Source organism: Carassius gibelio, chromosome A18 (assembly GCF_023724105.1).
Source record: "Carassius gibelio isolate Cgi1373 ecotype wild population from Czech Republic chromosome A18, carGib1.2-hapl.c, whole genome shotgun sequence".
In the NCBI taxonomy this organism is placed as follows: domain Eukaryota; kingdom Metazoa; phylum Chordata; class Actinopteri; order Cypriniformes; family Cyprinidae; genus Carassius; species Carassius gibelio.
This window is the reverse complement of record NC_068388.1, coordinates 9,913,896-9,974,843: the sequence shown is the minus strand read 5'-3', so window position 1 is coordinate 9,974,843 and position 60,948 is coordinate 9,913,896. Positions and strand designations below refer to the sequence as shown.

The following is a 60,948-nucleotide window of genomic DNA, read 5'->3' as shown; positions in this document are numbered from 1 at the left end:
TCTGAGCTACATGTATGCTTTGATAGAACTATTTACAGGTGTTGACACCCTAAATAAATTATCAATTAAAAAAGAAATACAAATATGGAGCATGATTCAAAGGGACTCAAAAAAGGTTTACGGTTCTCACATACATACCAGCTCCTGCTTGTTAAGCAAAATCCAATATTTATAAATATATAACACCCTTTGCATTAAACCTTGCATTCCTTTTACCCATATGTACATATATTTGACTAGGTGCATTTTTCCTTGAATGTGTGTTGTGTGTCTGGATGGTTCTTTGACAATAACTATCTTAGGGAAGTCAAATTGTGTCGTTCTGCCACTGTATATTTGCATAACTCATAATTCATACACAATAATCAAATCTGACCAGAACTTCTCATGTAACAATGCTCAGATGCATAGGGAAGTTACCATTTACCCGTTACAGAACATTTGCCTGCATATAAAAAAAAATGAACACAGAATGGTGGCCAAAATTTGCCTCTCAAATCTAAGTGGTTTTGGGACTGCCATCCTGGTCTTTAAAAGTTCATGTCAACAACAATGTCACCTGATGTTAAACCAAAAAAGAATGTAAAATTGTTTATAAATAGTCTATAATTATTTGAAATGAACCAGTGTGCTGCTTGGATTGACCTCTCTTAGAATCTTACTAGAGATAATTATGACCTGAACTGAACACATTCTGTTCCCCTAAGTGTTTCCATATTGCTGGTAGTTCAGAGTCCATGAACTTTGTGCTAAAAATGGAATGAGCCTAAATAAACAATCTGGAATCTGCTTTACAATTCAAAAGCATTCTAATGTTTGAACTATTTATAGTTGCTAGCAATGCCATTTTAGAATATCTGACAATTTACTACCAAAAAAAAAATAATTCACAAATCGAATCAGTCTGCATGTAAACCAGGAAACTAGGATTTAAAAAATAAAAACAGAGCATTTGTTTCATGAAATAGTCTGTTCCTCGCTTCAATAACCTTGTTCTTTTTTTAACCCCCAGCTGGGCCTAAAACCTCAACATTTGTGTGAGAATTTAATTACCGTGTAGGCTTAATATGCACCATAAAAGCACCCTTGTGCGTGTCTTAATCTTGACATCAAAGTGAGTGAGTGCTGGTACCTTCTCACAGCAAACGTATCACACAAATCTCATTACAGGCAACATCTAATTACTGCCTGGAATTCAATGCTTACTTGGAAGGAATACAAAGCCAGAGTCTGACAGCCCCCCTCAAAATACCTCATCTTTTACAGCCACACTGTGTGACTCTAATCAAGGCATATTAGACCCTGTCAAGAGGACGGAAAGGACCATCATATGACTACAATCACAGGGCAGCAGTGAAAGAGATAAACGTTCAGGAATGCAGGCTATTTACAAGAACATCAAGGTGTCCGCGGAATGCCGCTTTTCTAGACCACACGATCCAAGAAAAGGAACGAGGAAAAGTCGTCTGATAACTTCACCGCAGATTCTTGACTATGACATTTAGCTCATCTTTCCAGCCTTCTAAAAAAATGGAAGGAACAGCACCGTGCTTTTAGACATCAACATTCTCAACACAGGAGGAATAATCCAATTGAATCCACACTAATCCAAATGAACACTGCGTGCGGAGATGTGGTTATCCTGGGCAGGGAGAAAGGGGAAGGGAGATGCCTGCACCGCAGCTTATCAACTGTCAGTGGTTTGCTGCTGTAACAGGCAGTGTTATCAGGGTCAGACCTGCTCGGGGATTGGAGGGCCCTACTGTGTCGAGTAAACACAGAAACCTGTCCTCATGCTTATCTGTCTCGGGAGAGAGAGAGAGAGAGAGAGAGAGAGAGAGAGAGAGAGGAGAGGGATGGAAAGTGGGGAAAGAGTGAGGAGGTGGCAGAGGGGAGAGAAAAGGAGGAGGAAGGGAGACTGAAAAGCAGAGAAAAGGGATCTGTCTCCATGGCAACCAGTCATCACCCCCCCCCCCCATTTTCCCACTCCTCTGCAGAGAACTCTGGTGGTCTTTGTGTAACATGATTCCACTAGAATGCACTGTGTGGATTAGTGCAGAGCAGTGCCCGCAGGGCTCAGACAGGGCCACAGTAAAGACATTATAACCCAGATCAAACACCGTAATCACACAGCACAGAGGGGGCTTTCGCATCCACGCCAGATAAGGCCAAAGCCTGGCAATGCTCAGGTCTTTCAGCCCTGTGCCAGAACATTGCCAGTCAAAACACTGTCAATCTCCACCGGTTACAAGGGAAGGTAGCACACATCTGAAGCACATTCACCATGATCCATATCCGTAAAAGCTGAAACTGTAAGCTCAGAAACATGGTATGAGGAGCAAAGGCTTCAAACAAACAACATTGACAAGAAAAATTGAGTTTGGCATTGGCAAACATCTTACAAGTGAGGCTAGAAAAAAAAATTTGCCTGCTTCATTGCATGATCAAGATGGGATTAGTTCTAGAATACGACGTTTGTCAATTAGAAAGCAAAGCTCTGTACCAAATCCCAGTGAAGTGCCTTGCCTTGGTGGAATCCAAAGTGACTGATTTGGAACACTCTACCATTTGGGGTCAGGAAGATTTGTTATTTTTTTGTAAGATGTAAATACTTTTAAATGGCATAATACACATTTATTTTTTAACTTGATGTTTCTTTACTTTCATCAAAAAATGTGTTATTATTTTAAGATATAACTATTTAATTGATTGAAGAACAGAAGTATTGAAAACCAATGTTCTCTCTCAGGCACCAATCAGATGAAAGCCGCTCATACAAAGATCAAGCCTCTATGGAAACCAAGAACACAATTCTCTAAAACCTTACCTGATTTCATTCTCAATAAGAAATAAAAGATGTAAATGAAAAGCCGGCTCCTTCTCCAGCAGATCTGTTGAAAACATGAAAAGGGACAGAGATGACTGACAGCACATCCACTCGTCCAATGTCAGGCACTCAGAGGGAGCAAAAGCTTTCATTCCTGTACGGCCCTCAACCTCTCGATTGAGAGGAAGCAAGTTCCAGAAGAGCACGGGGGTTGATATAGATGCACTCAGGAAATGCACACTTGTGCCTATGTGGGGGGGCATTATAGAGAAGGAACAGACCAGAGAGAGAGCGTTTCAGAGTCAAAACCTTCAGTCTCTGCTTTTATAGTCTTACAAAAACATCACTACAGAGGCGAAGGGATGGAGTTCTCAAAGAGAGGAACGGACAGAAAATAAGAGCTGGAGAGGGCATTCATCTCAGCTGACCGCCTAATAAGTGTACTCCTCTAGCAACAGAACATTCAGAGAGAGACCGAAGAGCAGGGCTTGTGTCATGCTTCAGCTCTCCATTGATGCACCAATACAATACCCACTGAACAGGCCAATGTGAGAGACTAGTTCACAACACCGACACTTTCTTAAAGATTTCTTGTCTTTCTTTCTTTTTACAAAAACAGTTTATTGAATTATCAACAACTGTACATATCTTCAGTGACAACACAGTTTGCTACATACTTTGGTGTGTGTTTTGAAACGTGTCCATTTCTTGCAGCTCTTTTCTCTTTTTATTTTTGGGAAGGGAAATACTAACAGTGTGACGCTATAAACAAGCTGGACCGTAAGTAAATGCCTGTGCATTAGGCTTGAATGTTACAGTCCATTTGGTTTATCAGCAGACATTGACTCTGTGCTTCCTCTATATGGACAACTATGCACACAAAACACAGTGTATATCGCTTGGGACTCAGTAAGGGGAGGGGGATAACCAATTGACCCAAATTCCAAATTGTCCACTTCAAGACAAGATGTCATGTCCTGGTCATACAACAGCACAATGAAATCACAGATTTGAGAGTAGTTCTCTACTAATCGGTAAATATCAAAATCCAGGTCCGTGTGCCCCAATGAGGTATCTGTTCTTGCAAGAAGGCAGAGCAGTCATTCAGCAAATTTGCTAGGGAACTGATCTGACCCTCCCCGCGAAGCTTTGACTGCAGTCTCATGTGCCTTACCCATGTTTAAGCCACTCAAAATAAATCCACAAGACATTTTACAAAAACGCCTTTGTAATGCGATTTAGCTCAAAATTGTTTTTCAGGAGGGAGGGGAAAAAAAGTAAATTAGATTTCCATAAAAGGTCAGCTTGGAAAATGAACTTCTCTAAGGGGGTGGGGGAAGAAATAGAATATCCTCACAGAAAAAAAACTCCTTAATCTAATTTCCAAACCTCGAAGGGGAAACGAAGCATCAAGGAGAGAATGAGAGCAAGAGAGAGAAAGAGAATCAACACAAGTGTAACAGGACACCAAAATATAAATCTATAAAAGGCATTTTAATACTCCATTATGTACACTTTTCACATACCCTCCACACAGATGAAGTTTCAGAACGAAGCGCTGCTTCACGATGCATTATGGAACATTCTCACTGTTATAGTGAGGGAAAAAAATAGACCCAAAATCCAACAAAGAAAGATTTTAAGCAAAAAAAAACAACAACAACAAAAACAGCAAGGAAGGAAACATTGAGTGTTCTCTAGTGCCATATGAACTGAGCAGAGTGTATGGGGTCTGTAGGGCTACACATTCGTGTCCTAGTCCATATCACCCCAGCATCCACTCGTCCACGTCTGTGGTCAGTCAGTTAAAAGTCAGTGAGCATGAGACAGACAGTCAGACAGACAAGGGCTGTTCCTGTCTGTTTGACTAGGAGAGTCACTGGAGTGAGAAGTTGTGTGTCCCTCCTTCCTCCTCCAGAGGCCTGAGCTGCTCCAGTCTGTTTCCTCTCAGTCTAGTAGATCACTTCATACACCGTGGCCTTCTTGTCTCCAGAGCCTGTAACAATGTACTTGTCATCGGCTGATATGTCACAGCTCAGGACTGAGGATGATTCCTTTGACTGCAAGAGAAAGAAAAAAAACAATCAATCAATCTGGCGAAATAAAAAGATTTGAATTTTAACTTCAAATGTGCCACAAAGGACCTGCATAAAACTCTTCAGACATCCTCTGTTACTCAAAGAAAATGCTGACAGTTGTATACATAAGCACTTCTTTCCCCCCACCAAATAATGCATTAGCATCCATGCTGAGCCCTTTCAGTAATAAACACTTGAAGGGTTATCATTATTTACTGTTAAACCAGTAGATGCGAGCTACACGTGCAGACCCACATCCGCACTAAGTGGTCAGGACCAAGCATTAATGACATACTCCAGCCTATTTCCGCTGAACGAGGCCCGGCCTGTCAGCCAGCGGTCACTGTGCCCTTTCTACTGACTCAGGCAACCCACACATTTCCTGCAGACAGTCTGTATTGATCTCTGTACCTGGAATATGCTGGCGCCGTAGGGAGTCCTCCATGCATTCAACAGATTGTCCTTCCCAGTGCTCACGAACCATTTACCTTGTCAAGGAAAAATCACACATAATTAAAGCTCTGTTCAGAGTACAGGCAAAACAGAAATATGCAAAGAAAGCCAAATAAAAAGACAGCCTAACAGAAAGGTAGTCAAGGTTCTGTCGGATGTTGTGCTGTATAAAAGCTCCAGTGTAGAACTTCAAGACAGTGCAAAAGCAGTAGTGGAGATATGTAAAGAGTGCCTGCATTCAATGCATGAAGCTTGAATTAGTCACTTACCACAGTATGCAAACTTGAGAGAGAGAACACAGCTCTCGTGAAGGTGCAGCTGGTACTTGTCAGGTTTGGTGTGGTGGAGCACCTCCACGTTGCTGCTTTCCATGCCGACAGCCAGCCACTCACCCGTAGGACAGTAGCCCAGGGAGAAGATCTGCATTTGGGGGAACAGACACAAGTTGAGCACCATTGCTTTGCACTCAAGTCAGCATGCAACAAAAAAAAAAAAACTCCATTTATTTTCTGAATGCATTTTATATATTTTATTGTGAATGAATAATTCATGTACGCTTCATAAAAATAAAAAAAACGCCATTATTTTGAATCAAAACTTCATAACAGGATCATTCTATGAAAATGACAAACTTTATTCCGGTGATGTATGCAAGATTTCTTAGAACATTATGTCTGATTAAACCCCGCCCCTCAGGTTCATCTGCCTGCATTTTTTAATGCAATGCCCAAATCTTAAAATCCAATCAACAACTGATGCATCTAACGAAATACCTAAATTTTTTGTCAAAAACCTGATAACTGATATGTAGGCCACAATACAGAAGAAGAGATCTGTCGCTACTTGCATTTCCTTAAACTCCATGATGAGAAATTGATAGTGCTGTGGCCTAACCTGAGATGTGAAATCGTGCTGCTGGAGTTGCCGTCCCTCTCTCAGGTCCCAGGAGCGGACGGTGTTGTCAAGGCCACCCGTCCAGAGCTTGGTACCATCATGAGAGATGTCAATGCAGCTGGCACCATCTGTGTGGCCTTGGAATTGCCTGCAAATCAAAAAAATAAAGGGTTTAGAGAACGGCCTTGTTTTAAATCTTAAAGCTATACAAGAAAATCCAGTTCATGAGAGAAAATCCTGAAAAAGGCCCACCTGACGAGGGTCTGGTTGTGGAGGTCCCAAACGGCAATGTTTCCATCGCTGCAGCAGGAGAAGCACACCTTGGCGTCGGGGCTGATGGCCAATGCGTAGCAAGCCGGTGCGGAGGAGGTCAGCTCGGCTTTGATGCGGGGTGTCTGGGAGGCAAGATCCCAAATGGTCAGTGTGCTGGCCTCCCCTCCGACGATAAGAGTGCGGCCATCAGGCAATAGCTTACAGGACCGAATATAGTTGTCCCGGTTCTGTAGATGGAGGAAAAATACACATCAAAACAAAAAAAAATCAATATAAGAAATGATTCCCACATTATACTTTCAAATTGTTACTTTTTAGAAGTAACTAAAAAGGTACTAGTAGTATGTACAGCATTATTACTATAATAAAAAAACAATATAGTAAGTGTAATTTTGGCCCTTACCAGGCAGTCTAGTTGAGACACAGGACTCTTGCTTCCAGGCTGACTGATGTCCCAGATTTTAACACAGCCCTTGCCACCAGTGTATACGTGTCGAGTGGGATTGCTTATGGTCACAGCACACACCACCTCTCCATGACTGAGTGTGTTGATCTGACGGGCGTGACGTGGGATCCCTGGACCAATGAGAGCATCTGGAGGGAAGGGCACAGGCTGCATCTGTCCGTCAGCGCTGACGTGAAAAGAATAGGCTCTGAGAAAGACAGACAGAGAGAGAGAGACCTCTTTAGTAATCTAGTAGTCAACAGTGCACTGATTGAAGTAGGTTAATTAAATCAATTACAGCAATACGAGTAAGTAGTCTGAAATGAGGTATTAAGAGGTGGAAAAGGTTGTGCTCTTAAGTACTCTCACAGAACCGTTACATAAATAGTGTGGAGAAAGAGAAAAGTCTTGTGCGGCTACTAGTTGGTCACAATCATTTAGTCTTTGTTGGACACTTACGGTTTTCCTCCAGAGATTGAGGTGAGACTGGTAGGGAGGCCGGGAGCTCTCATATGAGGATGCTCAAAACCTGCCTACAGAAACAAAAAAAAACAAAAAAAACCATAACATGTTGCATTAGAGCAGTGATCTGCATTAAAACACACATTACAAACACCACAAGCATAAATTACACATTATAACCTGTGCAAAATGTTATGGAATTGTGTGTAATTCTGTATATTGCATTCAGATTTGGTATATCTTGGTGTTCTTTTTTTGCTTTGTTGTTTGTTCTAAGTAATAAAGTATATGTGCCATATGTTAGCTATACAATAGCTGGGTGTAGAAAAATCTATTAATTAAAACATTTTTACAATGAATAATTTTGATGAACCATTTGATTAAGCTCACAGAGGCAGTGTGTATGATACACTTTTTAATCTAGTTCAAAGCATTACACACACATATATACATAAATACCTACAGGTGCTGGTCATATAATTATAATATCATCAAAAAGTTTATTTCACTAATTCCATTCAAAAAGTGAAACTTGCATATTATATTCATTCCTTACACACAGACTGACATATTTCAAATGTTTATTTATTTTAATTTTGATGATTGTAAGTGACAACTAAGGTAAATCCCAAATTCAGTTATCTCAGAAAATTAGAATATTGTGAAAAGATTCAATATTGAAGACACCTGGTGCCACACTCTAATCAGCTTATTAACTCAAAACACCTGCAAAGGCCTTTAAATGGTCTCTCAGTCTAGTTCTGTAGGCTACACAGTCAGGAGGGCAAGACACAAAAGGTCATTTCAAAAAATGCTGGCTGTACTGTGAGCTCTGTGTCCAAGCGCCGCGACCAACGAGAGTGATGCAAATGATGTCTATTTAGATTTTTGTGGTGTAAACTATTCCTTTAACTTGACTAGATCAATGTATACTGCAAAAACGAACATGCAACCACAGAAGAATGATTTGTGCCCTGCTCCTTCATTTAACCGAAAGGATGAAGCAATCAGATGGCGGGCAGTCAGGTAGCCTGAGAGCCCAGTCAATGTAACACTCATTTCACACCCAGTCACACACACTACATCACCTCTCGCTTTCCCTCCACTCTGAGGTTGGGGGCTTTGTGTGAGAGAGAGAGAGACTCAAATCAAGCACGAAAGTAAAAAGAAATGATAGGAAAAAATTGGGAGAGGAAGGTAAGGTGGGGCCTACTTTTGAGTAGAGGTTAGGAATCTTTAAGCACCTCAGTATTTGATTCAATTTTGGTTTAGGGAGTCACAATCTGATTCCCCAAAAATTCCCAATACATCTAAATTTTTCAGCTGTAGTATAGTGGCACAAATCTTTGGGGAGATAAGCTGGTACATTGCCAAATATCATGTAGAAAACATATGCCTAAAAATCTGACCCACCAATCAAGCAGAATAAGCAGATACATATAACAAGTTCAGCCTTCGTTTTGTTTAGTAATTCCACATTAAAGTAACCATAAATGTTGTTTTTTAAGGGCACAATGATTATTAATTAAAATGTGTTTCCAGAAAGGAACAGTATCATGATGTATCCGTAAATGTTTTTTTTTCTCCTGTACCTCTAGTTTGCAGGTACTTATTCACACTCATACACGCAATTACTCACCATGGGCGAGCGTCCGTAGGCAGCGGCAGCAGCAGCGGCCGCACTCATCTGAGGAGAGATGTGAAGACCGGCATAGACACCAGGGCTGGTCAGAGAACCATTCATCTCATGGTGGCTCATCATGGCAAAGGGAGATGGGTAAGAGAGGGGGGTGCGCAGAGCAGGGGCGGCTGCAAACACATAGACACACAGCCAATCATAAATCAGCATCAGTCAACCACGGGAAAGGAGCAGAACTTGGGAGCAGGGAGATAAATCTCAGTCAAAGACCTGCCTAAACTGAGCTGCTTCAAAGGTGAATTTTATGAAAGCTGCTTTAAGATCTGTAAAAAAAAAAAAAAACAAGCCTAAATATTTGCTGAAGCTAAGGATGATTTCCATATGCGAAGAGCTCCCTTTTGGTTACAATATTGGCTGTGCGTTGTGCTGTAAGCTTGCAGGAGGTTACGTATAGAGGGAAATGACACCTCTGTGGACTCTGATTATGAACTCACCAAGAGCTTCCATTGGAGGCTTGCCTAGGATGGGCCGCAGTCCAGGGGTGGTGCTGGTACCCGGGGTGGGGGCATCGTTACGGGGCGTGGGGGTGTTGGACTTCAGACCAGGCGTGGAGGATTTGTCATTCTGTAGATGGGAGAGAAGTGAGGGAAGAGAAGAGAGAGAAAAAGAGAAAACGAAGTTAAAATCCCTCCAAATGAGGCAGCATCCAGGCAGAAGATTTAAGTGCCGACAGAACCTAATCCAATCCAATTCTGACAAACTCACTACTCCTACGAAACTATAAACCCTGCTATTTATCCCCAAACCCATTACTGCTACAATGGAGATGAGGCTCGTTTTATCCTTCCCTCGCTTCTCCCTCTAATCTTTTTTTTTTTGATGCAGAGGCCCAGAATGGTTGAACGCATTGAGTTATTAGCAGGGAAGACACGACTGATCCAGCTATAGGAATGCATTATCCCTGACATTTACAAATGTATTTAAAGCTGAAGCTGGGAAACAGACATTCACTCCCAAGCCATTAAAGAGAGTGGAATATCACAGGGCATTCAAGCTTCCCTAGCTGCCCCCTACCTTCAAACCCTTTCCCTCAAACATATCCTATAATTCTGCTTCAGTGGCACAGACCCAGATTCTTTCAAATCTTATATGCAGCGCCGCCAGTTATTACAGTAGCAAAATCCGGATAAATAGAGCTGATACACATAAATGCAGCATTCGGTATTAAGTGTAGCCTGTGTGTATGTGTGAGTGAGAGAGAGAGATCCATACATGGCCGTGCTCCTTGTTTTTAGAGGACGGGGTGCTGCCAGAGGAGGCCACAGAGGCAGGGCTGTTGGGCGTATCCTTCTTTGCTGGGCGGGGCTTATCTATGCCATTCTCAGGAGGGGAGTGGACAGGGCTGCCTCTGGGTGTGGCAGGGTCCTAGAGCACAAAATATAACAGGAAAATAAAATATGTTAAGTATGACATTTCAGTTGAATTAATAAAAGCACAAGAAATTTTATGTTTAACATTTTAAGAATTTAGTTGCAACATAAAATGAGTTTCTCACCTCGTTGGAAACATCAACCACCAGGTCATCACTTTTGTCTCCATCACTGTCCTGAAAACAAAACAAGCCATCAAGTTAGCATCCCTTTTTGGGATTTTGTTACAGAAGAATCTTATATTACCAGTCCATGTCACATTACTCACATATCGGCTCACGCTGTCTTTGTCTTCCACTTTGCGTTTCTTGGAGTCCAAGCTATAATCAGAGGAGGTGCGGTGTTTCTCGCTGGTGGTGCGCAGGCTGTCTGATGGAGAAATCGAGTTGTTCTGAGAAGGAGAAAGAGAGGAAGTATTCAAATGTGCCATCAGACCACAGACTTTAGCCCAACTCATTCAATTGTACAAGTAGATCTATGGGTAGGATTTTAACTGTTTTGTTCAAGACCTCAAAATTGCTATCCTGTAGGCTGAATCAAGGACAGAGCAGCTCTTATCACTCCAAAACCGCACACTTAAAAGAGCCAAAAGCAATTTATCCATTCCAGCTATCTGACTCAAAAACCCAAAACAGGTCTAACATAATACAGTGAGACTCGAAAATCTGTATCTAGCAACCCACAGTAGACTAAACACAGAAAAATGTACTGGCTGCACTACAGAGTAGACACTGTTAAACAGACACAAGAGGGGCTTGTTTTCACTGCCCCACCACTCTCCATTCCTTACTCCACCTTACTCCCTCCATCTTATAAAAGAGACAACAAAAAAGCTTCAGGGAGACATGAGCAGCACGTTAGTGTCAAACAACAGCCCCTTATCTGTGAGAAGTCTGACTCGGGCTGTGAGTGTGGGAGTATGTAATAGTCACTGATTCCTTTAGCATGTTTGGACATCTCTCCGTACATTGTGGGTCTGCGCTCCTGTTAGGAAATGACTTTAGGGTGGGCGAATGGAAAAAGGGACTTCTATGCCACAGGAAATGGTGGGCAACTATGTCACTGTTCATACAACAATAAGTTGCAAGAATATTTCATGAATTCCTAGGTATTTAGCAAGCATGCTCCATATTCAAAAGGATTTTGAGTGCTCTCTGGGCACTTTCTCAAAACAATCCTGCTCCTAGAGCTTTACTCATACCGTCCCAAGAGCTTTTGCTCAGTGTGAGACAACAAGATTAACAGAAGGAAAATATGGCCAGATCACTGGAAGTATAAAAGGAAACTAAACTGAGAAGATGAAATAGCAGACTGGGCCGAACACCCAATAGTCTCGGTCTCTCTCACTCTCTTTGCATGATGTCTGACCTTCCAAATAAATGCTTAGTGTGATTCATTAAGGAGAGTCACCAGTGTGCTATCAGATGACCTTAGACAACGACAGCAGCATATACACAACAGCGCTTGGACTGCTAACCGCCAGAGGAGCTCCCCTTCCTTCAGACATGACTGCACCCATTCAGACCTCGCCGGGCCAGCAGAAACCCAATCTCACGGCCACAATCAGCCATCAGAGAGATTTAAGCCCCGTCGAATAAATGGCTTTTACAAGGGCATGGAGATGAGAGGGAGGAAAACAATTCCTGCGCCTCTGCTCATACATATTTATCCCGCTAGCAAAAGAAAGCGGCGAGGGGCGGTAAACAAGTGGAGGGAGAGGGATAAAATAAATCCCACAAAGGAGGGAGGAAGTCAACGTCGTCTTTAATTGTGATGAAATTATAGAGCTACGCTAATCTGTGTGCTGTAATACGAGTCATTTCCCATCTGTGGAGAGATGTGAGTGCTTATTTCATAAAAAGCTTGTTTCTCTATTAGTCATTTTAATGAACGGAGATTAACATTTCGTGCACGAGTTGCGTGTGCTTCAGGATGAAGAATCTTACTTGACATTTACATTAATGGAAATTTTCTTAGGCATGAAATAGGCCAAGAGGTGCTTTTCACCCAGTAAAAAAAAAGACATATTTGCTCGGTTTCAAAACCTAGTGAGCCGCGTACAGAGGCAACATTAAGGCATCATTTAAGGTGTGCCCTTTACACGAAGGCTGTTCAGAACGCTATGCAACTTAATTATGCTGCTTCCTAGGACAGTTTAATTTTAAGTCAAACACTAAGCACTAAGTAAAACCAAAATTGTGGACCAAGTGAAAAAAAAACAAATGTATAAAATGTACAGTAATATCTCATTCAATCATGCTATCTCCAAACTACTTCAAACAACTAAATCAAAACTCCCATGCAGAGTTGCCGATTATGTAGGCAGCTAACTAGGTTTTGGAACACAACTATAAAGAGGAAGAGAACAACTGAGACAGCAGGAAACCTGATACTCACTGTGCTCTCTGTAGTCAGTAGACCCCGGTTGGTGTTGAAAGACAGGCAGAATAGCAAGACAAAACAGAGATAAACAAAAGTCAGTTACCCTGACCAACTGACAATCAGCGTTACCAGTAGATTTCATCAGCAGGTAGAATATGTCTGTAACGTATACAATACGGCTAGCGAACCATTAGCATATGTCTTTCATTAACCTTGTCGATTTATTCAAGCCACAGAAAGTATCATGTGTATGCTCGATCGCTTGATACACTCAGTTCTTCTATAAAATTAGCTACATCCTTAAATGGCAAGCCATGAGAGTAAATAGCCTTATAAAGCAAACCAAAGATGGTCGTTAATGACACCGTGTAATAACAATGAATAAGGTGGGGGGTGGGTCTTATGAACAAGCGTTTGACTCACACAAGATGTCTATATGGCTGAGCGACTAATGTTCCACTCTTTTGGCTTTAAATGGGAGCAATGTGTGTGTCTGCTCCTTACCTCGATGCTCTAGGTCATGGTGGTTTTTTTCATCCTTCACCGGCAAGTGTGGTTGACTTCCCAGTGCTCCTAGAGCCAGCAGGCCTGAGCCAGAGCCGGTGACTGTTGGAATTCCTGGTGGCTGAAGGCTCGAAGGGTGGGGAGGTAAAGCCACGGGGCCGTGGGCAGCGTGTGAGAGGTGCTGGGCCTGGAGCTGCTGCTGCTGTGGAGAGACATACAACGAGTGGGCCAGAGGGAAAAGAGTAGAGAAATCCATGCCACAAACTAAACGCACGGCGTCTGGGCAGCCAATTCAGAAGCACAGGTGGGGGTAAACGGATATTTATGACACGCATACATTCAAGTCATATCTGAGGAACCTGCAAACAAAGCCGCCTTTCTACTGCTTGGATCTTATCCTGAAAATATGAAATTTGTTTTGTGGATCTAGTCAGTTTACATTTCAGATTCCTGCTCAACAGTAACAAACTTGGTGGAATATCATACAAAGAAAACCATGTAAATTCACTCATTAAATAATAAAACTCTCACACTCAAACACTCTCCTAAAGGGAGTCGTCAAGTCCTATTTAAGCTACAGTTTAAAGACAGCAGATGTTGGAATGCTGTCAGCTCATTGGCTTAAAACCACCTGCTCCTTAGCCCCATCGAAACACTGGACGGTTATATTTACTCCCCTCACATTTGGATCTGGTTATTACACAAAGTATGAGTCACTCGAGAAAACCAAATTTTAAACACCACTCCAACAGCAGCTGGGCTCAGCTTTGCGTGTGTGCGAGCATGGCGGCCAAGATCGAGGGGTCCTGTTCTGGCATGTTTTCAAGCCTCCAATACCTCCATCAATATTTGAAAAGCTTGGAGGAAACTGATGAGAGTTAAAAACCACTCACCATGAGAAGGGAGCAGCTTAAAGCAACATTAAATAATACTTAGCAGAGCCACCACTAAAGAAAAAAACCCCAACAAAACAAATCTCAGACAATTTATTAGCATCCACAGGAATAATGAATTATTTAAAGTGCTGTGAGAGCACATACTGCCCAACTTTTCACAGACCTCACCAGTCAATCAGTGACCATTTACGGTCATTCTTCCAGAATACAGACATGTTTTTTTCCCACTTGACGTGGAAAGGTTAGATGTTATTGGCTATGCATGGCGATCACGGTGGTACAACCTTTCAGAATTATCAGCAGGTCATTAATGCCATGCCATAAGTAAATATCAATACTAAAGGCTTATTTGTGATTCTGGAATGCTCCAAAAGCTTGTCCTTTCCAGTGGTTAAATCATTATTAAGATGTCCATCACAGGTCCTTATTCGGGGTGAGCATAATTGCTAACAGCTTTGCGGATTATTTGCACAGTTGGCTGTATATTGAGACTCGGGGCCTTTGAGATTGGCAGGAGAGCGAATGGTATATAGAAGAGCTACGCTTGGGATTTAAACCTGCAACCTTACCCTCCCCAACACAACGGAGCTGCCAAGCCAATTATGAGCTGTGCCTCAGCGTGTGGATCTGTGAGGAGATGTGATAAAGGAGTGTGTGTGTGTACTGAGGCACTGAGCGTGGGTGGTGGGCGCATGTTCTTGATGAGAGAGTGAAAGGGCAAGAGAAAAGGAGAGAGACAGTGAGACAAGAGTGGAAGTGAGTGATTGTAAGACAGAAACCGTGTTGGTGCTATGTTGTTCATGTGAATTTGTCAGGAAGTGAAATGAACTGTTAGAAGAAAAAAAAGAGGTGGTTAGTGTGTGAGGCTTCAGAGATGACGAATGACCACATGGGAAATTAAAGAAGCAGTTGATTCACGGGGGAGAACCTTCCCTGCTCATTCCAGCTAATGAGCCACTGATGTGTAATATGCATGGACAATAAGAGAACCCTCATTAGAGACCCAGCCATGAAGGCAAGAATATAAAGAAATAAATGTCTCCAGTAATTTAATATTCCTGCATAAAGACCATCTCAACTAGTGCTAATCTCTCCCTCTCACAGCAAAACAATGAATGCAGGCCCAGTGTGAACAATTAGTAAAGAACTTATAAAAAAGATAAGTGGCTAAATCAGACAAGTGCCCACTTCTATTCTCAGGTGTATGTGTTAAACACCCCAATCCTGAGTTTAGTGCAGTTACCATGCAGCATGCAGACCTGAGGGAATTCAAAAATATAAAGCCCCATGATTTGCCCTCTTTGAAACAAACACACTTAATTGGGCCCACAGCACAAGAGGGGACAGTCTTAATAAAGACCCATCCATACAGCCACAGCAGATGACTTATGGTAAAACTGGCTGCCCACTGCACTAGGTAGGGCAATATAGCTAAAATAATTCTATCTTGATAAATTTTTTTGTTTAGTTTTTTGCCTTCTGGCAAAATGTAATACATATAACATAGATTTAGTTGTTCTAAAATGGCCGAATTGTCTTTTAATTTGTAGAATGTAATTTGTTCCTGTAGCTCAACTGGTAGAGCACTGCGCTAGCAAGCAAGCAAGCGCAAGGTTGGGGGTTCGATTCCCTGGGAACACATGATATGTAAAAATTGATAATCTGAATACAATGTAAGTCGCTTTGGATAAAAGCGTTTGCTAAATGCATAAATTTAAATTTAATTTAATTTTTAATTTAGAATCAACATTTCAATCAAACAGCTAATTAAACTGGCTCCAAACGTATAAGTAAAACCGTAATTATCCAGTAAAAATATTTCCATTGATTTTCAACCAAATAAACAGAAGGAAAATAATTTTTGATATATGCAACAATACAACGGTACACTGTAGGAAAAACAACTTTTTTTATTTTTTACTAAAACATTTTGAATCAAACTTACCAACTCTAATGTCATATATATTAAAGAGTCATTCAAAGACCCTATAAAAAGTCATAAGACAAGGAGGGATCACAAACTAGTCTAATGACACGCTCTATTAGGAATCTTAATGAAGAAATAAAAAGCGGATTATAATCAACAAGATATACACTGAGGTTTAGTTTTATACAGCCAGCAAATAAATATTCAATACCACTAAAAGCTTCAAACTCAACCTCAGCCTATAAACTTGTGATAACCAGAACAGGCAAAACAGAACAGTGAGGAAGTATGTGCAGAAAGAACTGAAGATAAAATGTGGGTAGAAATGCTTATGCTCTTCTAAAATAAATAAGGCTAGAGAAGATAAACACACAAACTGTTGGTAAGGGGAGAAATGCTGAGCTGCCAGAGGAGGCCATCTTAAGACCTCGGATCAAAGTCATAGCAAAGCAGAAAAAAAGCCGCTGCCCTAGATGCATCCTATTACTGGCCTTGAGGTTCATCAATAAGAGATGCTGGTGGTTTCTGCTCTGAGAGTGATTGTGTGTGCGTGCGTGTGTGTGTGTGTGTGTCTCACACCTCACCTCTTCCTTATACTATTTATGAGGACTCTGGCACCTGCGTTAGTGCACACATGGCCTACTGTATGAATTACAAATGTCCTAATAAAAGAAAAAAAAAATCTCACACAAGTACCTTTTCTGAACTTTTTTTTTTTTTGAAATTTTAAATGGCTCCTAAAAGAAGTTGGTCTGCTGTATTCAAAGCTATCAGACGGTAATCCTTCCTGAAGATAACGTGACATTTAAGAGCGACCACATGACTGCCCCGTTCAGACCTGATCCAAGAATTAACTCTGTGTGAGTGTCAATGCTCAGGATCTAATTGAATTCCAATATCTGACAACACAAACCCACCCTCAAACCTTCACCTCCCCATTATCAGATTCTTCAGCTGTGGAGCAATTCTTAATTAAGCAGATCGGAGCTACCCTTACTGCTGGATGTACAGAGGTCAGATTTCTTTTTCCCTACATATTGATAAGGATCCAGGTCACTTGCCCCTGATCAATAAGTGACTATTTGAAGGCAGATGTGGGCATTTCTCAGAAAGGAATAGTTGTAGTAGCTCAGGGATATGTGTGCAAGATCCTATTTGTCTTTAATTCCCAGCACAATCCAGGTCAGCAAAGAGGAATGAGACTCCCCTGTAAAACCTGATCTAATTAAAGGTATCCAGGTTCTAAAGAGAGCACTGAACAACTTCTAGATGCAGACTCAGGGGACTGAGGATGCTAAGCACACTCATGCCACATATAGTGGAGACTAAATAAAGCTTGGTCAACAGTGTCCGGCTGCACATTAGATAAACAATGTGGCTATGGGCCAAGAAAACGAAAGCAAGGAAAAACAACTGAGACCTCATCAGAGATTGCTGCAAATTATCCATCACCTTAATGGACTGGGTTGTTAACTTGCCATAATTCTCTTTTTGAATAGTATTGTAAATTTAAACGCCACCTCTGACCCTAAAATGCCTAAAAATATATACACTTCCTCACTTAAGCAACAAATACATTTAATCAGCACACAATGCATGCATACAGATTTAAAACATTAAAAAGCAATTCACTGTAAGGGCAAACCTGCACATGATTGAAATAAGCTACTAATTTAAAAATGAATAATTAAATCAGTTAATAGGGTTATTTTGCATCTACAACAATGCAGGTTTGCCCCATTCTTAGGGTCAAATAAAGTAATTAAAGGGGTATACACACGGTGAGAGGCAGATTGGGAAGTCCACGTACCCCGATGATAGCATTCAGTTCAGTCATTGTCACTTGCTTTGCACGTTCAACAGCTTGTGCTACTTGCTGTTGGTGCTGCAACAGAGAGAGAAAATGTGGTTAAATGTGGAATTATCATCATAAATGATAATAATAAATAGTACAGTTTAGGACCAACAATACGCTTTAAGTGTCCTATGAAACTTGAAATACTGCATCTAAAACTCTTAAAAATAAAAGAAAAAGGCACTTTAGAAGCTCACCTCTTGTGACAGAAAAGGCATAATCTGGGCTAGAATCGCATTGAGCCTTTTGGCAATCTCGGTCTGGAAGAGGAAAGGAAAGAGGGAAAGTTAAAAAAGGGTTAATTTACTTCTGTTAAAGTGCACCATTAAGCCTTTTTTTGAGTTTCCCAACGATTAGGCCAATTACCACAGCAATCAGAACCGCTTGACTCGGCACACTCCAAACTGCGTGATATTGACATGTGAAATATTTAAAACATTATGAGAGCCCAGGGGAGAGAGAGAGAGCACAGCTGCGATGAGTGTATACTCCAAACCACACGAAGAACGAGCCAGATAGACTGGAGCTGTGTTCAGAGCAGCATTGCACTTCATCTGCCATCAGCCTGCAGGTACAGTCCACTAGTACACAAGACTTTCTTTTGCCCTCTTAGCTTCACATTTAAACATTAACCATAATCACCACTAGGGCTGGGGATTTATTCTTTTTAAGCGATATAGTATGAGAAATATACAATACATCATGGAAGTATTTCCATTTTGCTTTTAGGAGTGCATGAGCCTTTCTGCATGCAATTCTCTGCTAAACTTCACAGATTTCAGTGAATGAGTGCCTGATCAAAATATAATGCTTTTTTTAATTTTTTTTTTTTTTTTTTACTTAGTAAATATATCTTCTCCTTTAAAAAGCATTATTTTTGTTTTTAGATTGTAATGTTAAAAATGTATGTGATTTTAGTGCCTTTTTTGCACATAGCCCATAGCCTAAATGGTTATTTTTTACAATATTTTTTTTTTCATGGCCTTTAATATAAATTCTTTTTCATTGGACAACATTGTGTACGATGTAAATAAATAAAATAAAAAATATAATTTTTTATCCAAATAGAAAAATGTAAAAAAAAAAACATAATAATAAATACAGATATATACTGTATATTGCAATTCAGCAAAAAAAAAAATACAGAGATATTTTTTTTATGCCATATAGCCCAGCCCTAATTACCACTGACATGTAATTGCCCTAAAAAAAGAAAAACCTTCAGAACCTTCAGCCAACTTCTGTTGTTTAGCAGATGTTAAATAATGCATGTCCCTGAGGACACGTTGGAAGCAGACGAATGTGATAAAAGACTTTAAGGATGACCACAAAAAAAGCTGTTTTATAATTCCCAAATTTATGAATTTCCACCATACAAAAATTGTACACACATGGTCTTAATTGCAGTCAGACTCAAAAGATTTGCAGGATCTTTGAGCTTCTGTGCTTTTATAATAATAATAAATAAAAATTATACAACAAAGTACAAGGGAAAAAACATTCCTTATTTAAAAAATGGGCCAAATGCCTGAAGGAACACTGACACCTTAACATTTTGTGTTCCGATGAGCCTTTACAACAGAACAGAAAATGTTCACATCACAATAATGTGTCACTTCTGACTAATGAACAAAGGTGGATTACGTCCAGACCTGTCAGGAGCCGAGGCCTATTTTGCCTTCTCCAGACCCCACCTTTTTCAATTTCTCAGCAACCCACCCCCCAAATCCCCCCTTCATCAAGCCCACCGCAGGGACCCGACCTTCATTCTCTCTCCACCCGCCTGACCGTTGCCATGGCAACTGTAGCCGAGCAGGCCCAATCTCCTATCTCGCGCCGATCATTATGCAAATGGTACCTCAGCTTGACCGTAACAGCCTGTAAAATCATATTACGTGCACACAGGCAGGTCATTAAATTGAATTTTCGGCTTGTCGATTGGATGAGTACCGCACACGAATGGTGGATAAAAAGACGAGCAATAAAAAAGGATGATGTGGAGTCGTTGTGAGAACACACGACAGTAAAAGCAAGGGTGGGGGGCAAAGTCAGGGCTCTCCACCCAAAGACTACATGCAGCTACAGTAGGATGTACTCCATCCCTCTCCCTTTCCATCATCAGACGCCAGCAGGAACACAGCATGTCGGACATCACAGCCTCTTCCAGTGATGAAAGGGGCTCACATCACAGGTCTGGCACTGGCTTTGCCTGAGACCAAAGGAGAGGGGGAGGAAAGCCTCTGAAAAATAACTCCGCTACAGATACATCATCTATAGAATTTATGAGGCTCAGTTCAACCCAGGGCCGGAGCACAAACATATCACAGGGATTTCGGCTCTATTTTTCATTTCAATGGCAAACACGAAGCGCTGCGCCAACCAGGAAATTATTTATAACATATTGCCGAAAATGCCAAGCAGTTGCAGGAGCCAGACACAATTGTTTTTTTACAAGATACTCTGTAACACCGAGAAAGTTTTGCTCGTTCCCATCAAAGGAATACAGATGTGTGACGGGTCAAGCTATAGGCAAAATATGGTTAAGTAAACCCTGGCAGACCATTAAAAATGCTATAGCAGACCAAATAACAAGGACATGTGGAGCATAATCTAAGTTTATAGATATTAGCCCATATCAAAAACATGATGTTACATCAATATGGAAAAAATCCATGTCATTTATGAAGGCACAATGTATCTTTGACCATGATGTTAGTTAAAAGTTCAAAGTACTTCTTTGTGTAAGTGCTTAAGACACTTGCAGACTATAAAATTGCAAATTGGATTTTCTTAGAACAAAAATGAATAATGAACACCAGTCACTGTAATCTAAAATCAATCTATACTGTTGCATTCCAAATCAGCTTTATACATTCTCAAAAGCTATAGTGTGACTAGGTGTGACAAGATTGGGTGTTGCATTTCACCAAAGCAACTGGATCACAGCAGGGTACAAGTTTAGCTTTCAGACACCCAACTACACTCTGGAAAAAACTACTTGAAGAATGCATCAACAAAAAATGCTGGTTGAAAAGCCAGCTCAGTGTATAATCCTTATTTGCCGAGATAAACCACATCAATAGCAGCCTAACATTTGACAGGATTTGCTGAGAGGCCTGGAGAGCATCGAACACATTCCTTAAGGTCTTAACGCGACGTTGACAGCTGGCCGAGTGAGGTTAAGGGTTGCCTTATCTGACACTCACTCTAAAGCTTCATGCTTTATCTTGCAAAAACAATCCCACTGTCGGGGGAAAACATGGCAGATGGCAGTGACGTACACAAAAAGCCGGCATACGCTGCACATAATGTATGAATATGTGATGAAAGCCATGCTGAGCATTGAACTGGACAAGCAGAGCTTTTAGCTACAACTGTGGATAAAAATAGGATGTCACTTTAAGCAGATGAAAGCCTGCCTCTTAAGTGGCGAGCTTCACGCTCTGGTACACAATTACAGGTACTCGGACCTGTCTAGCACCATTTCAAGAGCACTCCAGGGCCAGGCTGTCAATGGCATGCTGAAAGCTATTTGTCTGTTGCCATCAGTGCCAGCGGAATGGAGTGAGACACTGATGAGCATTGAATATAGAGGAAAACAACTGGCCCTTCCAGGCATGTGTCTCCATCACAAACAATACTTGACCTAGCTGGGTTGATGGGCCCCTGTATTCTGCCAGGGTGAGAGGGTGGTAATGCTCTCTGACAGCCTCATTCTCTGTAGTAAAGGTATTACATGTCATAACAGGTCTATATATGTGTGTGTCGGAGATGAGGGCACGAGCTTAACAGGATTGTTAACTTGCATCGCTGTTCATAACTGGCATTAGAATTTACCTGAATTGATTGGCGTTAGTAGAGCTGCATGGCTGTCCCACTAATATTAAGCCTTTTCAAATAGCCCTGTTACCACAGCCCTGCTCTTTTATGCATATGTTTGGAGTGTCATTGTACAGGTTCACCTGGTTTCATGACCTAACCACCATAAACTGTGACGGAGCGGGTCGGTTTCCAACCCCACTTCCTCTTTAACAGAGGCTTTGTGTACTCACCTCACTGAGCCAGTCAGTTTGCTTTGGCTCACATAGAGGAGGACAATCCAGCAGTTAGCAAACACTTCCTAGGGCACCCCTTATAAATCATTTATCAGCATCCCTGTATCAAGCCGGGCTTGACTGGCTAAATCTGGGTCTGACAGCGAGGAGATCCCCTCTGATTCTCACAACAGGTGAGAAAAAAAACTCACAAAATAAGCCTCACTGTGAGGACACCTCAGTCATCACAGCAACTCATTGACGTGGAGCAGCAGCATTACCTCCCTCACTATGGCTGTCTGCAGGTATCACACAAAAGGCACATCCTGAAATCTGCATTATGCCACGACTGTTTAAAATACGAAGCACCCAGAGACAAATTAATAGAAGAGGAAACGGATTGCCTGATGGTCGGAATTAAATCCTCAGTGCTGAGAATAATGGGGTGTGGATCTGGCAATCTTCACTAACTCGGTTGGTTAACCACTCCCCGCCTGCCATCCGCTCCTGGGTTCAGTTTAACCTGGAGCAATAGACCTGTATAAAAGGGTTGGACCTGCGAGTTTGCTTACGAACACCATTAGCTCCCTAGTAGCTCTTTAGTAAGTTAAAGGCAACGTCAGATGAATTATTCAATAGTGCAACCATGGGCTCTGTGGTGGTTCCTGATAAAAGTCAAGGTGCTAAAATGGATCAGTCGATTAACCTATTTACACAAGGCCAGCCCTCCCACCCTCTAACTATGTTTTTTCTCACTCCTCTGTCCCTCAGCTGCCAGTTGGGAGATAAGTGGCAAGGTGTCTGACAGACAGAGAAGAGCAGAGACTGTGGACACTGATGGATCGCCATCCACCAGCTCCTCCCTGATGCCATTAACCTTCATAAGGTGAAGAACGGGAGCAGGCTGAGAAAGCTGGGTTGTCTCTGAGGTGGCCTAACTACATCTGATGCACAGTACAATCTCATTATTATCTAGGGGACAGGAAACGTGCGATGCGTCACAATACTGTCAGGATATATCAGATTAGGCTTTATAAATATGGTGGAAGAGAATCCCAAATTTGAAAGAAATTTACAATATTAGAATGAATCAATAAATTAATCAAAATCAATGTAGCTGCCCCACATAAAAAAAAGGCTTATTTGCAAAATATTATTTGCCTAATATTACCTAAAACTACAAAAAATAAATAAATAAATACCTAAAGCAGTCAAATAACAAAGTATTCAAAATGTATCATATAACTTATGATCTGCAAAGGTGAGAAAAATATGTTGAAATACTCTAGTGTCAAAGATGTCATGTTACATAAACATACGTTTATAAATAAATAATTGGTAAAATATGTAATTTTTGAATGTAGTAATACTTCCACAGATGTAGTAGAAAGGATCAGTGTCATGTTTGCATTTTCTTCTGTCACTGGCCATATTTCTAACCTTGGAATCAAGATTAGACATAAATTATGTCTTCAGAGTCTCACGTGTAAAAATTTCGCTGAGAATTAAACAAATAGTTATATCCCGGCTCAGAGGAAGATAGGAATCATATCTTTGTGGAAGTTTTTCTGTGCTTAAGGGATTATAAAAGACTTCTTCACCTTACAATAGTTGTCGAAAGCAAAAATTCTGAAATGCACATAATATTTTGTGAGAGCGTGATGTGCTAAAGCAAAATAAAGCAGAACTGTTTTGTAATCAGCACCCCAAAATGAGTAAAAAACATTCAGCAAACATTATGCAGAGCGTATAAGTTGCTAATAATATGAACATAGTTGATTAGTCAATGATATGCATTGATAATGGATGTCACTTTGAAGCAGTAAAAAAAAAAAAAAAATATATATATATATATATATATATATATATATATATATATATATTTATTTATTTATTTATTTCTGGGGCAAAAACAGAAAAAATGGTAACAGTTTGTGGTAACACAACAGTTTCCTCAGCACTTCAAAGAGGGTCATAATAGGTCATAGTTTCATGTGGAAGGACCCATCTCAATTCGAGCAGCTTTTGCCACTTTAAAAAAAGGTCTATTTTGTCAGCACCTAACCAATTAATACTAGCACTAATTTAAAATAAAAAAACACTTTGTGTACTGTGCTAGACTAACTGAGCTGGCTTTAGGCACTTATTGGAAAAGACATGGAATATCCAATTAAATCTAAGAGATAAAATGACCAATTAATCAATAATCAAAAATAGATGTTAATTGCCGCCCTAGAGAAAACGTAGGGTAAAAATTGATTGGAGGGGATGAATTTATGGTGGTCGATTTTTCCCTTAGCGTAAATTTATAATGGTTGTCTTAAATGTGCTGACATAATAGGGACTCCTCAGACTCTGCTCCCTTTAGTCATTAAATCACACAGCCCTCCTGCCAAAGTCCTGGCTTTAATCTTATCAAAGCTGTCTGACCACACTCTACTCAGCACAAACAGGAAAAGAGACTTGACTCTGTGTGTGTGTGCTTGTAATGTCTTGACTTCTAGCCTGATTCTAACAGCTCCTCAAAAGAACACAGTCCACATTCTCTCTCATCATCTCTACGGAGTGCACTTCACTTGTCTCCTAACACACCAGTGTGACTGCATTGACTGACATCTACGCACACAGCGCACAGATCCTAGATTGTGTGAACAGGGATCAAAAGACTACATACCTGTTTGTGCATTTCAATGTTCAGCCCATAGGACATCTCATAGTACTGAAAGAAAGAAAAATTAAAAATACTCAGTTTTTTTATTCAATCTGAGCCACATCAAACAATTTCACCTCACATCACAGATTAGGGAAACGAAAGTCAAATTCTAGTGAAAATCTGAGGGGAAAAAGAGGAGAACAGGCTTTTGATGCATACTTCAAAATCATATCCCATAACAGTATCTCATATCTGCACAGCTTCTCCTTCTTTGTATAATACTGATGAAAGTACACAATGGAAATTCCACTTGGATTTTAGGTCAGAGATCCCACATTTTGACCAATAAAGTTCTATATATTACACATAATTTTTAGCCATTTAAAATAATAATTATGATGATTACTCACAAAGAGCTATTTCTGGCCAAAAAAAAAAAAAAGTTGCATCTAGAAAAAAGAAATGACAATTATGACATTATGTTCTAATAAAACCTAATAAGTTTTAATTAAAAAAATTAATAAAAATATGAAGAAGATCAAACACACCCTGATCTCAGTGCAATCCTGCAAGTCTAGATTCTGACACTATCAACTCAAACAGTCAGTGTGGGGATTCTACATGGTGTTTACCTAACCTCTCCTCCTCCTTTCTGACTGACATGCTTTTTCCTGTGAATGGAATGTTTAACTAGCGTCCCTGGGTATTGGTTAAAGTCATCGCTCACATGTTTACACAAGATAAGAGAATACACTTCCACAGTTAAACCTTGTTTAGTTACACCACGAAAAGCTTTGTTTTTCCTTTCCCTATCACAAATCCTAACATGAGGCCGTTTTGATCTCTTGAACATCTACGATTGAATTCAGAGCTTTGGTGTTGTGTAAATGATTAAGTCTGTGATTAAGATTAACACTGAAATTATGTAGCTGTTTGTTTGTGGTTAAAGTCTGGTTATCAAAGACAGAGCGCTGGAGAGACCTTGGATTTCTGCTACGATTGAGTATTTTCCCACAGACGCCTCTGGCACTCCTCCATCACCCCTCACCCAATTTACGGCCATGCATTTGTCTGAGAGCAACGTCTCCTTGGAGAATAATCAGATCCACACACAGAGGGAGGTAGAGAGAAGGGGGAGAACAGAGGGAGAGAGAGAAGAGGGGACAATGCTGTGGTCATTGACCCCTACAGCTAAGGGTTGGTGTATGAAAGGGCCCGAGGCTAAGAGCAGTCAGTCAGGGCCCTTTAATAAAGCAGGAGGCTGAACTAAAAGCACCAGAGGGGGTTTCACAAACACATTCTAAAACACACACATACAGAGAGACACGCAAACAAGGCATCTAGCTTTACCCCAGCTACTAGCTAATGGCATCTCACATATTGGCTAATCTTACCATTACATAATGGCGCTGCATCTCTGTCTTCTCATTGGCCAGTTTGTCGTACTCCACTTTAAGACTAAGAGGAAAACAAAACACATCAGTTACTGAACAGACTTGTGTTTTCACAGCTTACACACACAAAATAATCCACATGGCAAACATGAAGCTAAACAAATAAGTACACATTTTACAGGGGTTCATTTAATTAGAAATAAAGTTTAACACTTTAAATTAAGAATCTCCTAATATTAATATTCTGGAAGAAAAAAAATATTATTTTCATTTTATCAAATACATTTATTATTATATATTTGGGCCAAAACGTAAATTTTAATATGATGGACGATATCAAACATGTGACTGTTTGTTAAAACAATAATCATAACACAAAATATGAATTTATATCCATCTAATAACTAATTAATTTCAAATCTTTCCAATTTTGTAAGGCTAAAGTGTATTTAGGCATACAATTTACTAAAGAAAAAAATACCTCAATAAAATAAAAACTTTATTTTAAGTCCTTGTTGTAACAAGAAAATACCCTTTTTTCTTGTAGTTTTAAAGGGTAAAGCTTCACTGTAATCACGCACCATCACTTTAAAATTAACATTATAATGGTGACTAAAATAATCTAAAAACAGGCAGAAAAAAACATGTACATTTAATTACCCATGATTACCGATATGGTGCCGATACATTATGCACCTCTACCTCATATGATCAAAAATAAATTCATTTTCACCACACATTTTTAAAACATGAATTAGACTTAGCGTTCCTCCCTTCTGCCCATGAAACACAATTAGGTGAAGTGGTAATAGTACAAGCTATTTTACAGGCATATAACTAAATTATTACCTGTGATACTGGGCTTGCAGGAACTGAAATTCGTCTTTGATCCTGTCACAGGACTCTGCCACTGTGAATTTGAAGCCTGGCTGACCAGGCTGGTGGGGCGCCTGAAAGACAGCCATCACATCAATCAAACTCAATTACATCCTCAGAGAACCAAATTTGTTTTCCACCGACTGCAGAGCGAAGCTCTAATGCATTCTGGGCCCTGGGTGAGCAGCTCTAATATTTCAGCCTGAATAAGGGCTGGGGTGACATCCACGCTACAGTGACATCTGGGAGATAGCTGAAGCACCAGTAGCATTCTGACAAAGGCGGGGGGAATCTTTACAGATCTGGGTCTGCCATTTTAGTGCCTTACATAAACACCGGTGGGAGAAATGGGGTCGCCTCGCTTGGATGGGTCCAAGCGTGCCAAACTGCGCCTGTAAAAATGTTGTTGTTTTCACCCTTGTTCTCTCTAAACCAGGTGCTCATGAAAACATACTAGAGAACAAAGACGATTTCTTAACCATTCAACTTCAACTACTTTGTTGACACTAGGCGTTAGGGGTTTTTACCCCACTTGACTGTGCTTCCAACCGCCCTGTTCTTTCACTTCAAAGCATTATCACAGGCACCAGGGCTTAGCAAATCAAACGAAGGTGCACATCATGATGTCGTTCGTCATGGACGGGCGGCTATGCCCTTGCTCTCCTGCTAAACTGATGCAGATGTAGCAATTATGTTTCATATCAGTTCAAGATGCACTTACCGGATGCCGGCCCTGTGGATACATCTCCAAATGTATCCTTTATTTATTGGAGGTCTATTGGGTGGGGGTGTCCACGGGCACGCCACTGTACTGTAAAAATCAGCCGGACACGAAGCCCACTGGACGCTGGGGGCAAAAATCCTCTCAGATCTCTGCTGCTGTAGCCCAAACAATGAAAAATAAACAAACAGACGAGGAGGAGACCGTTACATTCAAACAGAGGGTTAAAACGACGGTTGAAAATTTAAACTTGCGGTTGAGAAGAATTCTATAAGAGCGTCATAACGTATATTCATTTGCACTTTTAAAAACAACTCCGTTCACTGTGTCAGGCGGGGGGGATACATTCGGAGCGCTCGAGCGAAACAACAGCTCCTCTACTATAAAAGAAAACCAAGAAAATTAATGGGGGAAAATATGTTTTTCTTTGTTTGGCTGACACTTTGACAGGAGCTCACCTAGCTCTTCGCATTATTTGAAAGAAACCGAATAATAACACCGTAAATGAGTCGACAAAGTGATAAGGAGCCCAGTCAGTGTATGTGTGTGAGAAGCGATTCAAGTCTTGGTTGGTTGGATAACAAGCTATTGTCGTTGGCTAACCTGCTAGCCCACTGTACGTTACCTGTCCTTGTGTGTCCGAACTGTCGAAACACTTTCACTGTTCCAGTAACTTCTGAAATGTTAATCACTGCTTCAATATCTGAGAGAAAGATACGGTTCCTGTTGGATGCGAACGGTGGCGAACATCTCTCGTGTGCTCGCTCTATCACAAGAAGCAACTCGATGAGAACCAGCTTCTCCGAGGCAAAGCAATAAAGAGACGCCAAACTCCACAGCGCGAAAAATTTTTTTCGTGTAATCCCCAGAAAACAGTGCCAAAAATATACTTCCGAATTTGAAGAGATTTGGAATGTTTAAAAGTGTAACGTTGTACTTCTTCGCCGCTTGAGCATTTCCCCTTCGTCCAGCAACGAAACCCTTTGCCACACACAGACAGTCTACTGACACGAGGGCTGAGCCACTGAGAGAGCACCTTCTGTCACCCAATCAGATGAGAGAACCTAGAGTTTTGCCCTGCCGGCCAATCGCAGGACTGTGTCCCCACGTGGGGACTGCATCCTGATGCATGACATCATATCATAATCGCCATTTTAGATCAGAACAGGTAGCTCGTAGTGTAGCCGTTGAACATTTCTAGGTATTTCTGGACGAAGTGGTCCGATGTCAAAGTAAATGCCTTTGTTTGGAGTTCTAAAACACTCACAGTGTAGACACAAGCGTCGTTATAAACGAAAAAAAGCATCGACACAGTGTGTTAAAATCACGATTATTTATTATGTCGGCTCAAACGCTAGTGTTTACATAAAGTATGTTAGCATTCTGCTTTACAATTTTTAAGAGAACAACAAAATATGAAATGATGACGAGGCGGTTACACACATATTAAAGCTGTGTTGTGTTCTGGCTCACGATAGGGAAAAAAAGCTGGCATTTATAACGCGTCATTTTACTTGATCTATTTTGGAACAAGTTTTAAAATTGTATCATTTTCCTATTTAAACAATGCTGGTTTAATCGGTGTTTACAAAAGGACATTCTTTTTCAGATTTGTAAAGCTTAGTGTCCCGATCATAACATAATTTTGCATCTATCGTGTACATCTACACAAATATGACCTATCATCAAGATGGACAGATAGCTAGCGTTGGGAATACGATGATTGTTCGGGTTTGATCTCCGTGAGCAACGGCCTGTCTGAGAAGGAGCGCCCAATCCCGTGCAGATTCTTCTGTTGCACCCACGTGGGATCCCTTTGCGGCTTTACAGCTTCTCAGCCAATCACAGAGCAGCATTCATAGTCTCTCGACTGCAATTGGACAGTAAAGGTTAAGGCTGTCATTCAAGAAGGTTTGTTGTCAATCAAAACCACGCGGGGTCAAGCGCTGACAAATGCTTGTGCTTCTCGCTCTTCTGCCCGTGAATAGTGCCTGGAATGGCTGCTTAATTAGCTTCGAATGGCTTTTCTTTCCAGTTCAAACAATCTGTTACTACCACGTGGTAATGAGAGCCTTACATAAAACAAAGGAGCATGCAAACACTTAATAATAATAATAGTAATATATATATATAATAATTAAAAATCTCTTCACTCATAATCGCATGTTACCCACATACCAATACAGTCATTTAAATGTTATCTACATCTCTGTAAACTAAGAGATCTATTAAACATGCTTCTTCTTCTGTTTTTAATTACAAGCATACATTTAAAGGCAACTTCCTGACAATAGCATCATCTTGACAAATTAATAAAGTATGAAAAAGCAAAACGTTTTCTGAACATGTTTGTTTACAAACAAGCTAGTAAGTATTTAGACAGTATTTACTTATTTACGATTAGGACATTTAATATTGTATGTTAATGCTGTTATTTATATTTTTTATAAATATGTAAAAATGATCAAATTTACTCTTTTTTTCTATTCCTTTTTTCTCAATGTTTACTTCCTCCTGGATCTACACGTTAAATACATTTCTGTTTTTTTTTATATACATAGCAACATGGATAATCTACAACATATATACACCAGGGTGGTCTTTTTAGGATTTTAAAAGAAAATATAAATTGCAATGCACCATGGATTTCCTTAATGTTTATTCCAAGTCTGGGATTAAAGCTCAGTTATGTGAAGTCTTTAGCATTTATGGACTGTGGTTTTGGTTATGAATTGGGGGCTCATGTTCTGTGGTTGGCCTGTGGCTGATACTCTTGATTATGTCCATCCTTTTGATAAAAAAAAAAAAAAAATCCGGAAGTGCTTATCAGGGCTGTTCTTTTGGCTGAAAAAGAGACAGAATGTATGTGTGTGTGTGTGTGGGTGTTAGAACTGGCAGACTAATCTCTCCCAGGCAACCCCCCATCCTTCTCAATAGAAAGTGCTTGGATTTAGAGCAACAAAAGACTGGGCCTAACCCCAGGGAGAAGGCCAGGGCCCCTCCACCCACGCAGACCTCCTCACTGTTTATTTACACGGAAACCCCAGCCACTGTGAAACTCCCACCCCCCATAATTTACACATGCCACTATTTGCAGAGGTACTTTTAATTCTTCACAGAACAAGGTTCGCCCGCCCAATTCACAACCTGAGCTGCTGCCTGGTTCCCACACGTACACACACAACCTAAACACATGACTGAAAACAAGCCAGCCGCGCTCCAACGTTTGAGTAACAATGTGTGCACAAATTCCAGTTATTCAGGTCATCTTGTGTGTTTTGATGTTTCTCCCTCTCGCTATTACAGATGGCTCTTTCTTGTTCTGGCTCAGCCGTTGATAAACATACAGTATAATGCTAGTTCATAAGGAGGGTATACATCTTGTGAGCCCCATTAATGTTTGTACGCTGAAAATGAGGCACAGATAAATTGTTGAAACTGTACCAGCATCCATCACCATCCGATTGGTGCCTTATGCAGATTGCTCAGTATGTGGTCATTAATGTGACGCACATAAAAAGCTAGGGTGAAATGTAAACTCTCAGCCCATTAATGAGTACTGCGCCACACTCTCCACCACATTCAATCGGAAGGTTCTCGCTCATGGAGCATAAAATGGGGGGCTTATTTCCATGATGAGTGAGTATTGTGCCATAGCGCTGTCTCCGGGGCACTGACATGCTTGTGCTTTGGTACCTAAAAGCCAGGAGAACAGAGAGTGCAATCACACATACGCACACACATGCATTCCAAGCCCACAATGGGCCCAGTGTGTGGTGAAGGGAATTGAATGGCCCACAGTGTATCAGGGTGACTCGTCAGGCTGTAATCAATGCCAACAGGATGAAAGGCCTTATCAAAAGGGACAAATGCAGACATGAACAGTGTCGCCAAACAAAAGGGATGGAGCCATTGGCAGAGGCTCCGGGCCAGGCTGAATACAGCCAGCAGCGGGGAAACAGAGCCAATTACTATTCTGTAATTCTAATTCTCTGACATCAACAGCCACTCATTGATATCTTAAAGCCTCAAGTACAGGCATTAGCACTACGTGCTGCAAGCAAACAGATATGCATTGTCTCTGTGTTGCACTGTACACAAATGAGAATGACACAATCTTACAGTACTGTCACATTAGTGATATTACAGCTAAATTTGGTGTGCAAAAAGGCCATTACACTGTCAATAGTGTAGAGATGTATGAAGCACCTCTCACACAAGTTGTTTTGCAACCACGCCGGATTTCGCACTCATGTGAAACTCCCAATCATGCAGATTTCGCTTGCGAAATTTAGCCACGCGACGGACCTCACTTTTACATTCAGCTTGTTTTATACTTTAAATAATAATATAATTTTTTTTCAAATTATTTTATACTTAAAAATAATGTGGAGTCATCTCATTTTTTAATTATTATCTGGTTGTTGCTAATAAATGCAATCCATTTTATTCCTCAGTGTTTTGATATCACTTCAAGCCAAAATCTCATTACACATGAGTGTCTGAAAGGTACAGCTGCCTTGGCAATTTGCTGGAGTTGCCAAGGGTAAAATGCTAGCAGAATGAACAGTAAAGATCCCCCCAAAACCTCTCAACCACAATGACCTTCTCACTGTGTTGTCGTAAAAATCAATAGCCCTGTCTACACTGGCTTTAGAAGAGGCCTAATAGCCAAAGAAACGCCTCTCACACACACACACACACTCCCTCTGGCCTGCTAATATTTCACTACCAGTCAGATAGTGATTTTTTCCTCATTTAGAGGATCTGTTGAGAGTATATTCATATCCTCAGAGCAAGGGTTAATGCTATTCAGCCTGTGACAATAAAATGCTACAATGAGTCCCGTTTTGAGAACACAGCCGCATTAATGACTATTGTGTGCAGCGACTGACTCATCTGTCAAGAGGCTTGTATGCTCCCATTTACAAAGCCTCTCCTCCTCCATAATGGCAACGGCCATCATTTATTCCGCTCAGGCTGGCAGACTGTGTGATATCAAACACTTGAAGTCTGACCTCCTGTCAGGCATTCTTAGCTACAAAAAGCTACTGAAAGCCTCTCTTGTGCTATTGTTGATTAGCAATCCATTAATACACAGCATCACATAGCTTTAGGTTAACCGCAAACCAGTGAGATGATGACACTTGAGAATACTTTTTATTTTTCTCCAACGGAGGGATTTCGGTGTTGTTGTAAACATTGCAAGACCCCCTCTGCTCTCTTGTTAGCATCAAACCCGTGGCTGAAACAGCAAAAGGGCCCTCTGTTATCCTTGCTCTTGGCTTTTCTCTCTGACTCACATCTCACTCTAGGCCAGAGCAATGCCGTTAGATAATTGCTAGCGACACTTACTTCGGCATTTACATCAATTTCACAATGAGCCGCTGAAGTTCCCAGAGCCTTTCCTTTGAACTCCCAAAGCACGAACCGCTCCGTGTCTCTGCTGGATTCGTTTGCTCTCATTAAAGCGGAGAAGGATTAGTCACTGGGAGGGAGATTTTAATGGGGTATTGTGTCATTATTATTCCACAATGATCAACAAGGCCCCCTCCCCCCAAACCACCCCACCACAGATTATTATTATCGCTATTTTTCTTCAGGGTCATACACTTCTGAAAACCGTAGCTCAATTTGTCCCCAAAGGATGAAGAGTATAATGGGCCATAATCAAGGTGTAAACCCATCACACCTCGCAAGATGATGCCATACGCATCTTAAAGATAGTGGAAGCTGTTTTTCATACGCCTCCCCCTCTCTGTTGGAAACATCATTGTCAGTTTATGGCCATGCAAGGGTGGGGCGAGAAACCACACAAATCAACACTATCTGTTGTACATCTGTGAAGGTCTCATTTCTTGCGGTAGCAGTTAGATAAAATCAATGGAGTGTGATTGATGCAAGCTTTGTGCCTGACAGTTCTGTGATGAATCTAAGCAAAACTAATTGTCTGACAGATTTTTTAGCCGTGTGCGCGCACGTCTGCGAGCGCCCAGCTGCTGGAAAGAGAGACAGCAGAGCATGTTACAAATACGTTGATGTGCATTATTTTGTAGATCACTTCAAGACTGCATGGGGATCTGTTGCCATGGGAACCGAAAGCCCAGTGGATTGTGGGTCAATCACGGGAGACTTGTCTTAGCGGGAAGAAGGGGGGAGTTGTCTGTCTGCAGCTGAGAACGCCAACCTCGGGGTGCGCTGCAGGTGGTTGACTGGGTCATCATGTCATCAGTGTGCCAGAAACCATAGCAGGGAGCTTCAATATGTAAGCATGGAACGGTAGGGCTGGTATTTTCTCATGCCAGCTTGGTTCACTATAGACTTTAGGGGGCAGCATGAAGGCTCCAGACCCCATGTCCGTCAAATTTTTCTAATGCTGAACGAAAATGCAGACAGAGCTTGTTTGCTCCCCCCGTGCCACATACAACTTTAGCGTGCTGTCTACTCTCATAACTGCTCTTTCGCTGGATGCTATTCCATGCCAGCAGACTCACCGCAGGTTTCCCTTTCTACATGCCAAGTTGTAATCTAGAATGTCATATGCACTGAACACGGCTACACTTGCTTGTCGCTGCACACACAGTGTGAGCTGCTACTGTTCAATCAAAATCAATCATTATTTAATTTTGTGCATGAAGACAAAAACAAACGTACTAAAATTATATTCATTTTCAAAACTGGAATTAGGAATACTTTAGTCAAAATCTAATCGCTTTGTAAAGGTGCAGTACCTAGTTGCTATGGGAACAAGTCTGAAAAGTGCAATCCACGACAAAAGAAACACAACACATGCTCCTATGATAAATGATGACTTATATTTTTACAAAATACAGCCACTATTTCTAGATAAGAAATCTGGCAGTTCATTCTTCCAATTGGCTTGTAATAAAAATAAAGGATGGCTGTCCAGCCAACCTGACTCTGGATTCAACAAGTTGCCAACTGCAGGCAGATAACACATCAAAACCGATTATGCAAAGTAATGCATTAAAGTAATATTTAGGAATTCGGTCAATGGCTTAAAAACGGGCTTTCAGCGCAAGTGAATGCTTTGAAAAGGATCAGAAGGCAGATTAAGTTATCATTGTCTGGCCAACAGTGGTGTTGTGTGATTATAGAGATGCATTACAAGCACAGAGTGCAGATGTGACAATAATAAAAAATTACACCCCATGCTCCAGAGGACCGCTGCCAAACCTGACATGGAAGGAGCAGGAGAACATTTTGACAGAGCTTGGGGCGGAAACTAAGGAATTTAATGACTGATTTTTTTCACAATTCTATAAGTGGTTCTTTAGAATTAAAAAAGAAAAATAATTAGATAACAGCAATGCAATTCAGTTTTTATATGCTGACAGTTTTTAAATGTAAACAGAGAAAAAACTGCTCCAAAAGGTCATAAATGTCGTATCTTAGTACAGTGGAGGAGTGCCGAGCAAGGAGACCAGGAGTACATCAACACAGGAGATTTTAATTAGCACCACGAAACCACAAGTAGCAGTTAGGATAGACATTCACAATACCAGACACCAAACTGATAACATGAAACACTATTTATACAAAGGACATGACGATGGGATGACCTGACACACCTGGGATCGATAGAACTTAAAAGGGGACACCTGGAACAAATAAGGACAGGAACTAGAAGGACCAAATATGGGCATGGAAACAAATGGGGAGATAAAACATACACAAAACATGCAACAGAGTCTGACAACAAGAGCCTTTTGCTTGGAAAATTAGTAATAAGAAATGTTTGTTTTTGTGAAAAGTGGGGACATCACATAGGTGTAATGGTTTTTATACTGTACAAACTGTATATTCTATGGCCCTTCACCAACTCTACACCTAACCCTTACCCTCACAGGAAACTTTGTGCATTATTATTTTCTCAAAAAAACGAATTCTCTTTCTCTATGATTTATAAGTGTTTTGAAAAATGGGGACATGGGTTATGTCCTCATAAGTCACCCTCTCCTTGTAATACCTGTGTCATACCCATGTCATTATACAGAGTTGTGTCCTGATATGTCACAAAAACAAGAGCACACACGCACACACACACACACACACACACACGCACACACACACACACACACACACACACACACACACACACACACACACACACACACACACACACACACACACATATATATATATATATATATATATATATATATATATAATTCAAATTCTCACAGTTTTGGTGTAAAAACTGCATTTGGCATTTGTTCTCGTCCCACACCTGATCACCATCAGGGGTGACCATGTACTCAGTTTGACAGGAAGGAAAAGGTGACGTTCGGACAGGCTCAGTAAGCCAACGCGTGCTGCTTTCACAGAACAAAGGCTGGCGCTTACTTCACACAGCCCCTATTCATTTTCTTCCAAGATACTGTAATTTCATGACTTCCACGCCATGGAGAGTCTCTTTTCTTATTTCCTGCCACAAAAGCAATAAAGCCCTGCTCCTCCAGGCAAAATTGCCTGTGCACAAGCACTCCTATAGCTGCTGACTGACACATGCTCCCTAAAAAAATTACTCCTCCATCTGCAGTGCCATGCCGCCTCCGAGGGGGACTCCATTCCATTATTAAGTTGAAAACGAGAGAGAAAGACAGGGAGGGAATGTAATAGAGTGAAACGGTGAGAGAGGAGGAGAACAATGAGAAGGACAACTAGAGTCAAAGAATAATAGAGAAGCGAGAGAGCGAGAAAAGAGGCATGGTAAGGGAGAGAGAGAGATGTTTTTTTACATGGAACAACAGATCGATGAATAGAGTGGGATTTCTGACAGGAGGTGTTGAGAGCGAGCCTCTAGCTGGAACTCTGGCCTTTCTGCGAGAGATCGCTCACCAGTACAAGAAGATCCGTGAAGCGGAGCACTTCTGATCTTGCTATTGGACCTGCAAAACAATCAGCTGGAAATGACACTAATCACTGGTCTGAGACCTATAGGTTCATGCAATAGCTCCCCTTGCCAGGCAGCCATTTAACAAACAAAAACAGAAATGTTATAAAGGCTTAATCTTCATAGCGTTATCTCTGGAATTAGGTCATTATGTTTGCTAATTTAAGATTTACGATATCATACGGCACCAGGAATCTTATGAGAGCGAACAGAAGCCATGCAAATTAATGTGGTGCAGTGCTACAGTGTGAAACTAAGCCTCTTATTTTTCCTTCAAATGAGGATTTAAATTGACTTCCTTTTTGAAATCTAATTATTAGCCTGTGCCCTCAAAAAGTCTCCCTGAAAGTGCCTGCAGCATGCCGCTTATTAACATACACACAACCGACGGCAAGCTTAAAACAAATTGTATATTTAGCGTGTGGTAATGGGATTTAATTCAACTGAATTCAGAAGTGTGTCTCGCGTTTAAACGGCCCCAATATCACAGCTTCATTACGGTAGCTCCTCCACTTCTCTCGGCTCTGTTTACACTCAATTTTACTCCTCCGCCTCCCCCGTTCACTCGCGCCTCTCAGCTATTCAACAGATTGTGCTCAAATACTGATCCAGAATTCTAAGACAATCATAAATAATAAAGATTACACCAATCTCAGAGCACGCTGGTAGTTTGCCAGCAGCAATGAGCACACAGAGAAATAATTGTTAGCCATCTGTGCACCAGATTGGTAAGAGAAGAGGGTAAACAAAGAGCACAGTGTACCTGCTACAGTGTGCACGCCTAAGCCAGCCAACATTAAAGGCTTTGATGACGTGTGGTGGGCAGGATTCGGAGCCGCGGTCCAAAATATTTTCATGCAGCTCCAAATACGTGGGCCGACATTCCAGGCCTGTGATATTACCACCACTTTTGCCTAATGACTGTGCCGCCGTGCGAACGCTGGTGCAATGTATCACTCTGCCAGTGAGATGGAGAAGGAGATTGGTTAGAGAGTAATTAGAATGGCAAATGATTGCATTTACATCTGACACGTTTCATGTTCCAGAGGGGAAAATGATGTCATAAACGTTCCCACTTTGTAGCCACATTAATCATTGATGCCAGGGCCAAGACTGGTTTTACTGGAGCACTGCTATCACGCAAGGCCATATATACTGCTTATCACTGAGATTTCTTTGCTGACCTTAAATCAGTTTTCCTACAAACCTGGACCATGAAAAATTTTGATGTAATCAAAGCAAGCATCTTTGAGCATCACTCCACTAGTACATATTTCCAAATGTTATGCAAGCCATCTTATAAATTGTTATGCATCACACAGAACATGTAAAAAATCCAACACATACAAATAGTAAAATAGGCCATGAAGCTCTATAAAGGAAAAAAACACACACTTGATAGGAGCAAAACATGGTTGATTTACCTGATAGAAATTTCTAAAATGTATTGTCTCTGAATGTGAGCATAATACAGGTGAACCCACGTGAGAAATGATAAATAATAATCTAAAAGTCTTTAATTTGGAAGAACTTTTATACCACAGTATATATATATATATATACATGTATATATATATATATATATATATACATATATATATATATATATATATATATACACACACACACACACACACACACACACACACACACACACACACACACACACACATATATATATATATATATATATATATATATATATTGACTATGTATATATAACATTTAATATATAATAGTCCTTTTATACATAATATATATAGTAATGTGTGTGTACATAAATATGTTTATACATATATAGTGTATGCATATATGTTATGAACAAGTCATTAGTATGCTTTTGTTATTGTCATTGTCACACATTTCTAAAACCCCCTGGCTGAGAAAACAAAGGAAATTGTGATGTTTAGCAGCTACCCACTCAGTGTGTGGTGTCTGTCAGACTGGTAAAGTGTAAAGGCATTGCGAGTGTGTACACAGATAAAGAGGAAGACGGAGAAAGGAAAACAGTTCTTGTGTGCTTCTTGTATCCGAGAGGTCTGCCCGAGCAGTCTCCCACCTTCCCTCCCTCGCTCCTTCCCTCTCTGTATGGCTGAGATGTGAAAATACATTTTCAGGTCCAATGAACAGTCCAGAGCGAGGAGACATGGGGAGCGGGACCAGGCCTACTCATGCTGTTGCTGTATCTGGAGTGTGAAAGGCAGATTAATCCATATTATCTGGCGTGCCAAGGGGACTCACTGGGTGCTCTCTGCTCACTTGCTTCTCAAACTGCTCTGTGACATTTCACAAGATAATTCAGCAACAACAACAGCCAGCATTTCTATATCAAGGTGTATCTCTAGTGCTGAGATTATACAGTCATGTGACCTCTATGGGGACAAATATTGACCTACCCTGAGAAATCCCTGAAAAAAAGTCCTTGCACAAACACAAAACATCACTTTCTCAGTGCCCTGCATCTTAATCTAAGTGAGGGCTGACCTGGACTGTGACCTCTCATCCCACAGGAATGCCACTATAAAGAATGAGAGGAAAGCGAGAGAGAGGGAGGGAGAACGTGTGAGAGAGAGAAAGAGAAAAATGAGGCGAGTTGAGCGGGAGGATAGGCAGCATTAATGAGCTGTGTTTATGTTCAGCACTCTCCTGTTGATGGCGGTTAATGAAGCCGAGTACAGTTAGCTGAGGGATAGGGACACGCTATCAGTAATTAAAATCCCCCTCATTAGCAGAGCTTAGGAGGGGAGAGGAGACAAACACAGGCAGGTGCACCAGCTGCACTTCTCTCTCTCTTTCAGAAGCCGCTGGGGGAATGGTGTGTATAAGTGTACGGATGTTTGTGTGTGCATGTCTAATGGAAGGGCTGTATTTGCTGTAATCTTCTTCATTCAATTTGTCCTGTGTTTTCATTTTCATTTTTGTCTACTCAGAACTAACAAATATTTTTCAAAGGTGTTATGAGGATGCATATTTAAACCATCATTAAGCCACTCAAAAAAGTAAAACTAAAAAGTTGAGGGGCCTTAAAAAGACATATTCTTTACTTGTATGTTAGATTATAAGTATTATTCCATTCCATATTTCCATTCATCAAAGAATCCTGAAAAAAAGTATAAGAATTTCCACAGAAATATTAAGCAGCTCAGGTATTTTCAGCAATGGTAAAAACCACGGGAATATATTCCATTAGCAAAATTATTAAAATAGAAAACAGTTGAAATCCTAATAATATTACTTATTTTAATGCATTTCTGATCAAATGCAAACACTTTAAGTATCTAAGAATTGACTAATGTTTAGCTTATTTTACATGATTTTGGACTTTCGATGCTTGTACCTTGTAATCTAACTTTCATATAAAACAATATTTTTGCTTTTACTTTCTTTTTGGATGGTTCAAGGTTTGATGACACTAAAATACAAAAAATTCTGCTGCTAAAAATTCTGCTTTGCCATCAAGTGAATAAATTCCATTAGCAAAATTATTAAAATAGAAAACTGTTATTTGAAATTTTAATAATATTACTTATTTAAATGCATTTCTGATCAAATGCAAGCTCTTTAAGTATCTAAGAGTTGACTAATGTTTAGCTTACTTTACAAGGATTTTGGACTTTCGATGCTTGTACCTTGTAATCTAACTTTCATATAAAATAATAGTTTTGCTTTTACTTTCTTTTTGGAAGGTTTGACGATGGCTTAAATATAATTTGGCTTGCGCTTATATATAACTATTCATTGTCAGTGTTCAACTAAGATTAAGAGTAACGTCATCTACATATATATAATGGATTGTGGATATGGAGTTTAAATTCCACCTAATAATTCTGCTGCTTTAAAGGCAGGTTTGAAGGCTTAGTTTGTGCTTAATATGTAAAGGATATGATAAGTTCAGCAGGATAATTCCCAACTCTTGGGTATGATGTTCTCAGCACTAAAGATATTGTATATTAGTATCATTTATCAAACGATGGTAGCACAGCCATTCCTCCATTGACTTTATCAGCATAAGGACAGGCATTCCTTCAGGGACCATATCTGCATAACAAATGTACAACACACAGTTCCTAAACCAGAAGATAGTTGATTTGAATCTGCGGAAAGCCCAAAGGCTCTTCCCAAGTATATAGACTTCTATGGCAGCAAGAAGAGAAAGAAAAATATGAGTAAAACCAGTTTTCTGAAGAAAATATGAGTGGTGTTTGCCTTGCAAAATGTGTCTATGTGATACTATAGTATTTAGAGTGGTTGCTAGAGTGTTGTTTATTAATAATGCATAATCTAATCCTTATTATAAACTGATTATTTGGTCGAATGTAAATGTAGTAATGCTTCCCTTTGCAAGAAGCACTGATAAACAGACATAAACAAATAGGAAGGGAGAGAAAGTGAGAGACTTAGGGTCGAGACAGATAGAGAGCCCTTTACAATGTGACAGAAGCCCAAAGTGGACTGGACTGTGTGCCATCTCAGCCACAGCCCATGCTGTATCCTGTAATCGTCCCCCACCACTGAAACCACTGCCGCTGCTGCTGGCTGCCAGTACAGACGCGGCCGGGCCTCGGCTTGCCTGTTTGTTTACGCAGCATGCAGACCTAGCCATTAACAACGGGAGCCCTGTCAGGGAATAAAAAGAGACACTTTTCATGTATGAGGGCTGTAATTGTGGCTCTTGTGTGATGTTTTTTCCCCGCTTCTGACCCCTAGCCCTGAGGTCAGGAAGCCGCTTAACATGGGGTTTACTGTGGAGCCGACTACCCTGTATTTGGGACTGCGGTACTGCTGAGTGATGTCTGGGCCCCTGTGGTTGTGTGCAATGGCAATGCGATTGATTCGGCTGTAACTCATAAGCTATTGTAATGGTTCCACAGGCATCAAGATCACAGGATGTATTCAGATGAGCATGCTGTTGCTGCTTAAAGTGTGATGTCTTATTTTCATTCCTGCTCAGACTCTGTTTTGATATTTCATATGGTAGCAAGCTGTAAAAAGACTGCACAGACAATCCTACATATGGTATTGTGCAGTACAATAAACTTGTGACAGCTGTTAATATTTACATCAAGCTTTTCTTTCCTTCTTTCCTTGTTTTATACACAATCTGCATTTACAGTCATACAAAACAGCTGGCCTGTGGAGACTAGTGGGACAAAGGGGCAAGATAACTAAGTTCGACTTCTGCTTTTTTCCTCTTTGAAACCTCCAGATAAGTCAGACCCTTGAGAAATCTTATCTCAGCCTTAGATCCTTTGTAAATGTACAGTTTAGTCTGAGAGATTCTATCAACAGAATATGACAGGGACAAAGGGCAGCACCCGTGGGGAGAGGAAAGAGAGAGAGTGGTGAGTTGCGCCGGGGTGACACACAATTTCTGCCCCCAGTGCCTTGAGACGGCTCGATGAGAGATCTAGGTCTGCAGTACCTAGGAGAAAAACACTCTTCCACTCCATCACCCACCCAGCCAATGGGTATAAGAGTAGGGTGTCAACTCCTATTATACACAGAGCCTTCATCTCACAGCACTGTGCTGCTTTTACGGTGAGCACAGAGGCCTCAGAGGTGACATGAATTACAGTGGACAGAAAGCACCAGATTTGCTCAAGCCCTTTACCTTTGATGCACAGCCATGTACCAAGCCACTGAAATGGCGCAATGCCAGGTGCTGGGAAGGTGATTAGGTTACTGTTGTTCAGGAGCTCCTGGGTGGGATAACCTGGTATGTGGCATTGGCATAACAGGGTCATTGGTGGAACAACCACATCCCCTAGTGCTATGGACACACACACATAGCAATATTGTGTAGTCTGAGCTCGCTGCCCATTTTCGTAAAACTGCGGCCTGGCAGTGCTCGCCATCCCACCCAGCCTGGGAAGAGCTGAGGTCAGGGCCGTCAGCCAGCGCTGGATCACTCTCTTACCACAGATCCATGTGTGTGAGTTTGTGTGAAGGAGGGAGACCCACAAGTCTTATTACAGACTGAGAACTGGACAAATTTGAGGCCTCCATAAAAGCAAACACATCCCGCACACTAACTTTAAAGACAAACTCCACTAGTCAAAGAAAAAAAACAATGAACAGGAACATCCACCTCAAAGTTTCCAAAAACAAATATTTACAATCTACACAGACTTCTGCAAATACTCTATTAGCAGTTCAGAGCTGAATTGAGAATGCCTTTTAAATTCCAAATAATTTTCTGCATTTTAATGAAAGTAACAAACAGGATATGGTAATGCAATTTAATAGAAATTGAAGTAGAATTAAACTTGAAAAAATGTAGTCTTTGATGTCTGAAGGTTTATAAACCTTATGGACAGAATGATATATAGAATAATCAATAAAATGATATATAGAATAATAGAATGATAAAAACAACAGAAAAATATATATAATTTTAATAGATAGATAGATAGATAGATAGATAGATAGATAGATAGATAGATAGATAGATAGATAGATAGATAGATAGATATCTGTTTGGCACCCAAATCAGACACCAGGTGGATTGTGCAGTAGGCTATGCCAGGTTATGATGATGTCACAGCCTCTGGTAGGTCCCCCAGGCTGTGATTTATGAGCTAATCCAGGCTTGTTTCCTTGTCCTCCAGGTCTGTCCCTCCCTTGGGGTGTGCTAATGGGAAAGCGTGCTACAGCCACAACACCGCAGCTGCCCTCTCCGCTCCCACAGCCTGCTATCCATCTACTGTACTAACAGAACTAAAATAAGCCGCAGCACTACACACTACAGTACCAGTATACTCACAGGTAATCACACAAACAAACAGATAATGTATAAGCTTATCTGCTTGTATATGATCTATGCAGGAAACACACACGTGCAATTTCCACCCTCTGTCCATGCCTAGCTTATTTTATAAGATAGATTGCCTTCAGACTGATCATGTAGACACATATTGACCCATTTTCTCCTGGATGTCCTCAGAAAAGCAATTTGTCCCCACCAAAGTTAAACTGATAGGTGGCAAGATGAATGGATTAAGGCAGGCAGGAGAGGGTGCACTATGCCACAAGGCACTAAATCACCAGATTATTAGTTTCATGGGCGAAGCCCGCGAGAAAATAATTGCTAATGTTCCCAGAGTAACCAAGGGAAATGAAAGTAATGGAGCAATTTATAAACTCTGATTGGTATACATGGAAAACTTTCAGCCCATCTCCTTTGTTATTTTACTGCTCTCGATAAAAAGCACCCTGGGGCGACTGGGAGGCTGCAGCCGGCCATTAAAATCAATACCACTGCCGTGTCACTGTTGTTGTTTTCCTTTTCTGTTATTTTTAGTGGCTGGGACAATGAGCCTGCCTCGCTGCTGTAAATCAATGGAATACGAAAGGGATAAAAACCACACAGACATCAAGCTCCCATAATTCATCTCTCTGCTGTCGTCAACACACTTCGGGTTGAACTTTGGCCATTCATCCAATACAGTGAACACTGTGGTGTGACCACTCAAGAATAAGAATAGTAGAGGTCTCAGCATGTCAACAGAGAAGCTCTTAACTACTACAATCATAGTTGTGTATTGATTGCCCATGACAAGAGAGTTTTAGAAAAACCTATCATAGAGTGTTTGTCCTCACAATAAGGAGAAAGCAAGAAAGAAGAGTACCCTTAAAAAGTCTAAACATTGTGGATTTTTGATGCTATTATTATGTTTGAGAATGCCAACCAGATTACAATTGAGCATGGGGAGGGACTTAGTGTTTGTTCAAACACTGACAGATGGTGTTCAGGAAACCTGTTTGAAAACAGTCATAAGTGTTGCACAAATTACACAGTTTATTTCAAAACTAGGTTGGCACATTCATTTTTGTACAAAATGATCTCTATATGTGTACCTCATAAACATTAAACAGTGTTTGTCCAACCAATGAAAGATGGTTTTCAGGAAACCTATATGGAAAAAAGTTATTAGTGGTACAGAAATGACAATATGTGTCTGTCATATACATATGCGTATAACCAATAATTTCAATCAAATCAAAATATATGGAAAATAGGTTTAACATTATGTTTGAATGCTGTCATTTAAGATTTAGATTTGTTTAAAAAAATTGCTGTTATTTTTCCATTACTTGTCTAACATAATTCTTAAAATCTCACAGAAATGTACCAAACCTAATAAACCTAAAACTACACATACTGTTTCATAGAATGTCCCACATGATCTTCAGTTGAGATTAATTAATTAAATTGCTTATCTGACTTAAAACTTGAATGCACCTTGAAACTTTAGCCATGTTCATTTGGACATTAAACTAAGTGTGCCCATTTTACCATCACCATTAAGAAAATCATTAATTTCCAACTCTGTGATGTCTAAATGGAGAGTTTTGTTGAGTTGTATGAAGGCGGAAATGTTCTGCAGATGTAGGTTCTTCTAATGTGGTTGATGAAAGCTCAGACTTATCTGGTAGGAGGCTTCATTTCACCCAGACCACTCTCTGCCCGATTTATACTTCCTTCACAATGTGGGTGGTCTGAGCTGCCTCTGCTACCTTTTTCTTTTCTTTTTTATACTGCAAGTATACTCATGAGTTTTCTTTAAGTGAACTTTACATCATACTTTATATATACTACTATCTCCTTATTTAGGTTTTAATTTGTTTATATTTTCTTATATGAATATCTGAACACACAAAACGTCTAAAGAAAGAATGGGATCTGCTTGTAAACAAACAAAAAATATTCTAGCTTCATGCATTCTTTTATTAAACACATTAATGAGTTCATAAAAAAATAAAGAAATATCATTTTGAACAAAAAGCTGAAAATAGACTATGAATTGGATTCAGAGTGATAATCAAAATGTAGATTCGAGTCGATCAACACCCAAGAGCTTGACTGTTATTATTACCTCTTCATCGGTCGACATTTTATTCCATAATGTTACAGTTTTGATGCTGTTTCATGTCAGATGATCGTGTTACGTGTGTTAGTATCTGTTGTTTCTTTTGCTTTTTCACTTGTGTGTTCTTGGAAATTATGTACAGAAGATGTGTACTAGCGCCCTCTACCATATAACAATGAAAACACGGATTCTAGGAGCACAAGTATAGTTCAAATATAATTTAAAATATACTTTTTTTAAGTATAAGTCAATATACTTAAATGTAATTTTAAGTATATTTCTGAGAAGTACATAAAGCCCATTTCTGAGAAGTACATAAAAAGTTAACTAAAAGCATACTTTCAGATTTTTTGTTTAAAAGAAGTATACTAATAGCACACTTGAATAAACTTTTTTCGTAAGGGAGTTCTCAAGAGATACTTGGCGATGGCTCAAGAATGTCACACTGTAGATACTGCAACATACACAATCCACTAAAAGGATGTATTTCCAAATAACTGAAGTGTTCTTTAAAGCCTGTCTTTTAACCTTACTTTCAAAGCCTAAGGTGAAGGTAAAGCTACACTCGTCTCTGTGGTTTGAGTTCTCTCGTTTGTTGTGTAATGGAAAAACATAAATAGATCAGAATCATATTACAGAGCACCCGAAAACACACTCAGATCTTGACCTTATTCTATAACAAAAACAAACAGCATCTACGTCTCAACCGAGAGCCCTCAACCATACCTTCCATGCCACTTTCTATAGTGTGGTGTGGTTAATCTAGCGTGTTCTCGCTTGCATTTTTCACACTCACTTCATACTGTGTCGCAGGCATCTCAGATGGCGCATGAGTCGATGTCCCACCAGCAAAGCCGCAACTTTGTTTAGACATGTGCGAGTAGTTATCGCATTAGGCCCTGCTGTCTTGTTTAGCTGCTTTGGTTTTTATGTGGGTGCAGATGAGAGCAAGCTCTTACGTGCAATGGCAATTGCGATGTGTGTGCATGGAGACATTTGGATCCCATTGGCTCAGACTTCCTGTTATCACATCAGAGAAACCGTGCGAGTGGAAGAGGTGTGGAGAGAAAGAGAGAAATGAGAGTGAGCTTAAGAAACAGACAGTCATAGATAAAAGGAGATAAAGAGAGAGAAATCTGTGAAGCGTGGTAAATGGTACATTCTGGCAAGAAATGCTAGGAGGTCAGTTGTGAATTATTTTTTGGCTGTTGCCATGACAACAGACAGCCCTGCAAGTTAGTGTAAGTGGAATTTAGTGTGGAGCCTAGCACTCTGCCCCATGCTGTCACTGAACTAACTGCGACCCAGCCACAGAGAGTTGACACATCCAGTCCCCCCTTCGGCATAATTTACCTCCCTGTCAGCGTATTCAGAGTCAGATACGCCTGGAACTCTTTCTCTCTCTCATCAGATGCACCAGTAAAGCGCATCTTTATGTTTTTGTGCACAGCTCCACTTGAAAGCATCCACCTTCTCCCGGGAGGACCGGCCTAATAAAGAGCAAACAAAAAAGATGCAGGGAAACGGAAGTGAAAATCTGAGGGTGTGTGTCGAGCAATCAGGAACTCCACCAGCAACACCCTTCGCCCCCAACCCCTGCTATTTATGCAATGTGGTTGTGCTTGCATCTGAGGTCTACAAGCCATGTAATAAATCTGACTTCTTTCAAATCAGCTTGCCACCACCGCCAGCAGAAGCCTCCTGAAGCAAAATGTTATTCCAACTTGTTAGCGTTTGAAGTTGAGGCGCGCTGCAATACAGAGGCTGCTCACATGTGGTTTATGGTCTGTGGGCTTGTTTTCTCTCTCTCTCTCTCTCTCTCTCAAGATATGGTGTCTCACTTTCCCAGTCAGGATATAACGCCACCGTTCAAGCCACAACTGTCACTCAGAGATAACAGCGGGGCGCATTGTGCTACAAGGGGAAAAAAGGGGGGACTTAAAAAACAGTCTTGCGGTCACAACTCATTCTGCGACAAAACAAGTACTTGTGCGAGCTAGCGCTTTTTCCACCTCCTGTTCAGAGTTATGGTGCAAGGCTGCAAACTCGCGCTCTGTAGATTTAGCTTCCTCCCACACTCTGCCCTCAAGAAAGGGAACTTTTTCTTTTAACCTCGTTAATTCTGCTAAACTCATGACTTTGACACACCGCAACACAACTCGATACAAGTGCTGGCCTCTGTGACTCACTTTTTTCCATCCGGCTCATGTAAAAACAAGCGGTGGGGTGAGCACTGCTGTGTCACATATGACATCCTGTTTGAATAGGCATGCTAAAACATCATTAACTCGATTAAACGAGACAAATAATTTTCCACAGACTCAGCGAGGCTGCTGAAGTGCATCTTCCGTTTAAAATTGCATGCCGGTTTGACTGTACACAATGTTTGAGCATTTCTGATTAAATAGTGAAAAACTCCAAAGGACTGACCTTTATATACCCTATGTAGGAATATCTAATTATAAACTCTGTTGGAGTTTACCAGCAGTTCAGAAAGTTCAGAACTAAAAAAAAGCCACCTTATTATATGAATTTGTTTGTTTTGAAACTCTTGCCCACATAGTATGACATGGAATATCATTAAACATCAGATTTGTTCAGATAATTGGCTGCTTTGAGGAAATGCAACCATGACCTTAATGACCCCTGTAAACAAATCAATAAAATTTACACATGTATGGATGTTAAGCAGAGGATTTCATCTTTAAAATTAGTATTTAATTGAAACATTCAAATCAAATTAGAATTCTATCAATAAGGCCCAGTTTGAGAATTGTTTTGTGCCAGTTTCAGTGAGAATATAAGGTTAATGAATAAAAAATAAGTCTTTTTGTGCCATGTGTTTATGACTATTAGAAATTACATTATTATATTTGTATACTTTCCAGTTTGATGCATATTATTTTAATAACTAAAAATAAATAAAAACAAAAAATGTTAGAAAACTTCACATTTAATATAAAATATATAAATATTTAATCCAAAAATGCACTGCTAAATACAAATCAATCATTATTTTGTGGTGGGGCTACTGAAAATGTTTGCAGGACAAGTAAACTACTAGTAGAACCACATAGCCTTTATAATAAATTAATAAATCTTTACCACTGAGCCCTGATATTATACATTTGTATCTTCTTCAAAAAAAATGAGAATAAAATTAAATACTTTGTTTTAATGGATGTACTTCATGCTATTTAAAGAATTACTCCACCCCAAAATGAAAATGTGTCTTCGGAACACAATTTAAGATATTTTGGATGAAAACCTGGAGGCTTGAGAATGTCACATAGACTGCCAAGTAAATAAGTGTCATGGTCCAGAAATTATATGGAGTGACACAGAGGAGACCGTTGATAAAGGAATTATTTAATAAAGTCTGACATATAAGTATTCTGATGATGACTTTTCAACCCTTTTATGGACATTGACACTGTTATTTACATGACAGTGTATGGGACAGTCTCAAGCCTCCAGGTTGTCATCCAAAATATCTTAAATTGTGTTCCGAAGATGAACTGAGCTTTTACGGGATTGGAACGACATGAGGGTAAGTGATTAATGACAAAATGTTCATTTTAGGGTGGAGTATCCCTTTAAAGTGGTCCATTTTGGCTAGGGTGGATGGTGATAGAACACAACAAACCAACAACTGCACTGGAAATAAACAAAATGGATGGAGTGACTGCAGAGCTGAGAATATCCATCAATAACCTGCACCACAGATCCACAGCTGAAAAATGAAAACCATTAGATCAGTGAAGCCACGGTGACTCTTCTTCTTCCTCTACAACACTCTCCATCACATGATCAATACCCTGAAAGGGGTAAAGCAATAATAACAAGGACAAATAATTGTGTGGAGGGAAAAGGATATGGGAGAGACACAAATCTATTAAGAAAACATGTGATCAGAGCTGCGGTATCATGAGAAACATGCCTGGAGCGATGTTTATGACTGACTCCTCCCTCTTACCTCAACTCCTTAAGCATCCATGACCTCTGACCCCAGGGTCATCAGGCATGCCTGCCCCTCTCCCATTCCCTCCCCCTCCCCAGGGAACAGAGAGGGTGGACAGGCTATTGATCAGACAGACTATTATCAGAGCCCAGGGTGTCTGCTAGTAAGCCAAAAGAGTCTCTAGTCTCTAATGGAGCATGGCATTAGAACAACCCCCTACACCTGTCCTTGCCATCCCAGCATTTCCTCCCACCCCCTCCAGCTCTATTGATCCCTGCAACATCCATCCTTGCCTCTGCTGTCACCCCTCTCTCCCCACGAGTGATAGGGGGGACAATGTCTCTGGTCCCTGTAAGAATTGCTCCATGATGACTAGTCTCTCTGTGCTCTCTGGAGAGAGAAAAAGGGGGGCTTCTTGCTCATCAGGTGCTAAACTCCCCCCCCCCCCCCCACCCCAGGTATACAGTCAGGGGAGTGCAAAAGAGCAAAACCTCCATTAACAGCCAGAGAAACCATTAGCAACAGGAGACAATCTCACCATGTCTCACACATGACTTCCCTTTGATCTTTCCCTGCATGCATTATGCAATAGGAATGTGCCTATCTACTTCAAATTATGGAAAATTCTGCATTTTAATAACTCGTTATTAGTTACTCATGCAGTCTAGACTTATAAATTGAAGCAAAAATTCTTACAATTATGCTGATAGCAAGAGCAAAAGATTTTCATTCATCATATTCACTATTGTAAAGAAAAGCTAGGTTTATTAACCTACTTATTTTTATGAAAATTGATGCTTGTCCTAAAAATATTAAATTATTATTTTCATATAAAAGCAAAAAAAAAATATTCATGATGTTATTGCAATAAGTACCATCAGCTAATAATGAGCAGTACTTTTATAGCATTTAATTATTGAAAATATTTTATTATTCAAAATGAGTTCATATTACTTGAAGATGCATTAATATGTGGACATATTCAAATTTAAATCAAATAAATAATATAATGAAAAACAATAATAAATAATAACATAAGTTTTATATATATACATATACACACACACACACACACACACACATTTTAATTTATGTGCAAAGTATTAAAACATACTGTCATTATTATCATGTCAGGAGAGACTACTTTAATAGAGGTACCATCAGATTGCCCTCTGTGCCAGGCGGTGTCGACCCATGCAACAAGCTTCATTTGGAGGTCACCAGAGGCAGTCAGTGGTGTGTGGAGGATAAAAACACAATGATGAGGATTTAATGATATCCAGCTCTGTGCTATTGATAGCCAGAGTCAATGGGCTGCACTGTCAGTGTATCTCTCAGATACACGCAGCTTAACAGGGCCTTTGTGAGATGAAAACATCAGAAATCAATAGGACACAGGGGAGAATCAATAACCCGCCCAGTGCCCTGTGGCTTTCCCGGGGAAGCGTCTCTCTTTCTCTCTCACACACACACTTTCCCTTCGTTTTTATTGTGCTGTCCATGTACCATTAACCATGCTCATAAAACATGCATCAGGCTTCGTCACAGGCATCGTATGCTAATGACTGACTGCTAATGAATATGAATGTTCCCCTCATAAACAGAGGCTCTGTTTCATTACATCTCTTCACACCTCACTGGGCTCAGAAAGGCTGCTTAGGATGCAATGTAAATCAGGGCTTTAGATGGGAAAAGTGCACCGCCGTTTACATTCAAATGTTCTATAGTTTGCACATAAACTGCCCTCCCTGCAGTGCTCGACAGCCAGCAATGCATAATCATGAATGCACCGCAATTTTCAAACAAATTGCCCTTGATTTAAATTCTTTAAAGTGGTAGTTTGCCCAAAATTCTGTCACCATGCCATTCCAGATTAGCATGATTTCCTTCTTCTGAAAGAACACAAAAGAAGATATTATGAAAAATGTTTGCCCATACAATGAAAGTCAATAGGGTCCAAAACAACATGGGAGCCTATTCACTTTTTGGTTTGGAATGACATGTGAAAATGATGCTATCACTATCAATAATTACACTTTAATGAACTTTCACTTACCTAGTGCCCAATTTCTTTAACAGCAGCGGCAAGACGTTGAGTGAAGGCTACCTGAAAAAGCAAAGAAATTCAGCATTCTTACACACTACACTGTAAAAAATTTCTTGTTGTTTTTACAAAAACTTTTTGGCAGCTGTGGTTGCCAGAATAATTTTGTAAAAATACAGAAAACTGTAAACACATTTACGTCAAAAACTGTTAATTTTACAATATAAAGCTGTAATTTACAAAGAAGAAAATGTGAATATAAACGAGTAAATTCAACAACACACAAAATTAAATCTGTTTTGTACCTTGAAAATACTGACAACCACCATAATAATAAAGATGGTACTGTATAAGAGAAAGCCACATGAAGTATCAAAGCTCATCACAAGTAGCTTCACCACAAGCAGAAGTATATATTAACATATAGAAGGTGCACATTTATGGAAACACAAAACACCATCATGGTAACACACGTGATACTTAAATAATGCAAAAAACTTTCATTAAGCAACAGAAGATGTAACATAAAGCTCAAATGTACATAACTGATAACAAGAACTATTTAAAAACATGATTATTTAAACAAAATACTTTCAAACGTGGAGTGTCACGCAGGGAATTCTGGGAATATCAGTTTACAGTTTTAGACTGTAAATTATACATTGATTTGTTCTTTTTTTACTTCTAAAAGCTGTATAATTAACATAATTTTACTGTAAATTTACATTAAATGCTTTGTTAGATCTTTTACAGTTTTTCCCTGTATATAGTACGGGAACTTACTGTTAACCTATTATCAGTTTTTTTCCGTAGCGTTTTTACAAAATTTTACAGTTAAAATTACACTTATTTTTTACAGTGTACTTTGACAATTCAGTCTGAAGAAGAACAAGATTAATTACTATCATTGTAAGATGTTATAGAGAGAATTGGTCTTTAATTATCTTAACCTCTTAACCAGCACCTTGTCTTTTAAAAGTGAACCTCATGGTATGAGATTGCTTTGTCAGTATCCTTGACAGTATCTGCCAGGTACACCGATTCACTTATCCATTTAGAATTAATTATATCAAAGTAAATGCCCCTGTACAAACATTATTTTGAACATAGTGAGCACAGATCTTCTTGGCCATGACAGAAATAATTATACACATCTATTAGAATGCATATTCAACTGGAATACTCAACGTTGAGTTGTCTATTTGATAAGATGCATGTTTGCACTTGCATGACACAATGCAAGTAAAAGGTTGAGGTCAAAGGTCACAGTGGGCTTGTTCTGTCTGCCCTCACCTGGGCTGCATGAAAGAAGCATACTGTATAGCCTTAGGAAAACGTCCTGAGAATAGAACACATGCATTTATGTCATAAATAAAAAGGCTTGATGCCTTTGATGGAGTACCGCTCAATGCAGGCATTTAGTTCAGCCTGTCTTCGATCTCCCTGCTGCTGCCAGAGGAGCTGTTAGCCTAGAGAAACATTAATGATTCAACAGAAATGAAATGCACACATACCAAAGTGCACCAGCCATTTTGCAGACAGGCCCCAGGCCACTCTGCAGTTATTAAAAATCCTAACATTACACATTCACATCACAGATAAGTCGGATCGCTTGTTCACTCATATTAAGCCTGTTTGGTCCGGTGGGGATTGATCAGAGGAGAGAGTCATCGAACAAACTTCTCTTTTATCACTCTGTTGAAATATTCATGACATTTTTCATTATCTCTGCATTCAAATGCGACGGCGCGATCGCCTTGTTAGGGAGGAATCAGATGCAAAATGAGAAATGTTACTCTTCAGTGGAGACGGCTTATGAATCGGCTGTCCATCCGCGAGGGAAGGCACAAGTGCTGGAGAATGAGAAGAGAGCAATTCTATGGCTCAGTGGCAGAGGCAGCAGACAGAGAGACAATCAGTATTCAACAGAGTCCTGACTCTCTCTTTCTCTCCATTGATTGGTACTTCAACCTGTGCTGAAATCAGTATTAACATAACAGGATGACTGTGATCACACCAGAGCTTGGTGCAGGTGTTTAAGCTGACCCATAATGCATTATCACTATCTTCAATTATAAACTTTTATATTGTATCGAGCTATTTTGTTTCATCTCAATTTAGACAGGTACCACCGCCCAATAAATATTTGCTTTTTTTCTTCTTTTTTTATTGTGTTTTTCTTCTTTTGTAATGCCATATGTTTGATAGTTTCTGATAAAGTTACATTCAGTTTTATAAAATTACGTTCATTTTTATTGAACCAAATGTAATTCCATAAAGTTCACCCTAAAATGAAAAATTCTGTCATCACTGACACTCTCATGTCATTTCAAACCAACATTAATTTCTTTATTCTGAAAAAAACACAAAATAAGATATTCTGAAAAGTGTTGGGACCAATATTTTAGCACTGACTTCCATTGCTTTCCAAGAATAAATTAATCATGGCTGACTACCTATAGCTAATTTTTATATTGGGATCTGTAACTGAAACTGATTGTTTTTCATTTATTTAAAGATATGAAGATATTGTAAGTGCATTTTTTACACTTTTGATCAGGTACGTTTCAGCTTATTCTGTCTATCCTTTCCAAATTTCAGAATGTATCTAGAAAAGTTAATACTATACCTTACCCAAATTCATCATCCAGTTTCATCGAAAGAGAAAGAAGAAACATCATCTGGTCGTCTCAGCCCAGACACAGCAGCCATTTATCAACATACAGACACAGGAGTCTGGCATTGCTAGTTCTGCTCCTGATTAATATCTGTTCAACAAGACTCCCATCTTTCGCAAGGCCGCTGTGGTCCACAAGGTCAGGCCCGCGTCATCCAGCACTCACTCCCTCACAGTGGATATAATGACATCTCCTTCATTCTGATTGACAGCACCGATGTTTGCTTCCAGTACTGTAAACAAGTTGGGAAGAACCAGCTGTGTTTGAGTGCTAACTGATTGGGGCAGAAATTTTCTATCCACATCTGTACATCATCAGCAAACACTTTTTTTAAATGTATGTAATACAGATTCATTATATCATATGAGTGAAGTGAGGATGGATTTTTATTGTTTTATTCATAACTTTGCCATTTGTCTTTATTGTATCAATTGCCTATTTTGTTTGTCTAAGCTGCATCACTTTAAAAAAATGCTCTTCATACTTATATTCCACAATGCTAGATATGATGTGCTAATATACTGTAACAACAACACATGGTGAGTAAAGTGCTTACTGATTGATACTAATGACAACACAAACACTCAGGAACCAATAAACATATTAAACACCTTTGACTTGACACACACACACACCGGAAAAATTGGTAAATCAATGACAACTAGGGTAATAATCAACAAACTGAAACAAACTCATCCTGACATCATAAGACAACAAGTTACTTAATGTGACAGCAAAATCTACAAAAATGTTGTAAATAAAAGTCAAACAATAAAAAAAAAAGCTTATTCATGCCTCATTTCATCCTGGGTAGAGAATGAATGGGACCAAACAACCACAACAACAATCAAGTTTTTTTTCAGTGTAGGCCTATTCAGACACAAAAAGTGCATGAATCTAAAATAACAGCAACAAAAATATTATATTATAATAGAAAAGCTGCCGTGATATGCATTACTTGTGTTCCTCAAGTTTTTAGAAAAAGGTAAACCAACTATAGCCAAAATAAGTAAAAATGTTTAAGAATAATGCATATTCTTTCAGCATTATTTATTAAATCTAAATATCATTTATCAGAAGGGCAAGTACCGACCTACTCATTCAGAGTCATGGTTCAATGAGAGATCTGCTCCCACAAACCCTTTAAAACAGAAAGGAGAAAGTTTGTTTTCTCAAACACAGCAGTGCATAATCAATATTGACAAGCTGGGAAATCAGATCTTACAAAGCTGGACCGTCCCCAAAGGCAGAACATGCTCAAGCACTAACGAAAACGGCGCTTTAATTCTGGGGCACTTTCACTGTGGCTTAAAACCCAGTCAAGCGTTAAACATGCACTGATCGTATAGCCACAAAGTGAAGGTTAAAAGGACAGTGTGTGAGCGGGCAACTCAAGTGTACACAAATCTCCACAGAGCACGCCTCAGACACGCATCCTGAGCTATGCTAATACACTTGTCCCAAACCCTCTCATCAACTTGCCCTTATTTTGAGGTCGCTATCGCATACGTCACCACAAGAGCTCATCCAGGAAGGCCGAGAGTTATAATGTGTGATATTGGATGCACCCTGTGACAGCTGTCACTCAAGTACTCTTCACAACCCAACACTACACTGATTTGATTGCTGATCATTTGACCCACAGCACCATTCTGTCTCCGCTCTAGACATGAAGCAGCTCCACTGAACAAGAGCTTGGCTGCACTACGCTACGCTTAAGGGAAACTCACAAATACACTCGGGGAGATGCAAATAGCTTATTATGTAATCTTTTATATTATAGCAATTTTTCATTGCCACTTGAGACGAGAGGCTGTGCAAATGAGATGCGGTCAGGATGACAAGTGAAGGTAAGAGTCGCACCATACGTTATGTGATTTCTCCATAATTGCTATGTTTCAAGCCCCTTCTTGACATGAACACAGGGAGCACTAGGCTCCCTGAAGCCTGTAATCTGATGGCAGACATGCTGAACACTGCTAAGGGGGCCTCAACCTGCTGCAATCCATCTTTCTGGAGACAGAAACAAGAAGCCAGATAAACATAAATCACTCTCCTTTTAGCTTCAATATCAAATTGTTGAATTACATATGCACTGACGAAATATATGCACTGACAACTTTAATATTTCATGTGACTCATTAGGGCTTTTTCGACTTATTTTAAACCCCTGGTAAACAAAATACTGGGTTATCTTGTTTCACATTTTACACTGCTCATAATTTACCCTGTTTTAACAGTTAATCCTGAGAATTCATATGCTAACATTTCACACTGCATGTTCCTATGCTCTTATTTGCAATGTCAGTGGCATTGATTGGACAAATGCAACATGCAACCACTTTACATGCTGGCTCTATCATTGTGCATTCTCATATCATATTTGCCTCCTATAATGAGAGTGGGGTAAATTGAGCCAGAGTGTAAGCTGACCCACCCACTGTATCTTGGCAACTGTACACTTTTACTGTCAAGTGACCTTGTATTTTGGAACCACCTATAATTTCAGCCAGACTGTGAAGGAGGAACACATAGGAGGAGTGAAAGGCACCCATTTACTTTAAAAACTGTTTTTGGTTTGTCAAAGTAAAAATGAGTAAAGTAAACAGATGTAATGGCTGTTACATCAAAACAAATGTATCCAGGTCTAAAAAATTTTATGATGCATATAGGTGATTTAGCAATGTATAAAACCATGCAAATCAGTTTGGTGAATATTAGCTTTAATTGGTAAGCTAGCAATTTTTTTCCAAAATGTCAGCTATGAGGCAAAGTGAGCCAACTGAGCCAGCATTTTAACTTACCCCACCATAAAGCATTGAAGTTAAGTTAAATCTCTGAAGTATAAAATGGTATTTTAATGTGATATTATGTAACTGGTTTAGTTGATCACATATACATATTATTTGTAGTTTATTTGATAAAGACAGTTTACAAGTGCACCAGATCCTTCTCTGGTAAGAACCAGAAGATGCTTTTCATCACATTATAATCATAAATACCATTCCACCTGTAGTCCCTAATGGCCTGTTTGACATTGCAGTAAAGCTACCATGTCAAGAATCTTTTGACTAAAATGTTTCAGTGACGTTTATTCATTCAGTCTAATTCAGTCTTTATTTAATTTTACTTGTCTTTTTGTCTGTTTTGGGGAAGGTTACATCTTTGGTATTCAATATATTGTTTCAGAAATGCAACCAATAAAAGACTGAAATTTAAACTTAATTTGGTTTGTTTTATGCTGTTTAAGTTAGCTTTAAGACAAGAAATGTTACTTTTTGTAAAAGGAAATTTGATTATTAAATTAGTTTTTAAAAGAGGTCAATTATTTAAAAAAATGTCAAGTGTTTTTAAATCAGATTGAGTCAGATTACACCAATTATGCATTTTACCCACTGACTCAGGTGAGCTTTCTCCTAACCTGGGGCAAATTGAGCCATGGGAACACTTTTTATAAGAAGCCATGTTTTTAGAACCCTTTGTCATGGATACATTCTAATTTGAAATGTTAGGAAACATCTTGAAATAAATTTTGATACTTTCATTGTACTTCTGCCTCATTTTCCGTTATCTTGATATAGATGTAAAATAGCTGTAAAATTTTATCACCACATCATTTCACATTGTACACATTTCACAATGCGGCAATAATACCACAAAAACTACTGCTAACCCTACTCTGGAGCTGGGTTTCATAACCATAGGTAAAAAGCTGTGCTAAGCACATTGTGAAGCGTTCCTCTACCTGGGGTTAAAAGTCAAGTTTAGAAATGACAATAACCTGGGTTAAGCACGGTGTAAAAAGTTAGATTTTGGACTTATACCAATACCAATCCTCATTCAATTTCAATATAACGAAAACAGCAGCAATTCTATTCTTCAAAAATTCACATTTTGTTTTCCACAAAATAAAGAACAACATGAGGATACATTAACTACTAATTTGACATATAATTTATTATAACAGCAAAAAAAAAAAACAAGAATCAATCCTCAATGTAGCTGCTTTTGGCAGAAATAATTTGATTTGGTCAGTGCTTAATCCAGGCTTAACAACAGAAAGGTTAAGTATGAATTTAGTTGCTGTGTCATTATGTGATGTTATTTGATAACTTACATTTGTTATGTTTGGCAAAATGTATCTAAAACAAAGTGGATTGTGAATAGTTTAAACATGTCTGATGTAGCCAGGAAATGACAAAACAGAGACTGAAGAAGTTTCCCAGTTTGTCTTCGTGGTAGAACCATCTAATGCAGTCAAAAACACATCATGAATCCTAGTAGATTTCAATGGAAACACTTAATGATTGTTGTAAAGTAGGTTAAGAAACTCTTGTGTCTGAGCACAGTTTCTCTTGTTCTTTTAGAGGTTGAGTAGCACACACAAAAATGCACATAACAGCGGCTTATTTTTATTATCCATAAAGGCTTTCAGGGTCAAAGGACTATTTTCTGGTGACTATGCGGTCAGAGCACACAAGTCACTGCGACGAAATGATCCGCACAGACAAAGTGATAGAACTCCCTTTTTAGCTGAGTTCCTAGAGGATTTGCTGAATTTAATATTTCATAAGGGACATTTTATAGACTCCGGCCAAATCTAGAAACTAACGAGTTGAAACACAAATCTAAAAGACATCCTGCTCTCAGCAGCCAGTGAGGGGCCCATTAATTTCAGATGGTTTTAGCTGCACAGTTCAGCCTATGGGGGCCTGTTCAAGGCCTATGAAAATGCAGCAGTGGTGTGCGAGCATGGCATGTAAACAGGGTTTTAATCAGGGAATGGTTTAGGGAGAGCTCTTTTTAATCTGTGATTATAACAGGAGATCAATGCGATTCCTGCTTCATGCTGTGTCCAAGACAAAAAGGAGGATTTGCATCAAATATTCATAAGCAATGCTTTCTAATGGTTCTCCAGCTAGAGCCGATTTAGGGGTTTTATTATAGAATATTGTGCAGAGTCAATGGACTTACTGGACTCTTTTAATTACAGGCCAGTGCACCTCTGATGTCCTGGACCATTTCACCCGGGGGTTTCTCTTGATCTGCTTATATCTAAGGCCTGTTAATATGCAGCATGCATTTGGATACTGTTACAGTGATGTAATTGAAGAGTTCATCCAAAATGTTAACAGTATAATCACAATAATTTAATGTCTGACTTAGGTATTTAACTGTATCATTTGGCTTACAGTCTGTAAAAACTAAATATTTATTAATTCTTCCAGAATAACATATATTTATGCAAGTTTTTCAGTGCAACTACAAAATAAATCATGGATTATCTGACCTGTGAATTGAGTCAGAACTCAGAAGTCTATATAAAATATGGTGTAATATTAATTAATTAATTAATTAATCAAAATAGAGTCAGGAGAAATGGCAAGGAACACCTTTCTGAGGCTCTTCTTTCTGCATGCAACATATTCTTTCAATGATACTAAAATAACACTGTGTCTGACTTACTAACTCAACTGGATTTTTACCATTATTTTATAAATGTACAGTGATGTCCATTTCAAATGAAGCCAATTTTGGGTCAGTATCATTACTGATTCATTACTGATCATACAACATGTTGTTAAAGATACACATATGCATCATACTACATTGTTTTTGATAAATGCTATATACATGCTATATAGACACACACAAGAAATTAAAGTAACCATTCAGAGTTCACTAAATTTGAGCAACATTCCTCAAAAAATAAAATAAAAAAATAAAAACCTAGGCACAAATAAATTCCCTGAAATTGAATTTAGAAATGGAAACAGATGTTTTCATTGAATTATATGCCAGACGGTCTCATTTGCCTAATTATGTCTCAAACTGTCACTCAAACTGAGTTGCATGCTACAAGTTGTCAATATTACATTAGAGTCAAGCGTTGAAAGCTTCTGCTTGTCTATTTTTGGTTCACAAATCTACCTTGCCCAGAATCATCACTCGTTTTTCAAGAAGTAACTTAAAGCAGCAACAAAAATCTACGGTTGTGTAGCCGAGGTCATTAAGTGCTAGAGCTAACACTTGCTCTCACTAATACAATCCACTTTAATCTTTTCAATGTTTGATTGTATTTGCTTGAAAGCAAACGCAACAAGTACATAATTATCAGACTAATTAAGCTGCCAAAACACAAGCACACTGCAAGAGCACCTTCAGAACAGTGAGTGCATGATTCATTAGCATCTGCTGTAAGCCTATTAATCATCTAACAGCCAATTAGCGCACTGTTACCATTTGCAGTAGATATGTAAATAAATTCCTGGGTTAATTTCTTCCTCTGATAATAAAGGGAACATTATGAAAATTAGCTGTGTGACTATGTAAATGATCTATGTCGTTAATTGCGTGGTGGCTGATAGATGTTTTTTTTGCTTGCCACGGACCAGAGTACTGATGCAAAGAAACATTTTCTCAGGCTGTTAGAGAAATTAAACGTGCAGCCTCAGATTCCCGAGAGGCACTTGCAGCATGCAATAATGACATTTAGCCGCCCCTCTCTCTGACTGATGATCATAATAATGCTTCTGCCTGGCAGCGAGCCAGTGGTGGTGGTGGGGGCACACACACATAAAGACACATAAACAGAAAATGGTGCCCTTGCACAGCTAGCCAAATTAACCATGCCTTGCATAGTGATTAATACTTATTAGCGACTAGTAAAAAGAGGCCCTTCCATTAGCAAATTAGCTCAATGTACAAAATACTCTCACATGGTCACCTCTGGCT

At 39.7% G+C, this 60,948-nt stretch overlaps 1 protein-coding gene across 1 annotated transcript; it reads right to left on the bottom strand.

Annotated features, from left to right (window-relative positions):
* Nucleotides 1-4,302: 4,302 nt before the first annotated feature.
* On the bottom strand, nucleotides 4,303-28,766 carry LOC127934362 (transducin-like enhancer protein 3-A). The gene is made up of 21 exons (XM_052531696.1): nucleotides 28,369-28,766; nucleotides 27,744-27,901; nucleotides 26,996-27,096; nucleotides 26,147-26,210; nucleotides 24,774-24,818; nucleotides 18,263-18,325; nucleotides 17,991-18,095; nucleotides 13,388-13,586; nucleotides 12,899-12,906; nucleotides 10,770-10,892; nucleotides 10,627-10,677; nucleotides 10,344-10,496; nucleotides 9,566-9,695; nucleotides 9,072-9,241; nucleotides 7,430-7,503; nucleotides 6,929-7,178; nucleotides 6,505-6,752; nucleotides 6,253-6,400; nucleotides 5,628-5,778; nucleotides 5,317-5,393; nucleotides 4,303-4,887 (listed from the first exon to the last, which is right to left on the bottom strand). The coding sequence occupies exons 2-21, from the start codon at nucleotides 27,765-27,767 to the stop codon at nucleotides 4,780-4,782; spliced, it is 2,292 nt and encodes a 763-aa protein (XP_052387656.1). The 5' UTR covers nucleotides 27,768-27,901; nucleotides 28,369-28,766; the 3' UTR covers nucleotides 4,303-4,779.
* Nucleotides 28,767-60,948: the final 32,182 nt, after the last annotated feature.

Excerpts from the sequence above, each read along its gene's own strand:
- LOC127934362 (XM_052531696.1), bottom strand. The coding sequence starts at position 27,767 with ATGTATCCACAGGGCCGGCATCCG. Across the intron at positions 24,819-26,146 it reads TGCAGCGCCATTATGTAATG|TACTATGAGATGTCCTATGG; the intron begins GTAAGATTAGCC and ends TCTTTCTTTCAG. Across the intron at positions 4,888-5,316 it reads ACGGCGCCAGCATATTCCAG|TCAAAGGAATCATCCTCAGT; the intron begins GTACAGAGATCA and ends TTTCTCTTGCAG.